The 70007-nt window shown below is 54.6% G+C and overlaps 2 protein-coding genes, 1 long non-coding RNA gene and 1 pseudogene across 4 annotated transcripts; 2 read left to right on the top strand and 2 right to left on the bottom strand.

Annotated features, from left to right (window-relative positions):
- The first annotated feature begins 15465 nt into the window (after positions 1-15465).
- LOC116438664 (zinc finger protein 239-like) lies at positions 15466-17910 on the top strand. 2 transcript variants are annotated; one of them, XM_032097663.1, is made up of 3 exons: positions 15466-15532; positions 15719-16340; positions 16509-17910. In XM_032097663.1, exons 1-3 carry the CDS (start codon positions 15481-15483, stop codon positions 16555-16557), a joined length of 723 nt encoding a protein of 240 aa, XP_031953554.1. In that variant the 5' UTR covers positions 15466-15480; the 3' UTR covers positions 16558-17910. The 2 variants fall into 2 exon arrangements, with proteins under 2 accessions (XP_031953554.1, XP_031953553.1); XM_032097662.1 differs by having other exon boundaries at positions 15719-17910.
- An 11021-nt stretch (positions 17911-28931) lies between these two features.
- LOC116438655 lies at positions 28932-30648 on the bottom strand (annotated as a pseudogene).
- Positions 30649-31295: 647 nt separating this feature from the next.
- LOC116438672 lies at positions 31296-50706 on the top strand. Its single transcript, XR_004237871.1, has 4 exons — positions 31296-31524; positions 36048-36178; positions 37897-38171; positions 50160-50706. It is a non-coding gene; the product is annotated as an uncharacterized LOC116438672 (long non-coding RNA).
- An 8491-nt stretch (positions 50707-59197) lies between these two features.
- On the bottom strand, positions 59198-65764 carry LOC116438658 (zinc finger protein 501-like). The gene is made up of 3 exons (XM_032097656.1): positions 65677-65764; positions 61377-61455; positions 59198-61190 (listed from the first exon to the last, which is right to left on the bottom strand). The coding sequence occupies exons 2-3, from the start codon at positions 61426-61428 to the stop codon at positions 59932-59934; spliced, it is 1311 nt and encodes a 436-aa protein (XP_031953547.1). The 5' UTR covers positions 61429-61455; positions 65677-65764; the 3' UTR covers positions 59198-59931.
- Between the last annotated feature and the right edge of the window lie 4243 nt (positions 65765-70007).

The raw sequence follows: 70007 nt of genomic DNA, 5'->3' as shown, positions 1-70007 counted from the left end.
GAGAGTGTCAGAGACTGAAATATAGTTTATAACTTAAACATTTTCATGAAGGACTTTTAAAACTGTATTACAAAAGCTGCAGAGAAGAGAATCCCACCCTGAATGGGGCCCTGACTGAGGCCTTACACCGCTCGCTGATGAAGATAAGATAAAGTAACAACTCCGGGCTGGGGACATTTCATGGAGCACAGGCTTAACACCTCCAAAGGTGGAGACCACAGCCCCAGGGCTATCAGCTGCCAGGCTCTCACAGATCCTCCACCAAAGGGCGGGGGGAGGAGAGGCTTTGGGTGTCTTGGAAATGCCTGTGGTCAGAGGCGCAGTGACTGCCCATCCTCCACTGTGCAGAGGAGCCCAGCTGAGGAGTCCTCACTGGGGTGGGGGGTAGGGGGGCAAAGCTTATCCACAGCAAAAGGGGGGGACATGGCCCATCACAGGGGCCCCCCTCAAAGGGGTCCCCAGACCCTGCACCAGAGATGATGCAACAGACCCTCAGTGTTGCAAGGGACAGCGTCAAGCTGGCCCCTGCAAGAGAGGCACGTGGGCGTTCCCACCTGGCCCAAAGCGTGTATTAATCCACAGGATTCTGTACTCTTTGGCATGTGGTGTGGTGGCGTGGCCACGGCAGCGACGGGGGACCCTCACCACCAGCAGACCAGATGGAGGGCAGCAACAAGATGCCGTTGGGACCCTCGGATGGGTGATATGCTTCCACCTAACCCCTGTCACCTCTCCTTGTCCCTCCACTCCCCCACGCACACTTTTCTATTTCTTTCTTTCTTTTCTCTTTCCTTCTCTTTGCCTTTTTTACTATTAAATAAAACACATCAATTTTTTGGCATCAACATCTAACCTCGTTTTGTTTTAATCTCGTTTCTGGGAATATTTTGAACCTTCTAAGTTCTTTCTGGTTTGTGCACAGAGACTTAGCCTGCTTTGCTTTTCTGGGTTTAAACCGGATCATAACAGAGAGGCACGATGGCCGAGAAAGGGGTTGTAGGGAGTTATTGGTGGAGAATAAGGGAGCCCAGGGAGGTCCCCATGCCAGGGAAGGGGGTTCACAAGGGTGACAAGACCGGATAAGGGCTGAAAGGAAACAGAAATGGAAATAAAGGGGGATCCTGGTGCCCAGGAATTGCAGTTCAGCAGGGCCCCGGTGCCGGGAGCAGTGACCAATCGCCGGGCAGATCCCAGTGGTGCAGGTTGAGAGACACGAAAATGACTGAGGGAGCACAGAGGGTGGGGGGCAGGGACAGGGGGAACTCCTGGGAATTTCCCTGGATCCCCCCTGGGACACTCTGTGACCCCCTGCAGGTAGCATTCTGGACCCCCTGGGACCCCCTGCAGGAAGCGCAGGGAGTGGAGAACTGGGGGGACGCAGAGACTGCCAGGGTCTTGGAGGTCCAAGGGTCAGGAAGAGGAACTGGGAGAAGGGAAGGGTCTAAGTCTCAAGGAAAGGGGAGTGCAGGGACTAAGAAAGGCGGGGTGGGGGGGTCCAGGGGGTCCCTATGCCCAGGAAAGGGGGTTCCAAGGGTCCCCGGTGTTGAGGAAAGTGGGGTCTGGGTGCTGGGAAAGGCAGGAATGGGGGTCCAGGGAGTTTCAAAGTCGAGGAAAAGGGGGGGTCTGTGGGCTGGGAGAGGTGTGATGGCCGGGAAAGGGGGTGTAGGGGGGTATTGATGCAGGATAATGGGGCGCAGGGGTGTCCCAGTGCTGGATATGGGGGTTCAGGGGGATACTGGTGCAGAGGAATGGTGATTCAGAGGGTCCCGGTGCAGGAGAACGGGGGCAGGGGAGTCCCCGTGCCCAGGAATGGGGTTCTGTGAATGCCAGTGCCCGGGAGTGGCGATTCAGCGGGGTCTCCGTGCCCAGGAATGGATGTTCAGGGGGATCTCGATGCCCGATAAGGGGGACAGGGGGCTCCCGGTGCGGGGAAAGGGTTGCAGGGGGGTCACAGTACCCAGGAATGGGGATTCAGGGGGGTTTCCTGTGCCAGGGAATGAGGGTGCAGGGTGTTTTAGTGCCCGGAAATGGAGATTCAGGGGCGTCCCGGTGCCCGGCAATTGCGGTTCAGGGGGTCCCAGTGCCGGGGGTCCCCCTCACCTCTCGTCGCCCCCCCCGAATCCCCCAGGAGCGCCTCCGGCCCCAGCGCTGGAGCCATCGCGCGGCTCCGCTGGGCCCCGCCCCCTCCGGCCCCGCCATTGGCGCCGCTCTTTCCTGCCCGCCAATGGCAGCGCGGAGCGCTCGTGACGTCACCGGCCGCCGGGCGGACCCCAGAAGCGCAGGTCGGGAGACGGAGAAGCGAAAGACCGAGGGGGCGCGGGGGCTGGGGAGAAGCGTAGTTCCTGGGAATTCGTCTGGATCCCGCTGGATCCCCGCTGCGACCCCTCTAAACCCCTCTGGGACCCCTGGGGCTTTCCGGGAGCCCCTGGGATCCCCCTTCAGGAAGCGCCGGAAGTGGAGAACTGGGGGCACACGGAAATTTCGGAGGTCTGAGGGATCCAACGGTCAAGGAAAACTGGGTCTGGGAGCTGGGAAAAGCGGGATGCCTGAAAAGGGGATGCAAGGGTGTGTTGGTGCACGATAAGGGGGTGTAGGGGGCTCTCTGTGCACAGGAATGCGGGTGTAGTGGCGTCCCGGTGCCGAATAAGGGGTTGCATGTGAGTCCCAGAGCACGTGAAGGGGGTGCAGGCGGGGGTCCCAGTCCCGGATAACGGGATGCAGGGGGTCCGCATTCCCAGGAATGAGGGTTCAGGGGAGTCACAGAGTCAAGGAAAAGGGAGTGAAGGCACGTGGAGCGGCGGGATGGGGGTCCAGGCGGTTCCTCTGACCAGGAAAGGGGGGTACACGGGTCTCCAGTGTTGAGGAAGTAGGAGGCTGGGAGCTGGAAAAGCCAGGAATGGGGGGTCCCGGGAGGCTCAAAGTCAAGGAAAAGGACGTCTGTGGGCCGGGAGAGACGGGATGGCCGGGAAAAGGGTTTGCAGGGGTGTCCCGGTGCTGGATAAGGGGGTGCAGGGGGGTCCCGGTACTGAGGAATGGGGGCTCAGACAGGTGCCGGTGCCCAGGAACTGCGATTCAGCAGGGTCCCGGTGCCGGGGGCAATCACCGGTCTCCGGGCAGATCCCGGTGGTGCAGGCTGGGAAACGGGAAAGTGACCGAGGGACCGCGGGAGGCAGGGACAGGGGACATTTCCTGGGAATTCCCCATGATCTCTCCTGGGACCCCCGCAGGGAACCTTACGAACCCCCTGGTACCCCCCTGCAGGAAGCGCAGGGAGTGGAGAACTGGGATGACTGAGATTGGCGGAGTCTGGCGGTGTCCAAGGGTCAAGGAAGCGGAACTGGGAGAGCCGGGAAGGGTCACGGAATGGGGATGTTGCAAAGGCTCTGAGAGGCGGGATGGGAGATCCAGGGTGTCCTTGTGCCCAGCAAAGGGATGTCCAGGGGCCCTCGGTGTTGAGCAAAGCGGGGTCTGGGTGCTGGAAAGGCAGGAATGGGACTCTAGGGGGTCCCTGGGTCAAGGAAAAGGGGGGGTCTGTGGGCTGAGAGAGGCGAGATGGCCAGGAAAGGGGGTGCAGGGGGTTACTGGTGCAGGATAAGGGGGTTCAGGAGCGTCCTGGAGCTGGGAATGGAGGTGCAGGGGGTTCCTCATGCCTGAGAATGGGGGGTTTGGACCCATGGGCTGCACAGGGTAATGGGGGGTCAGGTGGTCTCACTGCTGGCCAGGAATTGGAGTTTCAAGAGGGTTTCGAGGCCCAGGAATGGTGGATCAGGGGGTTTCCCATGGCAGGGAATAGGTTCAGGGAAGTTCCTGGGAATCTGGGTTAAAGGGGGTCTGGGCGCCTCAAAATAGAGGTTCAGGGGGGTTGCAGTGCCAGATACAGGAGTACAGTTGGGTCCTAGTGCTGGGGAGGGAGGTGCAGAGGGGTCCCAGTACCCAGGAATGGGGGGCTCAAGGGGCTTCATGAGAATGAGGGTGCATGGTGTTCTAGTGATGGGAAATGGAAGTTCAGGGGGGTCTGGTGCTCAGGAATTCCAGGGAATTCACCTGGATCCCCTCCTGGGACCTGCCTGGATCTTCCTGTGGCCCCTTTGGGACCCTTCTTGGCTGTGCACTGTGGGACCCCTGGGCCGGGCTGGGCTGAACTCCTGGGCCCTGTGGCCAAATTCTGCCTGGAGCCCGCTGGGTTCGGCCCGAAGTGGGGCAAGCACCGGGAGCCGCGGATCCATTTTGTCCTGCGGCTGTGGGGCCCCAGCCCCGGCGGAGCAGGACTGGGCGCTGTGACCCCGATCCCTGACTCCCAATCTTCTTCTCTCTCTCTCCTCTCCTGTGCCTTTCCTTTGGGTGATCATAAATCCCAGAGCGGCTGCAGAGCCCCGTGCCCAGTTCGGGTTTCCCAGGAAAGGGAGGCCTGGGGCTGAGGTGCCACGGGATGGCCGGGAATGGGGGTCCAGGGGTCCCCGGGGTCAAGGAAACAGGGGATCCAGGGGCTGGGAGAGGAGGATACCTGGGAAAGGGGGTGCAGAGGGGTCCCAATGCCCAGGAATAGGGATTCAAGGGGGGCCCCAAGGAAAAGGGAGGCTCCCCAAAACCCCCTCCCAGGGGGGAGCAGGAGCTGGGTCAGGAGCTCTAGGGGAGAGAAAAGGGGGTGACCCCAGGATGGGGGGAATCCCGGGAGGGGCTCACACGCTCAAGGGGGGACATGACTCCTGGGGACCCCTGTCACCTCCTCCCACAGGTGGAGGCCGAGCCCCAGCCCAGGAGGATGAAGCCCAACACGAAGCCCCCGACCCCCATCAGCATTCTGGGGGGTGTCCGGTGGCAGCTCCGGGGGCAGGTTGGCAGGATCCAGGAAACGTGTGCGGCTGCCAGGAAGGGACTGGGATGAAGTGGGACAGGCTGGGATGGACTGGGAGAGGCTGGGACACTGGGATACAGCAGGACCAGGACGAAGTGTGACTAGAACTGGGGCAACAGGGGTCATACTGGGAGTAAGTGGGACCACACTGAGGGCTACTGGGAGCAATTGGGAGCATGCTGGAAGCAACTGGCAGTACATGGGAGTGATGGGGTGCATGCTGGAGGCAACCGGGATATATTGGGAGAGACTGGAAGTGACTGGGATCATGCTGGAGGGAACTGGAACCTTACTGGGGCAAGTGGCTGTGACTGGGAATGACTATGAGCAAGCTGAGGGCAACTGGGCTATACTGGGAGTGTCTGTAACCACACTGGGGGTGACTGGGTCTACACTGAGAGCGACTGGGAGTGACTGGGTCTACACTGGGAGCAACTGGGATTGACTGGGACCATGCTGGGGGAGACTGGGATCCTACTGGACACATACTGGGGAATATGTGGAATGACTGGCTCTGTGCTAGGGGCAACTGAGAGCAACTGGGATCAGACTGGGAGGAACTGGGAGCAACTAGGATGTCATAGGTTAGCAAGCATAGTCCCGGAAGGGATGTCCTTGCTAAGGGGTGCTTACAGTTTCCTCTGGGACCTGATAGAACCTATCAGCTAGCCAGTTTGAATATGGACAATTCTTTAAGCCACTTAAAGTTGTGATCGCCTCTGTGATACACACTAAAGAATAGACAAACTCCCCCCCAAGCTCTCTCTTGATTCCAGTGCTGGGGCAGGTGGCTGCAGGCCCCGTTGTGGGGGCCAGCGGGCCCGGCCCGGCCCTGCTTGGGCCAGGCCGGGCTGGGCCACGGCCATCCTGGAGTCGATGGACCTGTTCCAGCCGTGGAACCCCCCCCTACTGCCTTGCCGTGGGCAGCCAGAGCGGCTTGGCTCTCCCCCCTCTCCACTGCGATAAGAAAAATTCAACATTCCAGCTGCAAAGCTGCAAGGCCGAGGTGAGATTAACCCTTTTTATTGCTGTGAAGAGCTGAAAACCTGAGGGAAGAGAGAGAGGAGATGCTTAAAGCTAAAATTCTGTTGTGAAGCTATGATATATCAGAGTATCCCGTTGTAATTCCATGAAGATATGGGGGGTGGAGTGTTCAGCTCGTAAGCAAAAGCACCTGTGCTGAGGTAGGCAGATGCTGACGCCGCTGTAATTTCATGAGAAGTTTGGACAGGGAGAGATGGAAGCGATGAGGGCTTTTGCTCCAAATGGGAAAGGAGAAGACCTCAGTCCCTAGAGATGAACCTGATGAGGACTTTTGCTCCAAATGGGAAAGGAGAAAACCTCAGTCCCTAGAGATGCTCCCAGAGATAGTCTTAACAATGAAGATGAGGAAGACCCTTTGCTCCCAGGGAAGGAGAAGGGCCTCTGTTTTTTGTTTCTGAACGGCTCAACCTTAAAATTGTACCCCAAAAAACTTCAAGAGTGGACCCTCGAACGCGGGAAAACCAATTGCTATCTGTGTGTGAACAAGCTGCAAGTCGGGGGAAGGGGCTCACATGCAGGCAGAGAGACTCCTCTTCCTAAATGGACTGAACAATATTTGCAAGTGGGCGGCTGTCTCGTTGTGATACTGTTTTCATAGCACGAGCAAGAAGGGACTTCTCTTTCTAAATGGACTGAACAAGCTTATTATGGCAGTGGTAAACAGACTGAACATCTTAAGGGTTGTCTTTTCACATTGTCAGTGGGAGAAGGGAGGAAGGTGGGCAGAGGAGGAGAGTTCTGAAGGTATGGTATAATTTTTTTTTTTCCTTCTTTTAGGTCTGTTCATAAACTTCTTTATATTCTTTCAAGTTTGGTGCCTGCTTTGCATTTCTCCTAATTCTTATCTCTCAGCAGATAAACAGTAATGAGTATTTTGGACCAAACCACTACATAGGACCATGCTGGGGTCGTACTGGGATCATTGTGACATCAGAGTAGGATCATGCTGGGTCTATGCTAGAGGCAACTGGGAGAGACTGGGATCACACTGGGAGGAAATGGGACCATGCTGGGGACAACTGGGATCATATTGGGAGCAATTGAGTCTACACTGAGGGTGACTGGGGTCATACTGGGATCATACTGGAAGTGACTAGGAGCATCCTGAGGGCAACTGGGATATACAGGGAGTGACTGGAATCATGCTGGAAGCTACTGGGAGATACTGGGAGAGACGGGGAGTGACTGGGATCATAGAGGAACTATAAAGGAAGTTACTGGAATAATACTGGGAGTATCTGGGAGTGACTGGGATCATACTGGGAATTACTGGGACTATGCTGGGAGTAAATAGCATCGTACTGAGGGTGACTGGGTTCATACTGGAATCATACTGGGGAGGACTGGAGCCACAGTGGGAATGACTGGGATCATACTGGGAGAAACTGGAACTGTACTGGGAGTGCTGGGAACTATACTAAGGGTGAATGGGAACACCTGGGACCATGCTGGGATCATAGTGGGAGTGACCAGGGTCATACTGGGATCATACTGAGTGTAACTGAAAATGACTGGGATCATACTGGGGAGTGAGCTGGGACCATACTGGGGTGACTGGGAGCCACAGGGCCCATGCTGGGAGTGACCTGGGCCCCCCTGGGGGGAACTGGGGGAACTGTTTTGTGGATGCTAGCAAGGGCTGACAGAGGAATTTTCCTGTGAAACTTTTCTTTCTCATAAGAAAGCGGTTAGAGAAATCCAGCTTCTCACAGCTTCTCTGTGAAAGCTTTCGTTCTCATGTGAACTGGATGGACAACAGTTTGAGAGAATGTAAACCATTTCTACACCTGCAGGTTGTTTTGAGAACTGTGAAAATTATTTTCCTTCTTTAAGATAATATTTGGAAATGGGTGCATTACTGCTCAACCGATCACCTTGAGAGGTGGCGGGTCAATGGGCCAATCATGTAATTTCTCTTTGCGAACCATGCTATAAAAGGTATGGGTGATTAAACGAGGCCACTTTGGCCCCACGAATCTGACCTGGACTTATGTCGTGATTTTCACTGTCTCTCTGGGAATAACAGCGACACTGGCCCAGCTGGGGCTCAGGGTTGTTCCACCCCAGGGCTGCCCCAGGTCCTGCTGCCACCCCCGGCCCCAGGGAGCCGAGGGACACGGAACAGCCGAGGGACAGGGGACAGCCAAGGGACACGGGACAGCCAGGGAACACGGCCTGGCCCAGGGACACTGTGCTCCAGCACTCTGGGCTGTTGTGCCCGGGGTGTTGCCCTGGGCTCCCAGGACAGGCAGAGGGGGCAGAATCCCCTCCAGGAGCTGTTGTTCGCTTGAAGCTTTGGTGCCGGACATTCCCACGGAGCCACCTGCAGTGGCCGGAGCCCGGGCGGTGCCCGGTGCCACCAAAGCTGCTCTGTCAGTGCCCTCCTGCCCCGGGCAGGGCAGAGAACACCAAAGGAAAGGCCCGAGCTCGGCTCGGGGCAGGGAGAGGGCACTCCCCTGGCGCTGCCAGGTGCACCACAGACCCGGCCTGGGGAAAGGATTGGGATTTATGTCCCATTGAATTGCAGCAGGGATTTGATTGGACATGAATTCCAGTCATTTCCCCATGGAATTGCCATGGCAGTGGGCTGGGGGGGAGATTCGTCCATGGAATTCCCACCTGACTGGGATGAGAGTGAGATCCATCCATGGAAATTCCATGGGAATTCCTGCATTCCCAGGTCCACCCTTCCTGAATCCCACATTCCCATAGGAATTCCCCCCCACACCCACCTTTGTGCTCCAGAGCCTCCCGACCACATCCGATGTATTTTGGGAGCTCTTCCACACAGGTGTGTCCCAGGTAATGCTTCATCTGCTCTGGCAGGATCCCTTTGGATTCCCAGCACCTCTGGGGGATCCGGGTGGCACCGTCGGACACTGCAAAGCTCCTGGATCCCAGCTGGAAGGAGATGAAATCCCACCCGTCGTAGCCGTGCCGGTGGGATCCATGGACGCTCCATTGGACAAGAGGTCACAGCTGGAAACCACCTGCACTGTGGGGAGACCTGGGAACGAGGAGAGAACGGACCCATGGAGTCGTGTCCCAGCCCCACGGAGCCCCTTGCAGCTCCCTGGATTCCTATGCCAAGCACACAGATCCCATCCCACTCCCACAGATCCCATCCCCAGAGATCCACCCCATTCCCACAGATCCCAGCCCAGCCCCCGGCTCCCCCCCCCGTCCCCCCACTCTGGTTGTACCGGCCCTGTCTCCAGGTCACTGTCAGCCACGTGCCAGTTCCTCTCCTTGAGCCGGGTCTGGCTATCCCAATATCCTGGGTCTGGCTATCCCAGTATCCTGGGTCTGGCTATCCCAGTATCCCGGGTCTGGCTATCCCAGTATCCCAGGTCTGGCTATCCCAATATCCTTGCTCGGCTCCCGCTCCCATCCCCATGCCTGCAGCTCCATCCGGTCCCGCTCGCTGTGGCAGCGCTCGGAGGGGGTCCCATCCACGTTCCCGTGATCAGGGACTGGGGGACCCCAGGCCAGGCTCTGACAGCGCCACTTCCAGGTACTGCAGGGAGTGGAGAACTGGGGGGACACAGAGATCTGGGGGGGTGGGAGTTTGGGGATCCAGGAGGGGCCACAGGTCAAGGAGAGGAGAGACTTGAAGAACTGGGAGAGCTGGGAAGGAGGTTCAGGGGCTCAGAGTCAAGGAAAGGGAGTGCAGGGACTGGGAGAGGTGGGATGGGGTGTCCAGGGAATCCTGTGCCCAGGAAAGGGGGTGCCAGGGGCCCTCAGAATGGCGGTTCAGGGGTCCCATTCCCGGGAATGGGGGTTATGGGGGTCCCGTTCCCAGGAATGGCGGTTCAGGGGGGTCCCAGGGGGTGCCAAGGTCCCAGTCCCCCCTCGCCGCCCCAGGAGCCCCCAGCCCCAGCGCTGGAGCCATCGCGCTGCTCCGGGCAGATCCCAGCGGTGCAGGTTGGGAAATGCGGCAGTGCCCGAGGGAGGGCAGCGGGAACGGGGGGATCACTTCCAGCTGTCCCCGGGAAGGCTCTGTAAATCCCAGTTAATCCCAGTCGCTCCCAGTGTGTCCCCAGCCACCCCCAGTATGGTTACACACACTCCCAGTATATCCCAGTTGCCCTCAACATGTCCATAGTCATTCCCAGATGCTCCCAGTGGCCCCAGTAAGGTGTTTGTCATCCCAGTATCATACCAGTCACGCCCTGTATATCCCAATTGCCTCCAGCATGCATCCAGTCCTTCCCACTTACTCCAGTTTGCTTGCAGCATGATCCCAATTTCTCTCAGTTACTCCCAGTAGCCCAAAGTGTGATCCCAGTTGCTCCATTTCAACACCAAAACGATCCCAGTAACCTCCAGTATGATCCCAGTCATATGCCAGCACTCCCAGTATGGTCCCAGTATGGTCCCAGTATAATCCCAGTTATTTCCAATCACTCCCAGTATGGGCCCAGTTGCCTCCACCATGGTTCCAGTTGTTTCTTAGATCAACCCAGTCAGTCCCAGTATGATGCCATATGCTCCCAGTTGCTCCCAGTCACCCCCATATGGGGGATGATATGCATGCTGTGTTTCCCAGTCACTCTCAGATACTCCCAGTATTAGTCCAGTCACTCCCAATAGGATCCAAATATGACCCCAGTGTGCTCCCAGTCACTGCCAGTATGAACCAGTTGCACCCCACAGGTTCCAGTGGCTCTCTTTCACCCTCACTTTTTTTCCAGTCACTCCCAGTCACTCCAAATTCCTCCCAGTAACTTCCAGCATGATCCCATTTGCTCACAACCCCTCCCAGTCAGCCTCAGTGTAGTCGCACTCACTGCCAGTCTGATCCCAGTCACCTCCAGCATTATCCCAGTTCATCACAGTAGAAGCCCAGTTGTTTCCAATCACCCCCAGCATGCACCCAGTCACTCCCAGTTGCTCCTAGCATGATCCCAGTTGCTCCCAGTTGCTCCCAGTCACCCTCAGCATGATCCCAGTCACTCCCACTGTATCCCATTTGCTCCCAGCATGGTCTCAATTGTCCCCCGCAGGTGTCCCAGTATGGTCCCAGTATGATCCCAGTATGATTCCAGTCTCCCTCAGTGTGATTGCAGACTCCCCTGGCATGGGCCCACCTGCTCCCACTATGATGTCAGTACGATCCCAGTACAGCCCAGTCACTGCCAGTACGATCCCAGTACAAAGCAGTGACTGCCAGTGATGCCACTCCTGGGATCCCCCAGCCCTCTCTGCGTTCCCCCTCCCGGCTCTCCAGGCTCCGAGAGGAGCCCCAAGGGCTGCAAGTCCCCACCCAGGGTCCCCAGCAAGGCCCAGTTTGGATGTGCAGCCCCCAATGTTCCCAGTTTCCCTCTCCTTTCCCCGGGCCGGGTTGCCCCGCCCCCAGCGGGTGGGAGCAGCCGAGAGCCCCGCGCTGCCCATCCCGACCTGTCCCGGCTCCATCCCCGCTGCTCCCGCGGGCTGCGAGGGGCTCGGCAACGGGGGAGGGGGAAGGGGAGGAGGAGGAGGCGGAGGTGGGATTGGGGAGAGGCGGGAGGAGGAGGAGGAGGAGGAGGGAGGAAGAGGCGGAGCGGCAGCGGGAAGCTGGAGCAGAGGAGGAAGCGCTCGGCTCCAGCGCTCCCTGAACTCGCAGCCCCCCGGGACCATCGCCCCCCGTCCCGCAGGTGCCCGGGGAGGGGGAGCTCGCCCCAAATGTGCCGGGGGGTCCCTGGGTTTGGGGTTTTTTGGGGGGATGTTTGGAGCTTGCGGGACTCCAAAGGCGAGCCGCAGATGCCCTCGGGGGGACATCGTGGGGTCCCGGGAGGTGTTTTTGGGGGTGCCGGTGGCGGTGGCGGCAGAGCCCCGGCGGGGGCGGGGGGATGCGGGTCCCCCCGCGGTGGGGGTTGGGCTTCCCGGGCCGGGCCCTCCGAGCTCTGCCGGGGCCCCGTGGGGAGCGCGCGGGGGCGGGGGGACACCGGTTTTGGGGAGCCCCGGGAGCCCCGGCTTCCGTAAGCGGGACCCCGGAGAGAGGAGAGCCCCAGAAGCCCAAAGCGGGGAGCCCGAGAGGGGGGACCCCTGGGATTGGCGGGACCCCGGCGGGGGGGTCTGGGGGCTGCAGGGGCGGCACGGCCGGGAAAGGGGCTCGGGGGTCCCGGGGCTGGAAAGGGGCTCGGGGGTGCCGGGGCCGGGAAATGGCTGCTCCCAGTATGAGCCCAGTTCCCCCCCACGAGTGGTTCCAGTTTCCTCATCAGTCCCAGTATGAGCGCAGTCAGTCCCGGTATGATCCCGGTCACTTCCCCTCACTCCCTGTAGGATCTCTGTTGCTCCCAGTATGAGCCCAGTCACTCCCAGTCATTCCCTATTATGATGCAATTTGCCCCCAGCATGGTCCCAGTTGCTCCCAGTTCGTCCCACTTTTGTCCAGTGTGTTCCCAGTTCTCTATTTGCACTTAGCGTAGTCCCAGTCACTGCCAGTATGACGCCAGTCTCTCCCAGCAGGGCCCCAGTCACTCACGCTTGCCCCCAGTGTGGTCCCAGTTCCCCCCAGCACATTCCCAGTTGCTCCCAGTGTGGTCCCAGTCACCACCCGCATGGTCTCAGACACTCCCAGTATATCCCAGTTGCCCTGAACATTCTCGTGGTCATTCCCAGGCACTCCCAGTTACCTCAGCATGGTTCAGCTGCTCCCAGTATTATCCCAGTCACTGCCAGTACATCCCAGTTGTCACCAGCATGCATCCTATCATTCCCAGTTGCTCCCAGTCTGATCTCAGTGTATCCCCCATAGGCTCTCAGTATGGGCCTGGTAGCTCCCAGTAACACCCAGTCAGGGTCCATTGACACCCACTATAATCCCAGTATGATCCCAGTCACTTCCAGTATGATGCCAGTGGCCCCCAGTGTGCTCCCAGTTGTTGCCTGCCAGTGCCAGTAGCCTCCAGTATGATCCCCGTGACTCCCTGTCTTTCCCAGTATATCCCATTCACCCCCAGCATGCTCCCAGTCCTTCCCACTTCTTCCCAGTTGCTTTCAGCATGATTCCAGTTGCTCACAGCCATTCCCAGTCAATCCCAGGATGATTCCAGTCACGCTCAGTATGATCCCAGTCTCACCCAGCTGCTCCCACCATAATTCCAGTATGATCCCACTTGCCTCCAGCATAGTTCCAGGTGTTCCTGGTTCCTCCCAGTATGATCCCAGTTGCCCCTAGAATAGTCCCAGTCACGCCCAGTTGCCCCCAGCATAGATCCAGTTGCTCCCAGGTGTCTCCAGCATGGTCCCAGTTATCCCCAGCATGGTCCCAGCTGTTCCCAGTGTGTTTCCAGTAAGCCCCAGTATGGTTACAGACACTCCCAGTATAACCCAGTTGGCCTCAGCATGCTTGTAGTCATTCCCAGGCACTCCCAGTTGCCCAGTAAGGTTCTAGTTACCTCAGAAGGATCCTAGTAGGACCCATAGTCACTGTCAGTCTGGTTCCAGTCTCTCCCAGTATGATCCCAGTTGCCCCAAATGTGATCCCAACTGCTCCCTCTCAATGCCAGTATGATCCCAGTCACTTCCTGCCACTTCCAGTATGATCCCAGTTGCACCCAGTCACCCCCAGTATGTCCCCAGTCACTCCCAGATACTCCCAGTATTATTTTAGTCATGCCCAGAGTGACTCCCTCTCACTGCCAGTGTGGGCCCAATTGCTCCCAGTTACTCCAAGTATGATCCCATTTGCTCCCAGCATGGTCTCTGTTGCTCCCAGTCACCTCCAGTATGGTTCCAGTCACGGCCAGCACCTTTCCAGTCACTCCCAGTCTGATTCCAGTATGATCACAGTCACTCTCCGATACCTCAGTATTATTCCAGTCACTGCCAGTATGATCCCAGCCAGTTCCAGTAGGATCCCAGTATGACTGCGGCATGGGCACAGCTCCTCCCATGATCTTCCAGTGTGGTTCCAGATGAACCCAGTTGCCCCTAGTATAGTCCCTGTCTCTCCCCATATGATCCCAGTCCCTCCCAGCATGGTCCCAGTCGTGCCCAGTTGCCCCCAGTTCAGACCCAGTTGCTCCCACTTGCTCCCAGTAGCCCCCAGCATGGTCCCATTTCTCCCCAGCATGGTCCTGGTTGTTCCCATTGTGGTTCAAGTCAATCCCAGTATGGTTACAGGCACTTCCAGTATATCCCAGTTGGCCTCAGCATGCTTGTAGTCATTCCCAGTCCTACCCAGTGTCCCCAGTAAGGTTCCAGTTACCCCAGTACAAAGCAGTCACTGCCAGTGATGCCACTCCTGGGATCCCCCAGCCCTCTCTGCGTTCCCCCTCCCGGCTCTCCAGGCTCCGAGAGGAGCCCCAAGGGCTGCAAGTCCCCACCCAGGGTCCCCAGCAAGGCCCAGTTTGGATGTGCAGCCCCCAATGTTCCCAGTTTCCCTCTCCTTTCCCCGGGCCGGGTTGCCCCGCCCCCAGCGGGTGGGAGCAGCCGAGAGCCCCGCGCTGCCCATCCCGACCTGTCCCGGCTCCATCCCCGCTGCTCCCGCGGGCTGCGAGGGGCTCGGCAACGGGGGACCCAGGGTGTGGCTGGTCCTGGGGCGGAGAGGAGGAGGAGGGATGGGAGAGGAGGAGCAGGAGGAGGAGGAAGAGGTGGGACAAGGGAGGATGAAGAAAAGGAGAAGGAAGCACGAGGTCGAGCACTCCCTGAATTCACAGCCCCCGACCCGTGGGAGCATCGCCCCCCCATCCCGCAGGTGCCCGGGGAGAGGGAGCTCGGCCCGGATATCCTGGTGGTCCCTGGATTGGGTTTTCTGGGGGAGAAGTTTGGAGTATGGAGAACTCCAAAGCTGAGCAGCAAATGCCCCTTGCAGGGACATTGGGGGGTCCCCAGGAGGTGTTTTTGGGGGGTCCTGGTGGTGGTGCCAGCAGAGCCCTGGCAGCGGGCAGGGGGATGTGGGGTCTCCCCTGCAGTGGGGGTTGGTTCTGCCCCGGGTCAGGCACGGCCAACTCCAGCCCGGAGCCAGGGGGCTGCGGGACCCCCCGGGAGAGCCGAAGGGGGGAACTTGAGGACCCCCAGAGATGGGAGAGCAGAGAGGGGCAGTACCTGGACCAGAGGAGCCCCGGCAGTCTGGAGGAGCGAACCCCTGTGACCCCCAGGACCCCAAAGTGGGGAGCCCAGAGCGGGGGGAGCGCCGCCATTCGCAGGACCCTCAACAGCCTGGAGAGGGGGAGGGGGGACTCCTTGGACCCCCTCTGCACCCCGAAGCAGAGAATAAGGGGAGAAGGACCCCTTGGACCCCATAATCCCCAGCATCCCTAAGTGGGGAGACCAAAGATGGGAGCTTTTTGGATTCCTGGACTCCCAGCAGCCTGGGGAGGGCAGGGACCAAGTAGATGGGGGACCCCAATACAAGCGTGATCCCCAGCAGCTGGGACAGGGGGGAACCCCCCAACATCAGAGTGGTGGGACTAGAGAGAGGGAACTCCTGTGAGGCTTTTTCAGGGCTGAATGTTGGTGTTTGGGAGGTTTTTCTGGACCCCAGATGCCCGTGACTTGTAGAGATGGACTTGGGCAGGGGGACATTCAGACTCAACGTGCTTCTCCCTTGTTTTTCCCCAAACCAGGATTTCCCATTCCCGACCCTTGGCCAGATGGAGGAGGAGGCTGTGAGGAAGAGGAAGATGCCCCAGGACCCCCAGGCAGGTGAGGAGGAAGTCCCTGCCCATTTCCCCCTCTGTCCTGCTCCATCTCCCAGCCCAGCATCGCCCCCGGCTGCAGGACAACCCCGCTGCCGACGCCGTCCTGCCGGGGACGGACTGGGGGGATCTCCTTCCCCTTCCTTCTGGCACGGAGGCAAATGCCATCCTCTCCTTGTCCTTCCTCCCCCAGACAAGGAGCTGAGGACAGAGCCCAGGGAGGACAAATCCCCGCGGCAGAACCTGGTGGAAGAGGCCGTTTTGAGCGGCTCCATGGCGCAGGAATCCAACGGGGAGGAAAAGCCCCAGAGATCCGGCGGGAGGAGGGGCTGCAAACGCAGCCCAGGGAGCTGTGAGGAGGAAAGACCCACCCTGTGCCCGGAAGGCGGCTGGAGATCCAGCCAGAGGTCAGACCTGGTGGTTCATGAGCATCTTCAAACCAGGGAGAAGCCCCACAAGTGCTTGGAATGTGGGAAGAGCTTCAGCTGGAGATCTCACCTGATCCGCCACCAGATGATCCACACTGGGGAACGGCCCTACGAGTGTCCCGAATGTGGGAAGAGCTTCAGAGACAGCTCTGAGCTGATCCGCCACCAGATGATCCACACTGGGGAGAGGCCCTACAAGTGCGGGGAGTGTGGGAAGTGCTTCAGCCGGAGCTCCAACCTGATCCTCCACCAGATGATCCACACTGGGGAGAGGCCCTATGAGTGTCGGGAATGTGGGAAAAGCTTCAGCCACGGCTCCAGCCTGATCCGCCACCAGAGGAGCCACACTGGGGAGAGGCCCTACGAGTGTACTGAGTGTGGGAAGAGGTTTACGACCAGCGGCCATCTCCTCCTGCACCAGCGGATTCACACAGAGGAGAGACCCTTCCGCTGTCCCGACTGCAGGAAGGGCTTCAAATACAACTCCATTCTTGTCAGCCACCAGCGCATCCACACCGGGGAGAGGCCCTATGAGTGTCCCAAGTGTGGCAAGAGCTTCACACAGAGCTCTAACTTGACCAGACACCAACAGAAGCACCAGTAAGTGAAGCCCTGCGAGTGCCCCAACTGCAGAAGAGCTTCGTCCGCTGCTCCAACTTCATCCTTCACTGAAGGACCCACATTCCCTGTATCCATGTTGGGAAGACACCTGGCTGGATGTCTCCATATCCTTCTGAATCCCCATAGGCATCAGGGATGATGATATTTGGGAGGATTTGGGGGTTCTGAGGGGAGATGGAGGAGTTTTCTCCATCACTTTGCACTCCAGAAGATGAGAGGCCTCGACCTGTCACCTCACAACCACCGAATTCCACTGAAAACTGTTCAGTTCCCACTCCAAATGGCTCAGTCACATTCCAAAAGTACTTGACCCTACAGCCCCCTCAAAATCCCCAGGAGGGGCTGGATGGGCATTCAGAGGGTCTGGACAGAGTGGGAGGTACATGGTGGGAGATGGGCAATGGGAGGGGGGCAGGGGTTTGGAATGAAGAGGTGAAGGCTGGGGATGATGAGGCTGGGGGGAATCTCCTTTCTGGGTATCCCCCACATCTGAGGGTATTTGGGTTATCCCCAGTTCCTGAGGGGTTTTTTGGGTACCCCCCGATCCTGAGGAGGGGATACAGGGAGACAAGGGATGACACGTGGCTCCGACACTTGCAGTGGGCACCACAGGGAGAGACACGGGGAGCCCATTTAGGGGAAGGTCCTGCTCCTTTCTGACAATTTTGGGCGCTAGAAATGGCTTTTGGAGTTTTCCCGCTGTTATAAATGAAGTCTGTAATTCGTGCTGTTATGTATAAAAATGAACTGTAATAAAACTATACAGAGCCAGAGCTTCAAAGCCCCCCACCAGCCTGGCTGAGAGGAAAATTTTACAACACTGGAGCAGTTGAAAAGGAAGTTCTTTCACCACAGAAGTAATCAATAAGTGAGGATTCCACCCCAGGTGGGGTAGGATCTTATCACCGGGACATTAACACTATGATGACTTGATCACTATCTTCTGGTATCTACACCTCAGCCGATAAGGAATTGGACATTCCGGGAACTCCATTGAGGGTTCCAGGAATCGAAGACAGACAAATTCATCACCGAAGAGTGGAAATTCATCACATCTAGAAGACCCTTTGTCCAGCCTTGCACTGTGAAAGAAGAACTTAATGAATATGTTAAAGAACGAGAAGAATGGACTGGACTTGAACACTCCCCAAAAATCGTATAAAAATAACCCGGACAAGGCAGCTGGCATGAACTTGGGAGGTCTGATGTGATAGAGGTCAGATCTATGCATGTTCACCCAGCTCTGATCCTGGGCTCGGTGCTACTTTTCTTGATCTTGGCTTTTGAGACTGATATTTCGGCCGCATAATAAATTTTATTTCTTTATTAATTTTGATTGAACTATCTCGTTTATCACACCGCTAATTCAGGAAGCTGAGGTGACACTTCCTCCTCATTTTCTGACAGTGAGGAGACGCCGTTTTGGGGAGGATCCTGCTGCTTTCCACCAACCTGGGGCAGGGATATAAATGGCTTGTGGGCCCCATGCCTCATTTTGGGGGGTTGGGGTGACCCCATGGTTCCACCGGTGTCTGAGGGAGGGCTATAACTCCCAGTTTTGGTGGTTATAAGCAGCTTGTGGGGGTCCCACGTTTGAGGGAGGCCACCAGCTCCCACCCCAAAGCAGCCTTTGGCCAATCAGGGCATGCGGCGGTGATGACTCAGCAGTTGCTATGGTGTTCTGGTTTGGCCAAATTTAGAAATATATCCTCTGATGGGGCATACACATCATAAGGTCACCTCAAGACATGTGGAGATGTGCAGGTGCCAGAGACCACAACACTTTTAAACCAATCAGAAAATGCACAAAACAATTTTTGCTCAGTCAGAGCTTTTCTCACCGATGACTCCTGCATTGGTTTGGCACAGCCTTGTTTTTGGTGGTGAGGGGGCCACAGAGGTGGCTCCTGTGAGATGCTGCTGGAAGCTTCCACCATGTCCAGCAGCGCCAATCCCCGATGGCTCTGAAGATGGACATGCTGCTGGCCAAAACTGGGCCAATGAGAGAGGCTGGTAACGCCTCTGGGATAACAGATTTAAGAAGAAAATCAAAACAAAGTCACAGTTTTGGCTTCTGGTCAGAGAAGAGGAGGAGGTGAGTATGTGAGGGAAACAACATGGAGACACCAAGGTCAGTGGAGAAGGTGGGGGAGGAGGTGCTCCAGGCGCCAGAGCTGAGATTCCTCTGCAGGCTGTGGTGAAGGAGCCCCTGGGGATCCACAGGGGATGCAGAGATCCACCCTCACCCGTGAGGGGAGGTGCCCGTGCCAGAGCAGGTGGATGCCTGGCTGTGATCCAGCGAAACACCCAGTGGAGAGAGAGAGGGCCCTGCTCCCAGACTTGGCGGACTGCACCCTGTGGAAGACAGACCCATGGTGCAGCAGTTTTGGGAGGACTGTGTGCCCGTGGGAGGGGCTCACACTGCAGCAGGTGCGGTGTGGCTGCTGCTTGTGACAGTGGGCCCATGCTGGAGAAGTTCACGGAGAACTGTCTCCCGTGGGAGGGAGCCCACGGCCTCACAGAGGAAGGACCAAACCCCTGTACCCTGTTTCCCTGCGCTGTCGGTGGGAAGGAGGGAGGAGTTGGGGGGGGAGGAGGAAGGTGTTCTAAGGGCTTATTTTATTTCTCATTATCCTCCTCTGATTTATGTTGAGCCTGTTTCACTCTTTGTTGGGGTTTTGGGAGCTCCCCTTCTGTTTTCTTTTTTCTCTTGAGGAATTTTCCCCATATATGTTTCCGAGCTGACAAATTGCTGGGTGCTTGGGAGAAACAAAAGACTTGGCCATTGAGGGAGGGGTCCCAGGGGCTACTCTTTTTCACCTGGGCTTGCGGGAAGCTAGTTCTCCGCATTTGGACAGAGAGAGAGGCTGGAAAGAATTCATGAGCACTGCAGGCTGCTGGGTTTTTTCGGCTGCCTTCCTTCTACTGGAGAAACCCCAAGATCCCAAGCCCGCCTTTCCCTGCCCCGCTGGGAGCTGGGCTGCAGCCGTAACTGCACCAAAGGGGAAAGGGCCAGACAGCTGAGAAGGCTGGCACTGGGTTTGTGGTTCTGTTTACTGTTACTGCCATAGATGTTGTTTGTTTGCCTTGTTATATATGTGAAAAACGAGGTTCACTCTTAGTAAAATTTTAAGAAAAGTTTAATAAAAGGGACAATTAGGAGACAACAGCAAAAAGGGCATTACAGCCGGGTGCTTTGGCAGAGATCCAAAGGCACACCTCTACATCCAAAAGATCGTCTTTAAAAGTACATCTCTTATTGCATATTCATCACAATCATGCATGATTCATAAAGTCTTTGGAGTTTCTGTGTATCATCCCATCAGCCTTATCTTCCTCCTTGGCTCCATTCCATCTCTGCTCCCTCCATAAATTCTTCTCTCTCTGGTTTCTGGTTTTTCTTCTCTGATAAGATACTCCAGAAATGTGAAGACTTTCTCTGCCTATCTTTTCTAAATTGACTACATAAACAATAGACATTCTATATCATGTATTACATTACAGAACCTAGGAAAAGTTTTTCTAACATTAAGGAACATACAAAAAGCCAACATCACAATACATTCATAACAATTATTTAACATGCGAAAAGCCAACATCACAATACATTTATAACATATATATATAATATTAAAGAACTGTTATTGCTGTTCCTCATATCTTTGCCTGAAAGCCCCTTAATTTCAAAATTATAATAATTCGGAGGGAAGGGAGTTGCATTTTTTCATTTCAAAGGAGACTCCTGCCTTTCTTGGCAGACACCTGTCTTTGAAACCCAGACAGATCATAGTGCCCAATTTGGGGCCTGAGGGCATTAAGAGAAAGGGGTGAAAAAGGAATAACAGTTCCTGGGTAACTTAATTTTTTTGTGCTGGATATAGGAACCTTGTTAGGCAGCACTATGTGGAAGAAGGCCCACTGGCAGCATAGAGGAAAACCAGTCTGGGCTGCTGAGGAGTGGAAAGGCATTGCCACTCGGGTAGAGAAGCTACCTGCGAAAGTCCGTCATGTAGATGCCCATGTTCCCAAGAGTTGGGCTGATGAAGAACATCGTTACAACAAACAGGTAGATCAGGCTGCAAAAATAGAGGTGTCCCAGATAGACTTAGATTGGCAACATAAAGGAGAACTGTTCCTAGCTCTATGGGCCCATGATGCCTCAGGCCATCAAGGCAGAGATGCCACCTATAAGTGGGCACGAGATCGAGGGGTGGATCTAACCATGGGCAGTATCTCCCAGGTGATCCATGACTCTGAGACATGCGCTGCGATCAAGCAGGCCAAGCGGGTGAAGCCCCTGTGGTACGGTGGGCGATGGTCCAAATACAAGTATGGGGAGGCCTGGCAGGTTGATTACATCACACTGCCTCAAACCCGCCAAGGCAAGCGCTGTGTGCTCACAATGGTAGAAGCCACCACTGGATGGCTGGAGACCTACCCTGTGCCTCACGCTACTGCCCGGAACACACCATCCTGGGCCTGGAAAAGCAAGTCCTTTGGAGGCATGGCACCCCTGAGAGAATCGAGACCAACAACAGGACTCATTTTAAGAACAGCCTTATCAACACCTGGGCTAGAGAACATGGCATTGAGTGGGTGTACCACATCCCTTACCATGCACCAGCAGCTGGGAAGGTTGAGCGGTGTAATGGACTGCTTAAAACCACCTTGAAGGCACTGGGTGGGGGGACTTTCAAAAACTGGGAGGTGCGTTTAGCAAGAGCCCCCTGGTTAATTAACACCTGAGGCTCCACCAGCCGAGCAGGCCCTGCCCAATCTGAACCCCTACAAACAAACAGGGATAAGGTTCCAGTGGCACACGAGTGGTATGCTTTGGAAAAACTGTTTGGGTTAATTCTGCCTCGAGCAAAGACAAATCCATCCGTGGGGTTGTTTTTGCTCAGGGACCAGGTTGCACCTGGTGAGTGATGCAAAAGGATGGAGAGACCCGATGCTTACCTCAAGGGGACCTTGTTTTAGGGTGAACTACCCATGGCTTTGTACTCCTATCAGTATCTGCATGTATATATGTATATGTATATAATTTGGGTGATGCATGTATTTATATGGTTAAAACGGTTAAGTTTGATGTAACATGTTAGTATGGGAAAAATTCCGGGTGGATAATGTTGGGGTTTTGGGGAGTTCCCCTTCTGTTTTCTTTTTTCTCTTGAGAAATTTTTCCCATATATGTTGCCAGGGTGACAAATTGCTGGGTGCTTGGGAGAAACAAAAGACCTGGCAACTGAGGGAAGGGGTCCAACAGGCTACTCTCTTTTCACCTGGGCTTGTGAGCTGTTTGCTTTCTTGGCGTTCTGACGGAGAGGCTGGAAGGAATTCTGCAGAAGCACTGCCAGCTTCTGCTTTTTTTGGCTGCCTTCCTTCTACCGGAGAAACCCCGGGATCCCAAGCCCACCTTTCCCTGCCCTGCTGGGAGCCGGGCTGCAGCCGCCCTGTCCCCACCGTTGCGTTGGAGCCTTCGCTATTCTGTAGCCACGCATGCCCTGCCTGCCAAGACCTCCGGGGGGTCCACTGCAGCTCCAGAGTTTGATCCATCTCGTCTGCCACCTGGGATTTGTGCTCGTCCCTGCCGTTCCAGCCTGCTGTTCCCGAGGGTCCGGCCGGACACCAGGATCGGCTGCCCAGGGGTTTGTGAAGCCTTTGTTCCATCCCTTCCCGGGATCCCGGGGCACCGGTGCCGCGTGCTCCCCGAGCTCGCTCCGGAGCGCCCCCTGCAGCCGCGGGGGAACCATCGCACCTGCCCTGCTCACCGGGAGCCGCCAGCGCCCCTGCCGGCTGCGAGCGGAACTGCACCCGAGGGGAAAGGGCCCGACAGCCGAGAAGGCTGGCACTGGGTTTGTGATTGCTGTTACTGCCATAGTTATTGTTGTTTGTTTGACTGGTTATATACATATATAATAGTAAAGAACTGTTATTCCTGTTCCTCATACCTTTACCTGAAAGCCCCTTAATTTCACAATTATAGTAATTCGGAGGGTAGGGGGGTTGCATTTTTTTTTTATTTCAAGGGATGCTCCTGCCTTCCTTGCCAGACATCTGTCTTTCAAATCAAGACAAATCTTGGGACCCCACGGCCTCACAGGGGATGGACTCCTCTCCCAGAGCAGCAGAAGGAAGTCTCGGTGATGAACTGACCAAACCCCCTGGTCCTGTCTCCCTGCTCTGTTGGTGGGAAGGAGGGAGGGGATGGGGGGGAAGGTGTTCTAAGGGCTTATTTTACTTCTCATTATCCTACTCTGATTCTGTTAGTAATCAATTCACTTTGCAACTTTAAATTGAGCCTGTTTAGCCTTTGAAGTGTTTCTCCCAGTCCTTATCTCAGTGCATGAACCCTTCGTTAATTTTTTTCCCTCCTCTGCCCAGCTGTGGCAGGGGAGGGTGAGCGAGCAGCTCTGGTGGGTGCCTGGCATTGGGCCACTGTCAAATCCCGACAGCTCCCCAGTTTCCAGGCAGACTGGTGCTCCCAATGCCTTGCGGCGCGGGGCCACTTTGGGGACCTCCTCAGGGCACAGCGTGGATGCTTTGGGTCTGTCGGCACCACCTGGCGCTGGGGATGGGGCGCGTGCAGGCAGCTGGGGCTGCACTGGTGGCACTGGTGGTGCTGGGAGCACCCCCAGCCATGGGCGCAGAGCTCCAGAGTGAGTAGGGGGTGCAGGGGGTGGGGCTGGTAGATGGGAAAGGGGAGAAGGGGGGGTAAAAGATGGGGTGAGACCCCCCAAACTGAGTGGGAGGGGAGTGGAACCCTGCAAAAATCAAAGTTTAGCAAATATATTAAAAGCCACTAAGAATCAAGAGGGATGGAGGGATTACCTTTTGTAATGAAGAGAAGAAAGGAAAAAACCCACAACAAAACCCGTTGAGGAACTGAGGCCATGATATCTAATCTCTGAAATTCTGTGCTTAGAGTGGGAATGACTGAAATTGCTGGTAACAGTGAAATGTTTAATTTGTTTAAAAAACAATCCCAAAAATAAGAAAAGGCCACTGCTGCCTGGGGTGGCCACCTATAAACAGAGACCAGACAAGAATAAGGGAATAAAGGTCGGTATTTATTTGAAGGGCCTTCAAGGTACCCGCTGGGGAGTCAAAAGGCCACACCCAAGATGGACCCCAGAGGTCATGAGTTCTTCACACTTTTACAAGTTTGGTTCATGTGCATATAAGGGTTAATTGTCCAATTATAACCTCAGTTCATTATGTAATTACCATAGGTTTGTCCCCTTTCAGAGGCTTTTTAGTTTACACATTTTGGGGGCTGGTGTCCTTGAGGTGGAAACCTAGAGAGGTTTGTTATGTCTAACCAGCATGAGTGAACAGCAGCTAACAGGCCACATGAAACTTCAGAGTTACACACTAGGCAGTGCAGGATTTGAAAAATATAAAAGTTAAAACCTAAGGCATCACCACCTTCTGGAATAGTTAAACGGGGAAATTCTCTTGGAGGTCATTGGCAAATCGATTTCTCTGTGTTAGCCAGACAAAATGGGGATCGGTATCTTTTGCTATTGGCAGATCCATTTTCGGGATGGCCAGAGGCCTTTCCCTGCCACACCAATAAATCCAGGGAAGTGGTACAAATTATGCTTAAAGAAATCATACTGAGATTTGGGGGCCACTTGGGCTATCTTCAGAGAGAGGCCCCCATTTTATAGCAGACTTGGTGCCCCAGCTGAGCAAAACCCTGGGTATAAAACGGGACTGACACAGCCCTTGGTGACCAGAGGTGAGTGGGAAAGTGGAAAGGATGAATCAGACTTTGAAGAGACAAACGAGTAAAATGTGCCAAGAAACCTCTTTAAAATGGGCACAGACCCTTCCTCTGGCTCTTTTGTGAGTCAGAATTCAGCCAATCAAAAACAAAAGTAAGTCCCCATGAATTGCTGTAGGGACAGTTGTACCAAACACCATCAGTTCCAGGAGAAACCCATTCAAAGGGAGAAACAGATTTAAATCTATACTTAGTTGCTTTAGGAAAAACTCTTGCTGGGCTCTGTTTATAACCCTGTCAGGACCAGTTGCTTTGGATGCCCTGTTCATCCATTCCAGCCTGGGGTTTTTCTGTATGTGAAGACTTGGAACCCTGAACCCTTGAAGGAAAAGTGGAAAGGACCTTTCCAAGTCCTCTTGGTAACCTACACTGCACTCAGGGTGGCAGGAATCGAACCCTGGATTCATCACACGTGGGTAAAACCAGCACCCACACATTAAACACAGCGGAAAGAAAACTGACTGATACCCCTTAGGTTTTTATTTTTAGTTCTTGGGGGGTAATTTGTGTTGCTGTTTTACTGCTACGAGACATAAATCCTATTGATTGTTTTGGGTATAGAATATGATTTTCTAGAGTGATACTATTTGCCAGATATCAGTGAAGATTATGATTAATGCATATTTATTATAATAATAACAGAAACTATGTTGTTAATCTCTGGGAAGGGAAATGTGGTTTTCAAATTACTGCAAGATTTTGACAGATTAGCGAATATAACTTCTCTAACAGCTTGTTTGCCAACACCAACTTCTGCAGAAAATCCAGTTCTGTGGGGAGTTTCAGTCAGCAATTTGACAAAAATCTGGGAACATGGGTGGGAAGGAAATAACACCCAGGGCACCTGGACAGGGATGGAAGGAGAATATTCCTTACCATGGACACATAAGAATGGTACTCTTGAGAATTGTAATATCTCAAAACTGGATCTGGAAATAATCGCTGGAAATATTTATCATCTGACAGATTGCACTGATACCCTCTGGGGCTGTCAAATTCCAGCAGTATGGAATCGCCCTCAGACAGGACAATGGGAATGTTTCCAGCCAGTTCAGGGGTGTCTGGGCTGGGAAGGGAGCCCAGGCCTCCCACAGGACCCCTTATAGGTGGATATAAAATATCCTGATTTAACAAGGTCAAGGCCAAAGGATCCCAGGACCAAGGAAAAGTGGGATTGCCCTGGGACAGACACTTGAGCTGTTTGGAATGCTGAGGTCCAGCGGCTCCTGGCTGTGGCCCAGGCTCTGAGGCTGGGCTGTGTTTGTAGAAATGATTCTGCCTTTCTCAGGGACACCTGGGCTGAGCCAACAAACAACGAGCCTTGGAGAGGCACAGAGTGTCAGCAGGACACGGTCAGATCCTCAGGAGCCCCAGGATGGGTGGGAAGTGATGGAATTTGGAGCACACGTTTGCCCCTGGGAGAATCAGGAGCACCATGGACACTGGGGGTATGAACGTTCCGTCCCTCGTGCAAGGAGTCACCACTGGGAACCCGACTGTGGGGAAAGGTTAAAGGGGATGGAACTTGGAAACATCCCAGTGCGGGAACTCCAGCGGGATGGATTTTAGAATCCATCTCTGCTCCGCAAAGATCTGCCTTTAGGAACAGAGCAGCCACACACCATTGGGCTCTGCAGATGGAAACTTTAGTGAATGCAGCTCCTTTGGGGTTTGGTGAACTAAAGGAACAATTGCCAGCCACAGCTAAAATGACCTTACAGAGCAGATTGGCTTTAGCCCTATTGATGTTACATGAATAGAGAATATGTGGATTCTTGAACTGAAACAACACTTGTGAGCACATTCCAAATTTGATGCTGGGTTGGATGATCGGGTAGAGAGGATAAAATCATCCAGCAGGGAATTAAGGGCAGGATTAGAAAGTAACAGGTTGAATAAAATATTTAAAGGACTTGGATTCTATATGCTTGGTTTGCCTCACTTTTGCAAGGTATATTTGGGATCATAGCAATAATTGTGAGTATGACACTTGCTTTGAGCTGTGTAAAGAACATGGTTGTGAAAGCAACTGAGGAACTCGTGGGCTGTGAGTAAAGGAGCAGAGTGAGGCTTACGAAGGCTTGAAGGGAAGTGAAGCTTCCCAACCCTCCAAGGGGGGAAATTTGCCAGATGAAAAACCGTTTGCACCTGGTGGGTTCATACAATGCTTCTTCTCCAAAAGCCACTGGCCATGGAACCGCCCAAGGCTGATTCTGTAGGCAGCAACCAGCCCAGGTGTGCCAACTTCCACCAGTTCACCGGGCAGTCAGGGCTGGCTTTGGGGTCACCGATCACCAGGGACCCCCAAAGAGACCCCCAGGGCAGAAGAACAGATGCTTAAAGGGGAAGGAAAATATGTTAAGGATTTCAGGGAAATGATTATCATATGAATGTTTATTCTGGGACAATCACTGAATATGTATGCAAAATACAGTCTATAAACAGGAACTCTCCAGTACTCACCATGCACGGTATTCTGGAAGAACTATCCCCTTGTGCATCCAGCCAAATAAAGAATGCTGCTTCTAAATGCTACCTTGGTGTTAAGGAGGGGGTTTATATTTTAACTGATTTTTGGTAACTGTGTCAAAAGGGACCCTTGCTTCCATGGGGCTCCACAGTGTCACAATGGCCCCTTGGTTCCATGATGCCTTGAAGTGTCACAATGGTGTCCTGGTTTGACACTGGCCCAACGCCAGGAACCCAAAAGAGTCGCTCGCTCACCACCCCCCTTGCCACAGCTGGGCAGAGGAGGAAAAAGGGAAAAAAAATTAATGAAGGGTTCATGAGTGAGGTGAGGACTGGGTGAAAACACTTCAAGGGTGAAACAGGCTCAATTTAAAGTTGCAAAGTGAATTGATTACTAACAGAATCAGAGTAGGATAATGAGAAGTAAAATAAGCCCTTAAAACACCTTTTCCCCCAGCCCCTCCCTCCTTCCCACTGACAGCGCAGGGAGACAGGGCACGGGGGTTTGGTCAGTTCATCACCGAGACTTCCTTCTGCTGCTCCGGGAGAGGACTCCTTCCCCTGTGAGGCCGTGGGGTCCCTCCCATGGGAGACAGTTCTCCGTGAACTTCTCCAGCATGGGCCCACTGTCACGAGCAGCAGCCACACTGTACCTGCTGCAGCGTGAGCCCCTCCCACGGGCACACAGTCCTCCCAAAACTGCTGCGCCGTGGGTCTGTCTTCCACAGGGTGCAGTCCTCCAAGGCCAGGCTGCTCCAGCCTGGGAGCAGGGCCCTCTCTCCACTGGGTCTTTCACTGGATCACAGCCTCCTCCAGGCATCCACCTGCTCCGGTGTGAGCACCTTCCCCCCAGGCTGTGGATGGATCTCTGCATCCCCCGTGGATGCCCAGGGACTGCTTCCCCATGCTCTTCACCACAGCCTGCAGAGGAATCTCGGCTCTGGCGCCTGGAGCACCTCCTCCCCCACCTTCTCCACTGACCTTGGTGTCTCCATGTTGTTTCCCTCACACATACTCACCTCCTCCTCTTCTCTGACCAGAAGCCAAAACTGTGACTTTGTTTTGATTTTCTTCTTAAATCTGTTATCCCAGAGGCGTTACCAGCCTCTCTCATTGGCCCAGTTTTGGCCAGCAGCATGTCCATCTTCAGAGCCATCGGGGACTGGCACTGCTGGACATGGTGGAAGCTTCCAGCAGCATCTCACAGGAGCCACCTCTGTGGCCCCCTCACCACCAAAAACCAGGCTGTGCCAAACCAGTACAGGAGTCATCGGTGAGAAAAGCTCTGACTGAGTAAAAATTGTTTTGTGCATTTTCTGATTGGTTTAAAAGTGTTGTGGTCTCTGGCACCTGCACATCTCCATGGCAACTGCTCAGTCATCACCGCCGCATGCCCTGATTGGCCAAAGGCTGCTTTGGGGTGGGGGCTGGGAGCCTCTGACAAATGTGGGACCCCCACAAGCTGCTTATAACCACCAAAACTGATAGTTATAACCCTCCCTCAGACACCGGTGGAACCGTGGGGTCACCCCAACCCCCAAAATGAGGCACGGGGCCCACAAGCCATTTATATCCCTGCCCCAGGTTGGGGGAAAGCAGCAGGATCCTCCCCAAAATGGTGTCTCCTCACAGTCACAGAATGAGGAAGGGGTGTCACCTCAGCTTCCTGAAATTAGCAGAAAAACTCCAAAAGGCATTTCTAGCCCCCAAAATTGGCAGAAAGCAGCAGGATCTTCCCTAAAATGGGCTCCCTGTGTCCCTCCCTGTGGTGCCCACTCCAAGTGCCAGAGCCACGTGTCCTCCCTTGTCTCCCTGTATCCCCTCCTCAGGATCAGGGGGTACCCAAAAAACCCCTCAGGAACAGGGGATAACCCAAATGCCCTCAGATGTGGGGGATACCCAGAAAGGAGATTCCCCCCAGCCTCATCATCCCCAGCCTTCACCTCTTCATTCCAAACCCCTGCCCCCCTCCCATTGCCCACCCCTCCACAACGTACCTCCCACTCCGTCCAGACCCTCTGAATGCCCATCCAGCCCCTCCTGGGGATTTTGAGGGGGCTGTAGGGTCAAGTACTTTTGGAATGTGACTGAGCCATTTGGAGTGGGAACTGAACATTTTTCACTGGGATTCAGGGGTTTTGAGGTGACAGATCAGGGCCTCTCATCTTCTGGAGTACAAAGTGATGGAGAAAACTCTTCCATCTCCCCTCAGAACCCCCAAATCCTCCCAAACATCATCATCCCTGGTGCCTATGGGGATCCAGAAGGATATGGAGAAGACAACCAGCCAGGTGTCTTCCCAACATGGATACAGGGAATGTGGGTCCTTCAGTGGGGGATGAAGTTGGAGCAGTGCACGAAGCTCTTCTGCAGTCAGGGCATTCGCAGGGCTTCACTTACCGGTGCCTCTGTTGGTGTCTGGTCAAGGCTGAGCTCTGTGTGAAGCTCTTGCCACACTCAGGACACTTGTAGAGCCTCTTCCCAGTGTGGATGTGCCGGTGCCTGATGAGGTGGGAGTTGCGGTTGAAGCCCTTCCCGCAGTCAGGGCAGCGGAAGGGCCTCTCATCTGTGTGAATCCGCTGGTGCTTGAGGAGCTCGGAGGTGGTCTGAAACCTCTTCCCACACTCGGGACACTTGTAGGGCCTCTCCCCGGTGTGGCTTCTCTGGTGGATGATCAGCTCAGAGCTCTGTCCGAAGCCCTTCCCACATTCCCCACACTCGTAGGGCCATTCCCCAGTGTGGATCATCTGGTGGAGGATCAGGTGGGAGCTGTCTCTGAAGCTCTTCCCACATTCCCCACACTCGTAGGGCCTCTCCCCGGTGTGGATCATCTGGTGGCGGATCAGGTTGGAATTGTGCCTGAAGCCCTTCCCACACTCCCCACACTCATAGGGCCATTCCCCAGTGTGGATTATATGGTGGCGGATCAGGTTGGAGCTCTGGCTGAAGCTCTTCCCACATTCCCCACACTCATAGGGCTGTTCCCCAGTGTGGATCATCTGGTGGCGGATCAGGTGAGATCTCCAGCTGAAGCTCTTCCCACATTCCAAGCACTTGTGCGGCTTCTCCCCAGTTTGATGCTGCTCATGGACCACCAGGTTTGAGCTCTGGCTGGATCTCCGGCCGCCATCCCGGCACAGGGTGGGTCTTTCCTCCTCACAGCTCCCTGGGCTGCGTTTGCAGCCCCTCCTCCTGTGGGATCTCCGGTGGTTTTCCTCCCAGCTGGATTCCTGCGCTGTGGAGCCGCTCAAAACGGCCTCTTCCACCAGGTTCTGCCGCGGGGATTTGTCCTCCCTGGGCTCTGTCCTCAGCTCCTTGTCTGGGGGAGGAAGGACAAGGAGAGGATGGCATTTGCCTGTGTGCCACACGGAAGGGGAAGGAGATCCCCCCAGTCCGTGCCCGGCAGGACGGCGTCGGCAGCGGGGTTGTCCTGCAGCCGGGGGCGATGCTGGGCTGGGAGATGGAGCAGGAGAGAGGGGGAAACGGGCAGGGACTTCCTCCTCACCTGCCTGGCGGTCCCATGGGATCTTCCTCTTCCTCACAGCCTCCTCCTCCATCTGGCCAAGGGTTGGGAATGGGAAATCCTGGTTTGGGGAAAAACACGGGATGAGCATGTTAAGTTTGAATGTCCCCCTGCCCAAGTCCATCTCTACAAGTCACGGGCATCTGGGGTCCAGAAAAACCTCCCAAACACCAAGATTCAGCCCTGAAAAAGCCTCACAGGAGTTCCCTCTCTCTAGTCTCCCCACTCTGATGTTCAGGGGATCCCCCCTGTCCCAGCTGCCAGGGGTCACACTTGTCTTGGGGGTCCCCCATCTACTTGGTCCCTGCCCTCCCCAGGCTGCTGGGAGTCCAGGAATCCAAAAAGCTCCACCGTGGGCTCCCCACTTAGGGATGCTGCGGGTTATGGGGTCCATGGGATCCTTCTCCCCTTATTCTCTGCTTCAGGGTGCAGGGGGTCCAAGGAGTCCCCCCTCCCCCTCTCCAGGCTGTTGAGGGTCCCGCGAATGGCGGCGCTCCCCCCTCTCTGGGCTCCCCACTTTGGGGTCCTGGGGGTCACAGGGGTTCGCTCCTCCAGACTGTCGGGGCTCCCCTGGTCCCGGTACTGCCCCTCTCTGCTCTCCCATCTCTGGGGGTCCCCAGGTTGCCCGCTCCGGCTCTCCCAGGAGGTCCCGCAGCCCCCTGGCTCCGGGCTGGAGGTGGCCGTGCCTGACCCGGGGCAGAACCAACCCCCACTGCACGGAGGACCCCACATCCCCCTGCCCGCTGCCAGGGCTCTGCTGGCACCACCACCAGGACCCCCCAAAAACACGTCCTGGGGACCCCCCAATGTCCCTGCAAGGGGCATTTTGTGCTCAGCTTTGGAGTTCTTCATTCTCCAAACATCCCCCCCCCCCAAAAAAACCCAACCCAGGGAACCCCCAGGATATCTGGGCTGAGCTCCCCCTCCCCGGGAACCTGCGGGATGGGGGGGTGATGCTCCCACAGGTCGGGGGCTGCAAATTCTGAGAGCGCTAAACTTCATTCTTCCTTCTCCTTTTCTTGATCCTCCCTTGTCCCTGCTCTTCTTCCTCCTCCTGCTCCTCCTCTGCCATCCCTCCTTCTCTTTCCCCCAGGACCAGCGACACACTGGGTCCCCCGTTGCCGAGCCCCTCGCAGCCCGCGGGAGCAGCGGGGATGGAGCCGGGACAGGTCGGGATGGGCAGCGCGGGGCTCTCGGCTGCTCCCACCCGCTGGGGGCGGGGCAACCCGGCCCGGGGAAAGGAGAGGGAAACTGGGAACATTGGGGGCTGCACATCCAAACTGGGCCTTGCTGGGGACCCTGGGTGGGGACTTGCAGCCCTTGGGGCTCCTCTCGGAGCCTGGAGAGCCGGGAGGCGGAACGCAGAGAGGGCTGGGGGATCCCAGGAGTGGCATCACTGGCAGTGACCGCTTTGTACTGGAGTAACTGGAACCTTACTGGGGAAACTGGATGGGACTGGGAATGACTACAAGCATGCTGAGGCCAACTGGGATATAATGGGATCGTCTGGAACCATACGGGGATTGTCTGGAACCACAATGGGAACAACCAGGGCTATGCTGGGGAGAAATGGACCATGCTGGGGGCTACTGGGAGCAAGTGGGAGTGACTGGGTCTGAACTGGGGGCAACTGGGCACGACTGGGACAATGCTGGGAGGGACTGGGATCATATGGGGAGTGACTGGGACTATACTAGGGGCAACTGGGTTCAACTGGAACCACACTGGAGGATCATGGGAGCAGCTGTGCCCATGCCGCAGTCATACTGGGATCCTACTGGAACTGGCTGGGATCATACTGGCAGTGACTGGAATAGTACTGGGGGTATCTGAGAGTGACTGCAATCATACTGGAATCAGACTGGGAGTGACCGGAAAGGTGCTGGCCGTGACTGGAACCATACTGGAGGTGACTGGGAGCAACAGAGACCATGCTGGGAACAACTGGGCCCACACTGGCAGTGAGAGGGAGTCACTCTGGGCATGACTAAAATAATACTGGGAGTATCTGGGAGTGACTGGTGTCATACTGGGGGTGACTGTAACCATACTGGAGGGGGACTGAGTGCAACTGGGATCATACTGGGGGTCACTGGGTGCAACTGGGATCATACTGGAAGTGGCGGGAAGTGTCTGGGATCATACTGGCATTGAGAGGGAGCAGTTGGGATCATGTTTGGGGCAACTGGGATCATACTGGGAAAGACTGGAACCAGACTGACAGTGACTACAGGTCCTATTGGGATCATGCTGGGAGCCACTGGAATTACAGCACGTGTGAACAGATCCTGACTGGGGCTTATTGGGAGCTACTGGGCCCATGTTGGGAGGAAAATGTGGACACATTGGGAGCAGCTGGGATCAGCTGGAAGGTACTGGAACCATGCTGAGGGGACTGAGACCACAACTGGAGCAACTGGATTCATACTGGGAGCAACTGGGACAACACTTTGGGAAACTGCCAGAAACTGGGATCATGCTGGACACAACTGGGAGTAACTGGGAAAGACTGGGATCATTCCGAGGTAACTGGAACCTTACTGGAGCAACTGGGAGTGCCTGGGAATGACTACAAGCATGCTGAGGCCAACTGGGATATACTGGGAGTGTCTGTAACCATACTGGGGCTTACTGGAAACACACTGGGAACAGCTGGGACCATGCTGGGGACAACTGGGACTATGCTGGAGGCACCTGGGAGCAACTGGATCTATGCTGGGGGCAACTGGGCGTGACTGGGACTATTCTAGGGGCAACTGGGATCATACTGGGAGGAACCAGGAACACCTGGAACTATGCTGGAGGCAAGTGGGATCATACTGGAATTATGGTGGGAGCAGCTGGGTGAGACTGGGATCATACTGAGCATGACTGGAATCATCCTGGGATTGACTGGGAATGGCTGTGAGCAACTGGAATCATGCTGAAAGCAACTGGGAAGAAGTAGGAAGGACTGGGAGCATGCTGGGGGTGACTGGGATATACTGGGAGAGACTGGGAGTCATGGGGATCATAGAGGAGGCTACTGGGCTCATCCTGGCACAGACAGGCAACAACTGGGAGCACACTGGGGGCCACTGGCATCATACTGGAAGTGACTGGGATCATACTGGGATTATAGTGGGTGTCAATGGACCCTGACTGGGTGTTACTGGGAGCTACCAGGCCCATACTGAGAGCCTATGGGGGATACACTGAGATCAGACTGGGAGCAACTGGGAATGATAGGATGCATGCTGGTGACAACTGGGATGTACTGGCAGTGACTGGGATAATACTGGGAGCAGCTGAACCATGCTGAGGTAACTGGGAGTGCCTGGGAATGACCACGAGAATGTTCAGGGCAACTGGGATATACTGGGAGTGTCTGAGACCATGCGGGTGGTGACTGGGACCACACTGGGAGCAACTGGGAATGTGCTGGGGGGAACTGGGACCACACTGGGGCCACACTGGGGGCAAGCGTGAGTGACTGGGGCCCTGCTGGGAGAGACTGGCATCATACTGGCAGTGACTGGGACTACGCTAAGGGCAAATAGGGAACTGGGAACACACTGGACAAAAGTGGGATGAACTGGGAGCAACTGGGACCATGCTGGGGGCAAATTGCATCATAATAGGGAATGACTGGGAGTGACTGGGTTCATACTGGGAGCAACAGAGATCCTACAGGGAGTGAGGGGAAGTGACCGGGATCATACCGGGACTGACTGCGCTCATACTGGGACTGATGAGGAAACTGGAACCACTCGGAGGAGGAACTGGGCTCATACTGGGAGCAGCCATTTCCCGGCCCCAGGACCCCCGAGCCCCTTTCCAACCCCGGGACCCCCGAGCCCCTTTCCCGGCCGTGCCGCCCCTGCAGCCCCCAGACCCCCCCGCCGGGGTCCCGCCAATCCCAGGGGTCCCCCCTCTCGGGCTCCCCGCTTTGGGCTCCTGGGGCTCTCCTCTCTCCGGGGTCCCGCTTAGGGAAGCCGGGGCTCCCGGGGCTCCCCAAAACCGGTGTCCCCCCGCCCCCGCGCGCTCCCCACGGGGCCCCGGCAGAGCTCGGAGGGCCCGGCCCGGGAAGCCCAACCCCCACCGCGGGGGGACCCGCATCCCCCCGCCCCCGCCGGGGCTCTGCCGCCACCGCCACCGGCACCCCCAAAAACACCTCCCGGGACCCCACGATGTCCCCCCGAGGGCATCTGCGGCTCGCCTTTGGAGTCCCGCAAGCTCCAAACATCCCCCCAAAAAACCCCAAACCCAGGGACCCCCCGGGACATTTGGGGCGAGCTCCCCCTCCCCGGGCACCTGCGGGACGGGGGGCGATGGTCCCGGGGGGCTGCGAGTTCAGGGAGCGCTGGAGCCGAGCGCTTCCTCCTCTGCTCCAGCTTCCCGCTGCCGCTCCGCCTCTTCCTCCCTCCTCCTCCTCCTCCTCCTCCCGCCTCTCCCCAATCCCACCTCCGCCTCCTCCTCCTCCCCTTCCCCCTCCCCCGTTGCCGAGCCCCTCGCAGCCCGCGGGAGCAGCGGGGATGGAGCCGGGACAGGTCGGGATGGGCAGCGCGGGGCTCTCGGCTGCTCCCACCCGCTGGGGGCGGGGCAACCCGGCCCGGGGAAAGGAGAGGGAAACTGGGAACATTGGGGGCTGCACATCCAAACTGGGCCTTGCTGGGGACCCTGGGTGGGGACTTGCAGCCCTTGGGGCTCCTCTCGGAGCCTGGAGAGCCGGGAGGGGGAACGCAGAGAGGGCTGGGGGATCCCAGGAGTGGCATCACTGGCAGTGACTGCTTTGTACTGGGATCGTACTGAGATCATACTGGCAGTGACTGGGCTGTACTGGGATCGTACTGACATCATACTGGGAGCAGGTGGGCCCATTCCGGGGGAGTCTGCAATCACACTGAGGGAGACTGGAATCATACTGGGATCATACTGGGACACCTGCGGGGGACAATTGAGACCATGCTGGGAGCAAATGGGATACAGTGGGAGTGACTGGAATCATGCTGAGGGTGACTGGGAGCAGCTGGGAGCAACTGGGATCATGCTAGGAGCAACTGGGAGTGACTGGGTGCATGCTGGGGGTGATTGGAAGCAACTGGGCTTCTACTGTGATGAACTGGGATGATGCTGGAGGTGACTGGGATCAGACTGGCAGTGAGTGCAACTACACTGAGGCTGACTGGGAGGGGTTGTGAGCAAATGGGATCATGCTGGAAGTTACTGGGAGGAATTTGGAGTGACTGGGAGTGACTGGAAAAAAAGTGAGGGTGAAAGAGAGCCACTGGAATCTGTGGGGTGCAACTGGTTCATACTGGCAGTGACTGGGAGCACACTGGGGTCATATTTGGATCCTATTGGGAGTGACTGGACTAATACTGGGAGTATCTGAGAGTGACTGGGAAACACAGCATGCATATCATCCCCCATATGGGGGTGACTGGGAGCAACTGGGAGCATATGGCATCATACTGGGACTGACTGGGTTGATCTAGGAAGCAACTGGAACCATGGTGGAGGCAACTGGGAGCATATTGCATCATACTGGGACTGACTGGGTTGATCTAAGAAGCAACTGGAACCATGCTGGAGGCAACTGGGCCCATACTGGGAGTGATTGGAAATAACTGGGATGAAACTGGGACCATACTGGGAGTGCTGGCATGTGACTGGGATCATACTGGAGGTGACTGGGATCATTTTGAAATAGAGCAACTGGGATCACACTTTTGGCTACTGGGAGCAACTGAGAGCAACTGGGATCATGCTGCAAGCAAACTGGAGTAACTGGGAAGGACTGGATGCATGCTGGAGGCAACTGGGATATACTGGGTGTGACTGGTATGATACTGGGATAATAAACACCTTACTGGGGCCACTGGGAGCATCTGGGAATGGCTGCAAACATGCTGAGATATACTGGGAATGTGTGTAACCATACTGGGGGTGGCTGGGAACACACTGGGAGCGACTGGGATTAACTGGGATTTACAGAGCCTTCCCTGGGACAGCTGGAAGTGATCCCCCCGTTCTCCTGCCCTCCCTCGGGCACTGCCGCATCTCCCAACCTGCACCGCCGGGATCTGCCCGGAGCAGCGCGATGGCTCCAGTGCTGGGGCTGGGGGCTCCTGGGGCGGCGAGGGGGGACTGGGACCTTGGCACCCCCTGGGACTCCTCTGAGCTGCCATTCCCGGGAATGGGACCCCCATAACCCCCATTCCCGGGAATGGGACCCCCCTTAACTGCCTTATCCTCCATAGGGACCACCCTGAATCCCCTATTGCCGGACATCAGGACCCCCGTGCTCCCCTTTTTACGGCCATCCCATGTCTCCCACCATCCCAAACTCCCGTGTTCTTGGTGCTGGGACACCGTGGAGCTCCTTGGACCCCCATTCCTGCCTTTCCCAGCCACCAGCCCCACCTTTCTGCAAAACCGGAGACCGCCTGAACTCCCCTTCCCGGACATGCCGGGTGTCCCCACCCTGTCACCCCCCTTTTCTGGGAAACTGCGGACTCCCCTTTCCTGGGCACAGGGACCCCCTGGAACTCCCTTGTCCCTCTCCCAGTCCCTGCACTCCCCTTTCCTTGACCCTGAGACTGCCCTGGACCCCCATGCCTGAGAACCAGGATGCCCTTTTACCCATTTCCCTGGCGCTGGGACCTCCCTGCGCCCCCTTATCCAGCACCAACACAACCTTTTCCTGGACACCCCACCTCTCCCAGGCCCTAGACTCACCCTTTTCCCTGACCCTGGGACCCCTGGGCCCCCATTCCTGCATTTCCCAGTCCCCAGACCCTCCTTCCCTCACACTGAGGGCCCCTGGCATCCCCTTTCCTGGGCACAGAATTCCCTGGACACCCCATCCCACCTCTCCCAGTCCCTGCATCCCCTTTCCTTGACTCTGAGCACTTGACCCTCTTTCCCAGCTCTCCCAGCTCTTCAAGTCCCTCCTCTCCTTGACCTGTGGACCCCCCTGGATCCCCAAACTCCCACCCCCCCAGATCTCTGTGTCCCCCCAGTTCTCCACTCCCTGCAGTACCTGGAAGTGGCGCTGTCAGAGCCCGGCCCGGGGGTCCCCCAGTCCCTGATCACGGGAACGTGGATGGGACCCCCTCCGAGCGCTGCCACAGCGAGCGGGGCCGGATGGAGCTGCAGGCACGGGGATGGGAGGGGGAGCCGAGCAAGGATATTGGGATAGCCAGACCCGGGATACTGGGATAGCCAGACCCGGGATACTGGGATAGCCAGACCCAGGATACTGGGATAGCCAGACCCAGGATATTGGGATAGCCAGACCCGGCTCAAGGAGAGGAACTGGCACGTGGCTGACAGTGACCTGGAGACGGGGCCAGTACAACATGAGCGGGGGGAGCTGGGGGCTGGGCTGGGATCTGTGGGAATGGACTGGATCTCTAGGGATGGGATCTGTGGGAGTGGGATGGGATCTGTGGGAGTGGGATGGGATCTGTGTGCTTGGCATAGGAATCCAGGGAGCTGCAAGGGGCTCCGTGGGGCTGGGACACGACTCCATGGGTCCGTTCTCTCCTCGTTCCCAGGTCTCCCCACGGTGCAGGTGGTTTCCAGCTGTGACCTCCTGTCCCACGGAGCATCCATGGATCCCACTGGCACGGCTACGATGGGTGGGATTTCATCTCCTTCCAGCTGGGATCCAGGAGCTTTGCAGTGTCTGATGGTGCCACCTGGATCCCCCAGAGGTGCTGGGAATCCAAAGGGATCCTGCCAGAGCAGATGAAGCATTACCTGGGACACACCTGTGTGGAAGAGCTCCCAAAATACATCGGATGTGGTCGGGATGCTCTGGAGCACAAAGGTGGGTGTGGGGGGGAATTCCTATGGGAATGTGGGATTCAGGAAGGGTGGACCTGGGAATGCAGGAATTCCCATGGAATTTCCATGGATGGATCTCACTCTCATCCCAGTCAGGTGAGAATTCCATGGACGGATCTCCCCCCCAGCCCACTGCCATGGGAATTCCATGGGGAAATGACTGGAATTTATGTCCAATCAAATCCCTGCTGCAATTCAATGGGACATAAATCCCAATCCTTTCCCCAGGCCGGGGAGTGCCCTCTCCCTGCCCCGAGGCGAGCTCGGGCCTTTCCTTTGGTGTTCTCTGCCCTGCCCGGGGCAGGAGGGCACTGACAGAGCGGCTTTGGTGGCACCGGGCACCGCCCGGGCTCCGGCCACTGCAGGTGGCTCCGCGGGAATGTCCAACACCAAAGCTTAAAGTGAACAACAGCTCCTGGAGGGGATTCTGCCCCCTCTGCCTGTCCTGGGAGCCCAAGGGCAACACCCCGGGCACAACAGCCCAGAGTGCTGGAGCACAGTGTCCCTGGGCCAGGCCGTGTTCCCGGGCTGTCCCGTGTCCCTTGGCTGTTCCCTGTCCCTCGGCTGTCCCGTGTCCCTCGGCTCCCTGGGGCCGGGGGTGGCAAGCAGGACCCAGGGCAGCCCTGGGGTGGAACAACCCTGAACCCCAGCTGGGCCAGTTCCCCCAGTTCCACCCAGGGGGCCCAGGTCACTCCCAGCATGGGCCCTGTGGCTCCCAGTCACCCCAGTATGGTCCCAGCTCACTCCCCAGTATGATCCCAGTCATTTTCAGTTACACTCAGTATGATCCCAGTATGACCCTGGTCACTCCCACTATGATCCCTGCATGGTCCCAGGTGTTCCCATTCACCCTTAGTATAGTTCTAGGCACTCCCAGTAAAGTCCCAGTTTCTCCCAGAATGATCCCAGTCATTCCCACTGTGGCTCCAGTCCTCCCCAGTATGATTCCAGTATGAACCCAGTCACCCTCAGTATGATGCCATTTGCTCCCAGCATAGTCCCAGTAACTCCCAGTATGATCCCAGTCACTCCCAGTAGCTTCCAGCATGATTCCAGTCACTCCCTATATATCGCAGTTGCCTTCAGGATGCTCCTAGTCACTTTCAGTATGATCCCAGTATGACCCCAGTCACCCTCAGTGTGGACCCAGTTCCTCCCAGTCTGATCCCAGTTGCTCCCAGTTGCCCCTAGCACAGAGCCAGTCATTCCGTGTACGATCCCAGTATGTGTCCGGTAGGATCCCAGTCTCCCTCAGCATGGTCCCAGTCTATTCCAGTTGCCCCCAGTGTAGACCTAGTCACTCTCAGTCGCTCTCAGTGTGTTCCCAGTCATCCCCAGTGTGGTTACAGACACTCCCAGTATAGCCCAGTTGCCCTCAGCTTGCTCATAGTCATTCCCAGTCACAGCCACCAGTAAGCTCCCGTAAGGTTCCAGGCTGCAGTCCTCCAAGGCCAGGCTGCTCCAGCCTGGGCGCAGGGCCCTCTGTGAGGAGCCAATTCAGTTTGAGTTCAGCCATTTTAGGTTGCCTCAACTCTGGCTGTCAGGGTTTTCAGAGGCATGCGGGGGCAGGGAGCGTACACCTGCCACTTGCAGGAGGCAGCCACGAGTGGGGGAAGCCTCATCTCTGGGGAGCCTTGGCCTGGCAACACCCCACACGAGGAAGGCAGTAGGAGACACTGTGGAGGGGCTTCTCCAGTCAGGTCGCGGAGAGGTCTCCACCAATGGACGGCCCAGGAAAGTTGGACTGGGCCAATGGTTCCCTGTCCTCAGGCAGCCTTTGGGAGGGGCCGGGGGAGTATAAAACCCAACCGCGTCAGGGCTCACTGCTGCTTGCTCGGGAGGCCTCGCTACTGCCCGCTGCCTGTGTGAAAAACAATGAGCCAATTCAAAAGTTGAAAGGGTTTTATTAACAAAAATTTAATAATTGACAACTACAGACCCCAAGCGGCAAGCCGCCTGCCGACTGTAGGTTTCTGGGTGGGTTCGGTCTGGACGGAGACGGATGGAGAGATCTCTATAGGCAGGTCTTGGGACACAGTCGGTTTATTGTAAAGGCGTGGGTATAGGGGCACTGCTCAGAGCTGCCTGACTCAGCTCTGAGCAGGCCCAAGAGAGTAAGCAGGTGAGAGAAAGAGAGAGGGTGTAAGAGCAAGAATGGAAGTAAGAGTAGAAGCAAAGCTCCAACCATCAAACAAACTGTCTAGCCAGGACGAGTTATCTGTTGTAATTTGGTTAGCTAGGTCCCTTAGGTTTTGTAACTGTTTGTGAATGGAAACAGAATGATCGGATAAGTTCATACAGCATAATCCTTCAAAATCTTCACAGCCATGTCCATGTGCTAATAAAAGATAATCAATGGCAGCTCTATTTTGTAAAGTGGCATGTCTGACTGCCTCTTCATCGGTTAACAAATCACTGATCATAGTAGAGGTGGCATTTACCTCCTTGCTGAGCCAACATCCCAACTTGTTTAACTGTTTTAGTGCAATTGAGGAACTTAAATGAGGAAGAAAAATGCTCGCAACAATTGATTTTTCAGAGTTTCAAGGATGAAATTCACTATCACAGTCGCTCTCATATTGATGTCCCCAGGAAGATCTAATCTTTCTGTTTTTCTTTTTGATTACTTCTTTGACACTGGGAGCAATAATTGTAAGCTGTCCCAGAGCACAAGGGCCACCATCTGTTTTTGAAGGTATACCTTGCCAGGCTCTGTCTCCACAGATGAGCCAAATTCCTCTAGGGAATCGAATAGGAAGTTTGTTGAAACGATCTGCATGAGGTTCATCATATATAAGAAGCTTAGCTTGGTTGCACCAAGAAGTTACATTGCTATAAGCTGGGTGATATGGGGTAACATTTAAATGAGGACCGTTTTCTCCTAGAAAGTGAAAGAAATAGCAGGTATCCATAGTTAATGAGCCTAGGATTTCTAGCTCTTGAAGGTCAGATTTATCAATTTTAGAATTATCAATATAAGTTTGGTGTTTATGGCTGGTAGTTGGAGAAATGTGATCATCATATGGCCAATATTTATCAAAAGTAACATTATCAAAACCTTCTGGTAGAGGTATTCCAACTAAACAGGTTGAAAAAGGTTTGTCAGGGCTTGTGTCAGATAGACAGATGGTATCGGAGCCTGCAGATTTGGCTAGAGCAACCCAGACATTTGTCTTTGGTTGATTTACGGGTAAAGCTTCACTATAAAAACTAAAACATAAGAATAAAAGCAACATGCACGCACGCAAATGAGAAAACTCCATTATTTTCTTGAGCTGTTTTTGGCAGATCGCTTTCTTCTGGTGATTCTGCGCACTTCAGGTTTGGGTGCTTGCTTCCTGGCTTCCACTTGCAGGGTCACTGGCTGGTGTGGAGGCGTCGGCAGGTTTTGATGTGTGGTATGGCTTCACGTTTTTTGCTGGAACCCACTTGAGCTCTCCACCTGTGGAAACACATGCAAACCCCTTCCCCCATGTTATAAGATTGTATGGTCCTTCTATTTTTCCTGATTCCAGATTCTTGATTAAAACTAGGGGGTGCTCTTTCAGTTTTGCTTTTTTGTTGTTTAAGAAGTGTCTATAGATGGGGGGGTCAGGCTCTTCTGCAGAGCTATTCAAAAAATTATAAACATACAAAGCCTTATTCAACCTCCTTTGAGGTGTATCCTGGGCTTCTTCCCCTTTCTGTTGATCTAAAATGCGTTTTAGAGTTTGATGTGTTCTTTCTATTATTCCTTGACTTGTGGGGGAGTAGGGAATGCCAAATGTATGGCGGACACCCCAGTCATTTAAGAATGCAGCCAATTCTTGTGAAACATACGAAGGACCGTTATCAGTTTTAATTTCTTGTGGGATACCCAAATAGGAAAAAGCTTGTGAAAAATGATGGCAAACATGCTTAGCTGTCTCTCCTGTATGCACAGAAGCGAAGACTGCATTTGAGAATGTATCGACAGAGACATGGATATTTTTAAGTTTTCCAAAAGAGGGGTACTTAGTGACATCTGTTTGCCATTTCTGTAAGCTCTCCAACCCCCGTGGGTTGGTGGCTCCTGAGGAGGGGATAGGTTGAACAAGCTGGCAGTTTGGGCATGCTCGTACAATATTTTGAGCTTGCTCTAGGGTAATGTGAAAATCTCGTTTGATTGCCTGTCCATTTTGGTGAAAGAACGCATGACTTAATTTGGCTTGTTCAATAGTGTTAGGCAACGTAGTTGTAGCAAACACCGAGGTAGGATTTTCGATGTCTGCTGCAACTTCTCCATCAGATGCTGCTGATGCCAATGCATCAGCTCGTGCGTTTCCTTCTGCCATAAATCCTGGAAGACCAGAATGAGCTCTAATGTGGCAAACGAAATAAGGGTTAGTTCTGTGTGATAAAATTTGGTAGAGACAGGTGAGCCAAAGACATAATTTGTCGTTGTTCACATCCTTTAAAACTGATCCTTCAATCCTCTTAATAATACCAGCAACATATGCTGAGTCAGTGATTAGGTTGAAAGGTTCTGGAAAGAGCTGAAAAGCTCTTACAACAGCCGCCAATTCAACAATTTGAGGAGAACCTTCAACTTTTTGAACATCTTGCTCCCAGACTTGAGTATCTTTATTTTGCCATATGACCACAGAATTGTGTGTCCGCCCTGACCCATCAGTGAAGATAGTGACCGCATCTAGAGGCTCTTCACTGATTAGGGGTTTTTCTTTGTAGCACAATTTAGCTTTGATTAATCCGTGTGCTGGGTAATGAATAGAGCAAACGCCTGGAAAATCGAGCAAGGCATACATCAAGTCTTCTGATTTTTGCATTGCCCAATCGAAATAAGATTTAATCATGGGCAAATAAATAATTGCAAATTCGCAACCTGCTATTGAAAGAAGCCTTGCTCTGCCTTTGATGATGATTTGAGACATCATTTCTAAAGGTGTGAGGATTGTCTTTGGCGACCTGTAAGGGAGAAAAAACCCATTCAATTATCAACAGCGGTTCTATTTGAGAGGCATCCCATTGAAAAATGAGGCCGTATAGTCTCAACTTTTCTCCTAAAACTGCAAGGAAAAAGGGTTTGTTAGGAATACAGCGATGTGCCTGCCTGTTTTGTAGAGCATTAGTAATTTTTTCCAGGGCCTTGCAGGCTTCAGGAGTGAGAGATTTAGGGGATCTAATGTCACTGTCTCCTCTCAATAAATTGAAGAGTGGAGCAAGTTCATCATTAGTGATTCCTAGCACAGGCCTGACCCAATTGATTTCTCCTAAGAGCCGATGCAAGTCCTGCAAGGTACGAACATCAGTTCGAATTTGTATTTTTTGAGGTGTAATAGACTGTTCTGTTAGTTTCCATCCTAGATATTTCCAGGGAGCAGTCTCTTGTATTTTTGATTCAGAGATCACCAGCCCAGCCTTTCTGATTTCAGCAACAACACTGTTACGAGTTTCTTCCATTTGTTTTTGTGTTGACGCTGCGATGAGCAAATCATCCATGTAGTGGAGAATAACTGATTGAGGGAATTGCTCACGGACTGGGGACAAAGTACGGGCTACAAAATGTTGGCAAATAGTCGGTGAGTTCTTCATGCCTTGAGGCAAGACTAGCCAATGATACCTTTGAAGCGGCTCTTGCAGGTTTGTACTTGGAACGGAAAAGGCAAAACGAGGAGCATCGTCTGGATGCAGTGGGATGTTGAAGAAACAGTCTTTTAGATCGATAATTACAAGCGGCCAATTTCTTGGGATCATGGAAAGGTTGGGCAGGCCAGGTTGGAGAGGGCCCATGTCTTCAATTACTGCATTGATTTTTCTGAGATCATGTAGCAATCGCCACGTGTCAGAAGTTTTCTTATGGATTACAAACACAGGTGAGTTCCAGGGACTGTTAGTAGGTTTAATGTGGCCTTTTTGCAGTTGTTCAGCCACTAGTTTTTTGAGGGCACTCAGCTTATGATCTGGCAGGGACCACTGGTCGACCCAGAGAGGGGTGTCAGTTTTCCAGGTCAGTTTTAAAGTACTGAGTGCTTTAGTGACCCCTATGAAAAATCCAGTTCAATTTTGGCTCCCCATTCAGAGAGCAAATCTCTTCCCCACACTGTGATGGGTTTTTGCACTACATAGGGACGGATCAATGCCTTTTTCCCTTGTGGTCCTGTAATACTGATGACAGATTCGCTCCGCAGGCATGGAGTGACACCTCCAACGCCTGTGAGAGCGCCTGGGGGGGTTATTAATTTCCAATCTGTCGGCCAATGATAATAAGAGATAACAGAAACATCTACCCCCGTATCAATCATCCCCTTGATGTTAACTTGAATCCCACCATTTGACAATTCACAAGTTAGCACTGGTCGTTGTTGACTTATGTGTTGAACCCATAGAACCTCAGGACTTTCAGGAGCAACTGAGAAACGGCGCGGTGGTATTTGTTCCGCAGTTCCCATGGGCAGTGCTATGGCAATGGCTATAGGGGTTCTAGGTGGGATATACAATGGGGGATGGCAGGCATTTGCTAGCACTAGCAGTTCTTCATTGCAGCTAGCAGATATTACGCAAGGCAAAACTAGCAGTCCCAGGATGTTATTTCTCTCTTTACCAACAACCAAAAAGTCTTGTCTAGTTTGTGAAGCACCTGTAATTCTTGTTGAAATATAGTCATAACCATTATCCTTTAAAAAGGCTGTTGGCTTGGAGGTTGCCAAGGTGCACTGGGACCCTGGGGGTAGCAGGCCTGGGTCATTACTTGGGATTGCGCTGATGGTGAAGCGAAGTGGTTCTGAGTCGGGGTATTCATAAATTTTACCTTGGGTGTTTGGGGTGCCACTACTTGTTTCGTCACGCGATGGCATTGCGCGCTCGTATTGGAGTTTTTTGGACTGTGTTTTCCACTTGTATCTTGTCTGGATCGACACTGCCAGGCAAAATGCTTTCCCTTCTTGCAGATAGGGCAGCGATCTGGTGCTTGTGCACCCTTTTTGAGTTCTGGGCAGTTCTTCATGATATGGCCGGGTTTTTTACAGAAATAGCAAGGTCCTGAAGTTACAGCAGCTTGCATAACAGTCATGGTGTTGCCTTGTTGCTGGAGGTTTAGATGCAAGGCAGCCAGGATTTCAGTAAGTTTTTGGTCTCGTGCTTCTGCTTGTGCTGCCTGTGCAGCTGTTTGTACTGTTTGAGCTGTCAGAGCCCTCTCAATTTTTTCTCCTAGAGCTTTTCCAAGTTCATTTGCTTGTATAGTTGCCACCTGCTGTGGACCTCCTATTTTGTTACAGGCATCAATCATCTCAGGCACTGTGGGTCTTTCTTTTCCCAAAGTTTTGATAACTTTTTTACATTCCGCATTGGCATTATTTTCAATAATGTCCCGTATCATTATTGGGCGAGCTATGTCGTCGTTGCATTGCCGTTCTGCTGCTTGGATGACCCGGTCCACAAATGTGGTGAATGGTTCAGACAACTCTTGGCTAATGAGATTATAGGCTTTCTCAAAACTTCCTGCAGGCTGAATTTGCAAGAAGGCTTTGCGAGCCATCTTTTTGATGTCATCTAATGCTGTTTTGGGTAAATTTATTTGATTGTCATTTTGATCATCAGGATGGTCACCAGTCAGCTTAGATATGACAAGGGTACGAAGGTCTGCGTCAGTACTTTGTTTTTAAGTGGCTAGTACCCCTGCAAGCAGTCTCTTCCATTTGAGTTCCCATAGCATATATTGTGAGTCTGTGAGAATTATACTAGCAAGATTTTTACAGTCATTTGGTATAAGTGTATGTCCTTCTAGGGTACTTTTCAGCAGTTGCTTAAAGTATGGAGAGCAGATACCACTGTCCTTTATTGCTTTCCGCAATTCTTTAATCTCATGGTGTGGGATAGCTTGCCATGTTCTGGGACCACCAGCTTGCTGGCTGAATAGTACAGGCATAGCTAAAGGATTTAGATTTTCCTCTTTGCAAATTTGGCGTCTGATTTCATGCCAGTCTGTAAATTGAAAATTATTGAAACATTTTTGGGGGTTGTCTGCTTTTGGGATTAATGCAGGCGAATCTTCAGGGTTTAGTGTCTCTTTCTGAGTTGGGAAGTCTGTCCCAAACACAGGGGGGACACCAGAGCTGTTTGGGTTGGTTCTGGGAAGCGGTGCTGTGGTTGGAGAAGTTCGAGCGGACTGATACCACTGGTCCGGGAGTTGCAGCAATTGCGCATGCGTATGTTGCAACGATTGCGCATGCGCGTGTTGCGTCATCAGGTCCGCGCGGCAGGATGTAATGGCCGCAGCCCGCGTGGCGGATGGTTCAGGCGGAGCGGGAGATGGCAGGACTGCAGAACCAGGGGCTGGGGCTGCGGTCGCGGCGTGCTGCTGCTGGAAGCTTGTAGGCTGGGCTGGGGTGGGTGGTGGCGGAGCGGCGGTGCCGGGAGGCGGAGCTGGAGCAGGGGCAGGCACGGAGGAGACTGCAGACCTCCGTGCAGGCAGCGCGGCACCGGGACCAAGTGGCTCGTGGAGCTGGGGCGCTCCCAGCGCAAGCGGTGGTGTGCCGGGATCGGGGAACGGCACAGAAACGGCGGCAGGGGCGGGAGTAGATACAGGCGTCTGTGCTGCCACGGGGCTGGGCGACCGCTCGGGGCGTGCTGTGTGCGCTTGAACGGCAGGGTGGGGGGGTAGGGTTTCTGCAGTAACAGGGGGTGCCGGAGACAGCAGCGCGGCCGTGGCCGGCGCTCTGGGCACCAGTGTTTCGGGAGCGGCAGGGGACTGTGAAGACGCAGCAGCGGCGGACGCGGATGGAACAATGGCTATCATCGGCGCCGTGTGGGGGGGGGGGACCTGGGGGGCTGGAAGGAGGGTCGCCGCTTGGCTTTGGGGGGGGCCGGTTATGATGGCAGCCATGGCCGTAACCGGCGCGGCTGGGGGAGGGGTAACACCCGTAGGTAGCAGGGGGGTAGGCGCTGGCCGCGCCGGGGTACCGCCGGGGGGCGGGGCCATCATGATGTCAGCAGCGGGGGGTGGGGTAGAAGTGACGGCAGCAGGGGGGGGTGGAGCCGCGGTGACGGAACCGGGGGGGGGGGCACGGGGGGGCAGGGGCAAGGGGCGGGGCCGCGGAGACGCTGGCACTGAGGGCGGGGGCCGCGGGGGCCGCGGGGAGGAACGGGATGGCGGGAGGGGCTGTAGGGTTCGGTGGGGTGGCTGGGGCCGGGGTAACGGGCGCGGGGGCCGCGAGCGCGGGGGGCGGGGCGGCGCGCGTCAGCCGGACCGCGGGTACCGGAGCCACGGGGTCCGGCGGAGGGGCGGGGGCCATGCTCCGCTGCGGGCTCGCGACGGCAAGGGGCGGACTCGCAGCCGGAGCCGGGCCCGGCGGGGTGACTGCTGCCGGCGGCGCCACCGCAGCAAACAGCTCTACCAGCGCTCTGCAAGCTGGGAGCAGCTGTGCGGCGGCCATATCCCGGTAGGAGATATTATTAAAGAGTTTAACTCCAACTGTGTCCCAAAAGTCTCTTGTAAAGACGGCTGAACGGTCAGCATTTGGGAAATTAAGTCGGGTCCATTCTAGAAGATTTTTTAGCTCATGTTTAGGCAACTGACTTGGACCAGAACTTATAAGTAAATGCTTAAGTTGCTTATAGAGATCTCTGTCATGGGCAGAGTGGGTTTGTCCCATTTTTTAGACCAGTATGATACTCACTTAGATGATGTCGCAGGAGCAGCGTCCTTACTCAGATGACTGTCGTGCGGGGCTGGCAGGCACTCCACTCGGCAGTCAGGATGCTGCTTTTCGGTCCTTTCCCAGAGCTCCGGTTTCAGGCGTCGCTTGGCAACGGCTTTCCGTGCTCAGGACCTCATGGGTGGGTCCGCACTGCGAGCTCCAGTGCAGGCGGTGCTCAGCACTACTCGCCTGTGCTCGGGGCGTGCGGCAGATTTCCCTCCGCAGAGCTCCAGTCAGCACTGCTTAGCAGCGTGTCCGTGCTCGAGGGGTGATACGGCAGACCTCCTCTAAGAGCTCCAGGGGGCCGCTGCGCAGCAGTGGCGGCCCGTGCTCGAGGACTGCCAGGCAAGTCCCTCCAAGAGCTCCAGGTAATCCCTGTGCTCGAAGGCTGCCTCAGCAGAATTACAGAGCTCCAGCTATTACGATGCGCAGCATCGGTATGCTGTGCTCATGACAAGTTCTAGGTGGCTATAACTGGTCTTTTAGTTACCATCCATGGAGAAAAGTCCTACAGATGGAGAAAGCTGAACCGGGCGTTCAATCACGTTGTGCGCCAGACTGCAGGTGCTGGGTGTGGGCTCGGCAATCACGGTGGGCGCCAGACTGTAGGTTTCTGGGTGGGTTCGGTCTGGACGGAGACGGATGGAGAGATCTCTATAGGCAGGTCTTGGGACACAGTCGGTTTATTGTAAAGGCGTGGGTATAGGGGCACTGCTCAGAGCTGCCTGACTCAGCTCTGAGCAGGCCCAAGAGAGTAAGCAGGTGAGAGAAAGAGAGAGGGTGTAAGAGCAAGAATGGAAGTAAGAGTAGAAGTGGAAGAGAGGAATAGAGAATGAATAGAAGAGAGAATGGAAGTGAGAATGAATAGAAGTGTCTGAAGTCCTGGTTACAATACAATAAATCATCTTCTGTACTGAATATTCTAATTGTCACTAACCAATCTAATACAAGATACAAATCCTATAGCATTTACATACAGCCTATAAGAGTTCTTATATTACCATAGAGTGTTACATCTTAACTTCTAAAAACTACTCTTTGGACCCCTTCTGCTGAGCTAGTAGGGTCTGCTCTGACCTTTGGACCTGTTTGCAAGCAGAGGGTATTGTTCCATCAAGAGGGGATTATCTTCAGTGGCCATACCATTGTTTTCTAGTTGTTCAGTAACTAAGACCTGGTATTTCAAAAGTGGCTTTCATTTCAATGTTGCCTGTAGTTTTCATATTCCCAAAATCTTTTGTCAGGCAATCATATTTCCAAGGTTTTCCTGTTTCATCCTCCCCAACACCTACAAAACACGGGACGGCAGTACTTGGCGTTTGGCTATGTGGGTTAGCCTAGGGCACAACCCTCCGGGCTTGTGCAAGGCCTGTTCTCCCCTCCCAGTGTCAATCAGGGTATCTGGACACATTTGTCCAGTCAGGGGCCGAGTTGGTTTGGTCCCTCCCTCATGCCTGCCCATAGGGGCCAGCTCATCCCTCTGGAGCATGCCCAGTTGTTGCCTAAAGGAGGGGCCCCAGCCTGAGTGACACATTCTGGTGGTTTTGACTGGCACTTGCACACTTCCCACCCCCAAGAAGATTCCGGAAAGTTATTCCCGTCAGCCATTTTGTTTTACATTAATCATTGACAATTCAACAGTAAAAACATACTGAGCACTAAAGCATCCTAACATACAATCTAACTCTAACCATCACTCTCAACTCCCAGTCATTTTCCAGCCTGAAATCAGAGAACTTTAACAGTATTAAACTTGGTAATTAACTCTTTAACCCCTTGAATCAGTAACTCCAAATACAAAAACCAACATCTCCCTTCACTGTTTATAACATTCTGGCCCGAGCCTGCCTTCTGGCTCTGCTGCCCTCGCACCTGTCCTGCCTTCCTGTGCCCCTGAGCGCTGCCTCGCTGCTTCGCCCTGCCTTCCTCCCTGGGCTGCCTGAATCCTGCCCTGCCGCCCTGATCCAGCCATCACTGCCCCCCCTGCCGCGCCAATCCCGGCACTCACTGCGACCCTGTCCAGGCTCCTGGTCCTCCTGTCCGAGCACCCGCTCACCGCGTGTCCAGGGCTGTTGCCGCGGGAGCCGTGCCTGTCCAGCTGCCCCCCTCCAGGAGCTGCGCGGGCTCGGTCGGACCCGGCCCAGCCACAGGCAGGCAGCGTGCACGGCCCCCCACCTGGGCACCAACAGCACTGCCCTGACTTGCTGCTGCTAACGCCCTCTTTTTCTCTCTGTCCCCTCTCTCCCCTCTCCCCCACTCTTTTTCCATTTTCCTTTCTTCTTTTCTGTCTCTTTTAGCCATCTTCTGCTCAGGCAGCTCCTTTTCCTTCTCCTTTTGTTGTCTATAAACGGTTCTCAGTGACAATATTTGCCTTGTTTGGTTCCATTCCCTTCCCGACCATCCATTTTTAAAAGAACTCCTCACAGTTCCCCACAGTGGAACACGACACCCCCTCTCTCCACTGGGTCTTTCGCTGGATCACAGCCTCCTCCAGGTATCCACCTACTCCGGTGTGAGCACCTCCGCCCTGGGCTGTGGGTTGATTACTGCATCCCCCGTGGATCCCCAGGGGCTGCTTCACCATGCTCATCACCACGGCCTGCAGAGGAATCTCAGCGCCGGAGCCTGGAGGAAATCAGGGGGGATGGGGAGGCAGAGGTTAAATGATTTGCTAAGAAGTTGTTTGTTAGAAGCAATGCATACCGCTTGCCCAACACTTATTGTGCCTACCAAAACAGGATGAGAAGATATGAGACTATTGATAAGGCGAAGGAATCTTGACCAAAGATCCTGTTTTTAACCTAAAACTAACTCAAACCAGTCTTGAAGTTTAGACTTGGGCCAGGGACATAAAGAGCAGGCGCAGGGAAGCAAGGTGAAAAGTTCAGGATGAGGAAGACCCTTTACTTCATCTGAGGAAGACTCTTATTTCAACCCAGAGACCCCTGCCCACGACCACCAGACAACACTGCGCAAGCACAACGCGGATGTAAATGGCTTTTGGGATCACTGTAATATGAGGCGAGGCTAGGCGGGGCTAGGTAATGAATATGTATCGGTGTATTGGGAAACTCAATGAATATGGAACTTGTAACCCGATATATACCAAGCTGAATGCAGCTGTCGGCATGCGTGACTTTAGAGGAATTTTCCCCATGTGTCCCAGCGCTGGAATAAACATACCTACTTTACTACTTATTCCAGTAGTGGAGTCTTCTCCGCTCATCATTTTGGCAAGCCGGCGGGAGGAACTCTGTCCGGCTGCAGGATTGGCTGAGGAGTGAACGTCCGAGGCGTGCCCCAGGGCTTTCCTGGAGGAACTCCGCCCCTCGGCTCGCTCACTGTGGGGCAAACAACCTGCTGGGACTGCGGATAAACAGTATGTTCTGGATTTAGGATGCCTGTAAGTCGTACGCGTGGCCAGGGCTGCTGGTAAGATGCGAGGAGACGTCCCGTGCACAGCGTAGTCCCTGTGTGGGTAAAGGTGAGGCTTGCAAGCAGCCAGCTACGGGAGCTGGGAAAGGCACCCGGCTATGGGAGCCGGCAAGAAGAATCGCCAACTGATACAGCGGCTGCTAGCGATCCTGAGAGCAGATCGGGTGATTCCGCCAGAACTTGTTGATGACTGTATTGGGGAAAATATAAGCAGGACCCTGAAGTTATTACAAGTGAGTGTTATGAATATTTTGGCTACTAGTAGCTGGTTTGAGTGTTGTGTTGCTTATATGTCTTTTGGATATTGGTTGTTATTGGAGTGCTTTTATATTAGCTCGCCTATTTGTTTGTAGATCGGAGATGTGTATGTTGCCGTGTGTTGTTTGAGCATGTTGTATTGAAACATTTGTTTGGAGCGATGCTAGATTATTGATTTTTGTGCTAATAGAATTAGAATTGTTGCTAGGCAAGAGGTTAGAAGAACCCCTCTCCCTCAGTGGTTTGGTCTTGATTCTTGGGAATTTGTAAATCCGATAAAACATTGGATGGAGAGGAGAGGCAAACGAGTTCCTTTAGAGGGAATATACAGAACCTCAGCAGGAAGATTAGTAACTTTAGACTGAGAACAACCAGTGGCAGAGGATTTAGGTTTTGAAAGAATACATGGAATGTGGTGATGCGATACCTTTATTGTATTTTTATATATGTTTTCTGTACCCCGATGGTTCATCCCTACCTTCCCCACTCCTATTCCCAGTTGGTTTGCCCCAGACCCAAGCCGCTCCCCCGGTGCTCCCTACATGGTTGTTCTCCTCCCCTTGTTCTAGCTCTTTCCCTATCAATCACCCAAACCCCTCCTGTTGTTCCCGAAGGTTCAGTGTCCATCACCTGAAACCTCCCAGTTTACCCTTATATGGTCCTCATCAATCCCCCGGGACCCTACCCCTTTGGTTACCTCCCCCTTTGGAAATCCCCTAAACCTTGAGGCCCCATTGGGGCATGTGATCCCTTTCCCTCCTCCCCTTGAGGCTATTGGCCCAGGGAAATGTCTATCCTCGTTCATATCCCTCCCTTAGAGATTTCTATTGGTCCCCTGTTAAGCCATCCCCATTGTAACACCTCCCTTTATAAGATGTTCCCCGGAGCTGTTCTGGGCTTGTCTCCTGTGAGTTGCCTCCAATAAACTTGGATTACCCCCTGTGGCAAGCCTCCCTGCTACTTTTTATCCTCTCCCTCATCCGGACTGCTGACAGCCACTGTGCCTGGAGCTTCAGCTCCCCTGGGCAGAGCTGAACTCCTGAGGAGCAGCTTTAAAGCCAAGAGCCTCCAGCTGCTCCCCACTCCTGTTGCACACTGCAGGGGCTAGCCTGGGCAGTGGTCAGTGGCAGTCATTGCAACAATGGAATAACTTGTTTTTGTGGATGCATTAGAATTTTTTGTTCAGCAAGAGGGTGGCATGTTGCGTAGGTACTAATACAGTGTAAAATTTGTAAGAGGAGATGGCACTGTTCTTCTGCCAGTGTTGGGGTTTTAGGAGCTCTCCTGGTTTTTCTTCTGTTAAAGGAATTTTGCCCATACCTGTTGCTGGGGGAGAAAATGGCTGGGTACTTAAGAAAAACAAAAGAGCTGGCTACAGAATGGGGCACATCTGGCTACTCTTTTGTTTTCACCCGAGTGTGTGGGGGCAATCGGTCTAGGCGTTCGGACAGAGAGGGAGGCTGCTTTCTTCAGCCGCTTTTCCTTCTGCTGGAGAAGCCCCGGGATCCCAAAGCCCACCTTCCCTGCCCAGCTGGGAGCTGGGCTGTGGGCGCCCTGCCCTGCTGTTGCTTCAAGCCTTCGCTACGTTGTAGCCGTGCTCACCCTGCCTGCCCAGACCTCGGGGGAGTTTCCCGTTTGGATACACATCCTCTGCCATCTGGGATTTGTGCTCATCCCTGCCATTCCAGCCTGCTGCCATTCCAGCCTGCTGTTCCCGAGGGTCCGGCCAGATGTTGCAGTGGGGATACTGCAACATGCATATATCAAACCAGGAGTCCCATGGAAAGGAAATATATGTGGACAGACAGATTCTTGATAGCTGTTTCAGAGACGTTTATTTCTCCAGCCGCATGGCCGGGGCTCTGCTGAGGAACTGTTCCAGTCACGGGACCAAGGAAGGGTCCTTCTGCCCGCGCAGGGAACACAAACCAACCAGTGGGAACGAGGCTGAGCAGGGGCAGGGAAACCCCGTGTCTGTGCCCTCAGGGCCCCTCTCCCAGGGCTACACGGCGGGGGAGGAGACCCCAACATCTCACCCGTTTTATTTTAATAAAAGGAGAATGAAAACAACTGGATAAACATAACAAGAACAGTTTCAAAACAAAACAAGCCACCCTCCTGAGCCTTTAAATGTCTAAACAGTTTCTGTGGAACATCTTAGGGCTGACAGAAGGGAGACAGAACTCTCCAGGCATGCTTTGTGGGGAAACTGAGGCAGGAGAGGGTTTAATTTCTTCCCTCCCCCTTTTCATCCCCCCCTCAGCATTGGAAAGGGATTTTTGGGGAAACAATTGGCAAAAGCATGGTTTTGTGAGGGAAACCATGGATGAAAAAACGGATTGGGAATACACTGGGGGTAATAGGACATAGGGTAAAAGGGAAAGGTGGGATTAGGAAAGGGAGACTGTAGGGGGGGTTTACAAGGGAGATATTGTCTAACATGACTACGATTTTTTGCATATATACTGCCTTTTACAGAAACACCATCAGGCCCAGTGACCTGCGATGCTTGTAACCCTTTTCTCCCTAGTACAATTTTGAATTCCACCACCTCTCCATCTCCCAAGCTTGGGATGCATTTTTCAGGGTTATTCTTTTTAATAGCAGTTCTATGCACGAATATGTCTTGCTGGTTGTCACACCTTGTTATAAAACCATAATTTTGCTTAACATTATACCATTTTACTATCCCTAAGATCTTAGCTACTATGATTTTTTCCTTTTTTCGAGTGGCTGCTGTTTTCTGTCTCGCTGCATCTTTGCTCTCTCTTTCGGTCGCTCCCGAGTTGGAATTGTCAGAGCTGCTGGTGCCTGCGCGCTCTTCCCGGGGTCGCGTTCGGGGCTGCGTGGGCCGGGCCGGGCCGCGCCGCTCAGTTCTCTGCGGGTCACCTCCTCTGGTCACAGCTTCGCTGCCGATGCCGGGCGCTGCACCCACGTCTCGGCCGGGCCCCCAAGCAACGACCCCCCCGCGCCCTGCTCCAGCGTGCGTTTCGGCTGGGCGCGGCTCCACTCCACCGCCACCGCCGCCAGCCGCCGCCCATGTGCCGCCCCTCTCGGTCGGACGTTCCCGGGGCTCGCTCCACCACGCGCTGCACGCGGCCGTGCGGGCACCGCCGGGTCCCGCCACGCCTCGCTCCGCTGCCGACACTGCGGCTCGCGTGGCTCCGCCCGCGCGCGGGAACTGCCTCACTGCTGCTCGGAGAGCGCTCGGTGCACGTGGCCTGGGCCGCACGGTCCCTGAGCCAGGCTTCCCTTCGCCAGGACACAGCTGACATTGCTCAACAGTCTCGGTAACTAAATAATATTCATGAAAATATTCTTCCATCGGCATATATTTTGACTCAAAATTTAACTGGGTCCAAACGGCCTTCCAAAAGTCCTTCGTAAGAATTAAATCCCAAGAAACATAGAAAAAGTTCTTAAACAACCATGCCAGGAAGTGTTTCAGTTCTTTTTGAGCTTGAATCAAGCTAAAATTTACAAATCGTTGTTCAAGAATCATTTTCAGTTTAAGATAAATGTCCATATGCGGCTCTGAGAGCCAAGAGTCTTCCCACAGTTCCTCCATAGTTTAGATATGGAATAGCAAAACAAAACCAAGAAGAGGAATCCAAAGTTTCCAGGGTTTACTCACACAAATCAGTCGCTTAGGGATCGGGGATCGTTCTGCTCACAAATCTCCACCCTAATCTCCTACATTTCCCCCCCCCTCTATCCTAAATTATCCACAGGGTGGGAGGGGGGAAGGGCAGAGAACGGGTTTGGCTGAGGTGGGTTAGTCGCACGACACGTTTTAACCATTAAATGAAATAAAGGAATGAATTTGGAAACAGAGAGGTTTCCCGTGGCTTGAGAGGAATAGAGTTTCTTCCCCACTTTGGCCCAGAACGGATCAGAAAGGACAGAGTCTGTGGTGGCATCAGGAAAATTTCAAGATATCCAATTAGTGAAAGATTTGAGATTTTTCTTAGAAAGAACACCTTTAGAGAATTTAAAGTTGGATTTTAAGAGAAGGGTTAGAAGAAAGGGGTATAGGTCTCTCTCAGATTGGGAAAGGCTGGGTTTAGCTTGCCTATTTCCCATTTAAGTTCCTCCCTCAGCAGAAAAAGAGAAAAAAAAAACTTAAAAGTATTGCGCGCAAGAAAGAGAGGAGAGCCCAATTTTAAACTTACAAATCCCGTCTTCTGGTGGGGCTGTCTCCTGTTGAAGTCCAAAAAAAAGTCTGCTGGGGGTGTGGTCCGGCCAGTTCGATCCTCAGGGATTTCTGTCCCAGATGAGAGAGGCGAGGGTCTCAAACTGTCCACCTCCAAAAGGCCCTGCTACAATATAGGTCCTTTTTTCAGAGGATCAGCACATGAATGGCTGGTTCTGTCTTGGCGTGGTCAAGACGCAGCTCAGGCCAGGAGTCCCTTGGAGGTCTGGGGTACGATGGCTGCTCGGGCACCAGTTATGACAGCTGGTGTGGGGTCAGTAGCTCTGACTGAGGAAGCTGTGACCAGTCCAGAGAGATGGTCCCAAAAGGAATTGCCTTCCCGAGGCCCAGTGTCTTCCCTCAGCTGCTAGCTAGGAGGGCCCGTGCAGAAGCTATCAGCTCTTTAGTGATTGTCAGCTCGTGATTTCAGCTCAGCTCTGCAGGGCAGCCTCCCAGGCAGCCAGACCAGGGAGAGAGACAAGAGGCCCGTGTAGCTGTTCCGCACGAAGGTAGCTTTATTGATCTGTACTCCAGCGAAGGGGAGGCCAGGGACGGGCTCTCTCTCTGCCCTTGCAGGGGCAGGGGCTAGCTTTATAGGGGTACAGGGGTGGGTGTCAGAGGGTAAAGGCCAATGGGCTACAAAGGATCTGCATAGGGTCTCCCAGAGGATTCTGGGTTTGTCTTCTTCTCGCCATAACTGAAGAGTAGCTCCCTTTCCAGGGAAGTTCTGCTGGGAGGTTTAGGCGATCTCCTTATCTCAGCAGACGTCCCTCCAGGGCAGTGGCTGGGCATACCCCATACTTGTATATATTGGTCAAGGTTGTGTGTGCTTAAGAACTATCCACACTTTTATGATGATAAATGACAATAATATAAATGTAGCTGCCAGGAATCACTCTAATTTTTGTATTTGTGATTTTACCAAGATTGTTAGGTGTGACTTTTTGTATTTAGCACTGGTTGTGTCTCATCAATTGATAAGGTCTAACTACACCATATACCATAAATTGCTACCGACACCTATTGGGATGGACCTCACATTAATAAAGCAATTAATGAAACATCAAGACCTAATTGAGATTTTAAGAGAAATCCAAAGAAACAGGAAAAAGACCTTAGTCACCATCCATCATGAAGCACAAGAAATAAGCAGAATCTTGCAAAGAGTAAAACAAGATACAAGTCATAACTGGTGGGACTCGCTTTTTGGGTGGTCACCTACCGCAACTGGCATTCTAAATATGTAATGTCACCCCATAATTGTCTTATTACTTTTGGTTAGTGCCTGCCTTGTGTTGTCTATTATGTTGCTTGTTTGGAACTATAGAGTACTAAAAAGGTTATCAGTTTTAACTACTTTGTCAAATGCACATGGAAAGGCATTGAGGGATGCTTATCATAAAAAAAAAATCATTATTAGCAAAAGAATTCATGTATTAGTAAAAGAATTTACTATATAGCAAAGGGGGAACTGAATCAGGGGGGATGGGGAAGCAGAGGTTAAATGATTTGCTAAGAAGTTGTTTGTTAGAAGCAATGCATACAGCTTGCTCAACACTTATTGTGCCTACCAAAACAGGATGAGAAGATATAAGACTATTGATAGAGGGAAGGAATCTTGACCAAAGATCCTGTTTTTAACCTAAAACTAACTCAAACCAGTCTTGAAGTTTAGACGTGGGCCAGGCACATAAAGAGCAGGCGCAGGGAAGCAAGGTGAAAAGTTCAGGATGAGGAAGACCCTTTACTTCATCTGAGGAAGACTCTTATTTCAACCCAGAGACCCCTGCCCACGACCACCAGACAACACTGCGCAAGCACAACGCGGATGTAAATGGCTTTTGGGATCACTGTAATATGAGGTGAGGCTAGGCGGGGCTAGGTAATGAATATGTATCGGTGTATTGGGAAACTCAATGAATATGGAACTTGTAACCCGATATATACCAAGCTGAATGCAGCTGTCGGCATGCGTGACTTTGGAGGAACTATCCCCCATGCGTCCCAGCGCTGGAATAAACATACCTACTTTACTTCTAATTCCAGTAGTGGAGTCTTTTCTGCATATCAGGAGCACCTCCTTCCCCTCCTTCACTGACCTTGGTGTCTCCACGTTGTTTCCCTCACACATTCTCACCTCCTCCTCTTCTCTGACCAGAAGCCAAAACTGTGACTTTGTTTTGGTTTTCTTCTTAAATCTGTTATCCCAGAGGCGTTACCAGCCTCTCTCATTGGCCCAGTTTTGGCCAGCAGCATGTCCATCTTCAGAGCCATTGGGGATTGGCACTGCTGGACATGGTGGAAGCTTCCAGCAGCATCTCACAGGAGCCACCTCTGTGGCCCCCTCACCACCAAAAACCAGGCTGTGCCAAACCAATGCAGGAGTCATCGGTGAGAAAAGCTCTGACTGAGTAAAAATTGTTTTGTGCATTTTCTGATTGGCTTAAAAGTGTTGTGGTCTCTGGCACCTGCACATCTCCATGGCAACTGCTCAGTCATCACCGCCGCATGCCCTGATTGGCCAAAGGCTGCTTTGGGGTGGGGGCTGGGGGCCTCCGTCAAACGTGGGACCCCCACAAGCTGCTTATAACCACCAAAACTGAGAGTTATAACCCTCCCTCAGACACCGGTGGAACCGTGGGGTCACCCCAACCCCCAAAATGAGGCACGGAGCCCACAAGCCATTTATATCCCTGCCCCAGGTTGGGGGAAAGCAGCAGGATCCTCCCCAAAATGGTGTCTCCTCTCAGTCACAGAATGAGGAGGGGGTGTCACCTCAGCTTCCTGAAATTAGCAGAAAAACTCCAAAAGCCATTTCTAGCCCCCAAAATTGGCAGAAAGCAGCAGGATCTTCCCCAAAATGGGCTCCCTGTGTCCCTCCCTGTGGTGTCCACTCCAAGTGCCAGAGCCACGTGTCATCCCTTGTCTCCCTGTATCCCATCCTCAGGAACAGGGGATAACCCAAATGCCCTCAGATGTGGGGGATACCCAGAAAGGAGATTCCCCCTGGCCTCATCATCCCCAGCCTTCAGCTCTTCATTCCAAACCCCTGCCCCCCTCCCACTGGCCACCCCCCCAATGTACCTCCCACTCCGTCCAGACCCTCTGAATGCCCATCCAGCCCCTCCTGAGGATTTTGAGGGGGCTGTAGGGTCAAGTGCTTTTGGAATGTGACTGAGCCATTTGGAGTGGGAGCTTAACATTTTTTAGTGGGATTCACTGGTTTTGAGGTGACAGATCGAGGCCTCTCATCTTCTGGAGTGCAAAGAGATGGAGAAAACTCTTCCATCTTATTCAAGAAAGGTTCATGAAGGATGTCTGGATTTCAGGTGGCTCTCTTGAAAGCTGTTTATTGCATAGGCAAAATTACAGCGTTTCAGGGAGTGGGTATCCAGAGCCAGCCCTACAGCTGCCAGCTCCAGCTGTAGGCATACCTGAAGCCACTTTCTGTTCAAGTTAGAAAGCATCAGATACTTTTCTTTGCTGAGTAGCTTAATACATACCAACCAATAAGCACCACACACAATACCTTTACATTTGCCTATAGCCTATCATAGCTACTACCATCACCATATTATAGTCATTATTATCCAATCACAAGAGTAAGTAAGTAACAATTTAAGCTTACAATGGGAAATTCTCTGACCTCTCTTCTTGCTAAATCGACATTTCTTGTTTGCCTGCCATATCTCTCTTTTTGGTAAAGATATGTTTTCTATTTACTTATGCTCTTCTTGGGGCTCATTTACTTGGTGAAAAACATGTCTTTGTTTGTAGTCACATACCTTTGTCCTAATCATAAAAATCTCCTTCCAACTCATCTCCAACCTTTGCCTTCTCAGTTATTCAGTGGTTAGTGTTTCAGCAAAACATCTTTTACTCTATAGCAAAACTTGCTTTCATTTCTATCTCATCCCCAGTTTCTACATTCAGAGATCTTTCTGCCAAGCCTACATATCTGTGAAACTTTCTTACCAAACTTTCATCCTCTCCAACACCATCTCCCCTCAGAACCTCCAAAATATCATCCTCCCTGGTGACTGTGGAGATTCAGAAGGATATGGAGACAACCAGCCAGGTGTCTTCCCAACATGGATACAGGGAATGTGAGTCCTTCGGTGGGGGATGAAGTTGGACCAGCGGACGAAGCTCTTCCCACACTCGGGGCACTCGCAGGGCTTCACTTACCGGTGGCTCCATTGGTGTCTGTTCAAGTGAGAGCTCTGGATGAAGCTCTTCCCACACTCAGGACACTTGTAGGGCCCCTCCCCGGTGTGGATCTTCTGGTGGTAGATAAGTTTGTATCTCTCGGTGAAGCTCTTCCCACACTCAGGACACTCGTAGGGCCTCTCCCCGGTATGGATGCGCTGGTGCCTGATGAGGTGGGCATTGGTGTTGAATCCCTGCCCACAGTCGGGGCAGTGGAACAGTCGCTCCTCTGTGTGAATCCGCTGGTGCTTGAGGAGCTCGGAGCTCATCTGAAACCTCTTCCCACATTCGGGACACTCATAAGGCCTCTGCCCAGTGTGGATCTTCTGGTGGTAGATAAGGTCAGAGCTGTCTCTGAAGCCCTTCCCACACGCAGGACACTCATAGGGCCGTTCCCCGGTGTGGATGCGCCGGTGCCTGATGAGGTGGGAGTTGCGTTTGAAGCCCTTGCTGCAGTCAGGGCAGCGGAAGGGCCTCTCATCTGTGTGCGTCCGCTGGTGCAGGAGGAGATGGGAGCTGGTATGAAACCTCTTCCCACACTCAGGACACTCGTAGGGCCTCTCCCCGGTGTGGCTCCTCTGGTGGATGATCAGCTCAGAGCTCTGTCTGAAGCTCTGCCCACATTCCCCACACTCATAGAGCCTCTCCCCAGTGTGGAACCTCTGGTGGAGAGTCAGGCTGTATCTGTGCCTGAAGCTCTTCCCACACTCCAGGCACTTGTAGGGCCTCTCCTCAGTGTGGGTTCTCTGGTGGATGATCAGGCTGGAGCTGTGGCTGAAGCTTTTCCCACATTCCCCACACTCGTAGGGCCGTTCCCCGGTGTGGATCATCTGGTGGCGGATCAGGCTGGAGCTCGTGCTGAAGCTCTTCCCACATTCACCACACTCATAGGGACGTTCCCCAGTATGGATCCTCTGGTGGAGGATCAGGTGGGAGCTCCGGCTGAAGCTCTTCCCACATTCCTCACACTTATGGGGCTTCTCCTCAGTTTGAAGCTGCTCATGGACCACCAGGTCTGATCTCTGGCTGGATGTCTGGCCGCCTTCCTGGCACAGGGTGGGTCTTTCCTCCTCACAGCTCCCTGGGCTGCGTTTGCAGCCCCTCCTCCTAAGGGATCTCTGGGGCTTTTCCTCCCCGTTGGATTCCTGCGCCGTGGAGCCCCTCAAAACGGCCTCTTCCACCAGGTTCTGCCGTGGGGATTTGTCCTCCCTGGGCTCTGTCCTCAGCTCCTTGTCTGGGAGAGGAAGGACAAGGAGAGGATGGCATTTGCCTCTGTGCCACAGGGAAGGGGAAGGAGATCCCCCCAGTCCGTCCCCAGCAGGACGGCGTCGGCATCGGGGTTGTCCTGCAGCCGGGGGCAATGCTGGGCTGGGAGATGGAGCAGGACAGAGGGGGAAAGGGACAGTGACTTCCTCCTCACCTGCCTGGGTGTTCCGGGGCATCTTCCTCTTCCTCACAGTCCCCTTCTCCATTTGGCAAAGGTTTGGGAATGGGAAATCCTGGTTTGGGGAAAAACACGGGATGAGCATGTTAAGTTTGAATGTCCCCCTGCCCAAGTCCATCTCTACAAGTCACCGGGCATCTGGGGTCCAGAAAAACCTCCCAAACACCAAGATTCAGCCCTGAAAAAGCCTCACAGGAATTCCACCTCTCCCTAGTCCCACCACTCTGATATTTGGGGATTCCCCCCTGTCCCAGCTGCCAGGGGTCACGCTTGTATTGGGGTCCCCCATCTACTTGGTCCCCGCCCTCCCCAGGCTGCTGGGAGTCCAGGAATCCAAAAAGCTCCACCGTGGGCTCCCCACTTAGGGATGCTGGGGGTTATGGGGTCCAAGGGATCCTTCTCCCCTTATTCTCTGCTTCGGGGTGCAGGGGGTCCAAGGAGTCCCCCCTCCCCCTCTCCAGGCTGTTGAAGGTCCCGCAAATGGCGGCGCTCCCCCCTCTCTGGGCTCCCCACTTTGGGGTCCTGGGGGTCACAGGGGTTCGCTCCTCCAGACTGCCGGGGCTCCTCTGGTCCAGGTACTGCCCCTCTCTGCTCTCCCATCTCTGGGGGTCCCCAAGTTCCCCCCTCTGCCCCTCCTGGGGGGTCCCGCAGCCCCCTGGCGCTGAACGGGAATTGGCCGTGCCTGACCCGGGGCAGACCCAACCCCCTGCCCGCTGCCAGGGCTCTGCTGGCACCACCACCAAGACCACTCAAAAACACCTCCTGGGGACCCCCAATGTCCCTGCAAGGGGCATTTGCAGCTCAGCTTTGGAGATCTTCATACTCCAAACATCCGCTCCTCCCAAAAAAAACCCAATCCAGGGACCCCCCAGGATATCTGGGCCAAGCTCCCCCTTCCCGGGCACCTGCGAGATGGGGGGGCAATGCTCCCACGGGTGGGGGGCTGCAAATTCAGGGAGCGCTCAACCTCGTTCTTCCTTCCCCTTTACTTGATCCTCCCTTGTCCCTCCTCTTCCTCCTCCCACCTCCTTCTCCCACTCCCATCCCTTCTTGCTCTCCTTCTTCATTCCTCCTCCCCAATCCCTCCTCCTCCTCACCCCAGGACCAGCCACATCCTGGGTCCCCCGTCCCTGAGCCCCTCGCAGCCCGCGGGAGCAGCGGGGATGGAGCCGGGACAGGTCGGGATGGGCAGCGCGGGGCTCTCGGCTGCTCCCACCCGCTGGGGGCGGGGGAACCCAGCCCGGGGAAAGGAGAGGGAAACTGGGAACACTGGGGGCTGCACATCCAAACTGGGCCTTACTGGGGACCCTGGGTGGGGACTTGCAGCCCTTGGGGCTCCTCTCGGAGCCTGGAGAGCCGGGAGGGGGAACGCAGAGAGGGCTGGGGGATCCCAGGAGTGGCATCGCTGGCAGTGACTGCTTTGTACTGGGGTAACTGGAACCTTACTGGGGCAACTGGGTGGGACTGGGAATGACTACAAGCATGCTGAGGCCAAGTGGGATATACTGGGAGTATCCGTAACCATACTGGGATTGACTGGGACCACACTGGGAGCAACCAGGACCATGCTGGGGAGAAATGGGACCATGCTGGGGGCTACTGGGAGCAAGTGGGAGCAACTGGGTCTGAACTGGGGGCAACTGGGCACGACTGGGACCATGCTGGGAGACACTGGGATCATATGGGGAGTGACTGGGACTATACTAGGGGCAACTGGGTTCAACTGGAACCACACTGGAAGATCATGGGAGCAGCTGTGCCCATGCCGCAGTCATACTGGGATCCTACTGGAACTGGCTGGGATCATACTGGCAGTGACTGGAATAGTACTGGGGGTATCTGAGAGTGACTGCAATCATACTGGAATCAGACTGGGAGTGACTGGAAAGGTGCTGGCCGTGACTGGAACCATACTGGAGGTGACTGAGAGCAACAGAGACCATGCTGGGAGCAAATGGGATCATATTTGGAGTAACTGGGAGTGACTGGATTCATACTGGGAGCAACTGGGCCCACACTGGCAGTGAGAGGGAGTCACTCTGGGCATGACTGGAATAATACTGGGAGTATCTGGGAGTGACTGGTGTCATACTGGGGGTGACTGTAACCATACTGGAGGGGGACTGGGTGCAACTGGAATCATACTGGAAGTGGCGGGAAGTGTCTGGGATCATACTGGCATTGAGAGGGAGCAGTTGGGATCACATTTGGGGTAACTGGGATCATACTGGGAGTGACTGGAACCAGACTGGCAGAGACTACGGTTCCTACTGGGATCACGCTGGGAGCCACTGGAATTACAGCACGTGTGAACAGATCCTGACTGGGACTTACTGGGAGCTACTGGGCCCATGTTGGGAGGAAAATGTGGACACATTGGGAGCAGCTGGGATCAGCTGGAATCATACTGCGAGCAACTGGGACAACACTTTGGGCAACTGCCAGAAACTGGGATCATGCTGGAAGCAACAGGGAGTAACTGGGAAAGACTGGGATCATTCTGAGGTAACTAGAACCTTACTGGAGCAACTGGGAGTGCCTGGGAATGACTACAAGCATGCTGAGGCCAACTGGGATATACTGGGAGTGTCTGTAACCATACTGGGGCTTACTGGAAACACACTGGGAACAGCTGGGACCATGCTGGGGATAACTGGGACCACGCTGGAGGCACCTGGGAGCAACTGGATCTATGCTGGGGGCAACTGGGCGTGACTGGGACTATTCTAGGGGCAACTGGGATCATACTGGGAGGAACCGGGAACACCTGGAACTATGCTGGAGGCAAGTGGGATCATACTGGAATTATGGTGGGAGCAGCTGGGTGAGACTGGGATCATACTGAGCATGACTGGAATCATCCTGGGATTGACTGGAAATGGCTGTGAGCAACTGGAATCATGCTGAAAGCAACTGGGAAGAAGTAGGAAGGACTGGGAGCATGCTGGGGGTGACTGGGATATACTGGGAGAGACTGGGAGTCACAGGGATTCTACTGGAGGCTACTGGGCTCATCCTGGCACTGACAGGCAACAACTGGGAGCACGCTGGCGGCCACTGGCATCATACTGGAAGTGACTGGGATCATACTGGGATTATAGTGGATGTCAATGGACCCTGACTGGGTGTTACTGGGAGCTACCAGGCCCATGCTGAGAACCTACTGGGGATACACTGGGATCAGACTGGGAGCAACTGGGAATGATAGGATACATGCTGATGACAACTGGGATGTACTGGCAGTGACTGGGATAAAACTGGGAGCAACTGAACCATGCTGAGGTAACTGGGAGTGCCTGGGAATGACCACGAGAATGTTCAGGGCAACTGGGATATACTGGGAGTTTCTGAGACCATGCGGGTGGTGACTGGGACCACACTGGGAGTGACTGGGAATGTGCTGGGGGGAACTGGGACCACAGTGGGACCATACTGGGGGCAAGTGTGAGTGACTGGGGCCCTGCTGGGAGAGACTGGCATCATACTGGCAGTGACTGGGACTATGCTAGGGGTAACTGGGAAAACTGGGAACACACTGGACAAAAGTGGGAGGAACTGGGACCATGCTGGGACCATGCTGGGGAAAAATTGCATCATAATGGGGAATGACTGGGAGTGACTGGGTTCATACTGGGAGCAACAGAGATCCTACAGGGAGTGAGGGGAAGTGACCGGGATCATACCGGGACTGACTGCGCTCATACTGGGACTGATGAGGAAACTGGAACCACTCGTGGGGGGGAACTGGGCTCATACTGGGAGCAGCCATTTCCCGGCCCCGGCACCCCCGAGCCCCTTTCCAGCCCCGGGACCCCCGAGCCCCTTTCCCGGCCGTGCCGCCCCTGCAGCCCCCAGACCCCCCCGCCGGGGTCCCGCCAATCCCAGGGGTCCCCCCTCTCGGGCTCCCCGCTTTGGGCTCCTGGGGCTCTCCTCTCTCCGGGGTCCCGCTTAGGGAAGCCGGGGCTCCCGGGGCTCCCCAAAACCGGTGTCCCCCCGCCCCCGCGCGCTCCCCACGGGGCCCCGGCAGAGCTCGGAGGGCCCGGCCCGGGAAGCCCAACCCCCACCGCGGGGGGACCCGCATCCCCCCGCCCCCGCCGGGGCTCTGCCGCCACCGCCACCGGCACCCCCAAAAACACCTCCCGGGACCCCACGATGTCCCCCCGAGGGCATCTGCGGCTCGCCTTTGGAGTCCCGCAAGCTCCAAACATCCCCCCAAAAAACCCCAAACCCAGGGACCCCCCGGCACATTTGGGGCGAGCTCCCCCTCCCCGGGCACCTGCGGGACGGGGGGCGATGGTCCCGGGGGGCTGCGAGTTCAGGGAGCGCTGGAGCCGAGCGCTTCCTCCTCTGCTCCAGCTTCCCGCTGCCGCTCCGCCTCTTCCTCCCTCCTCCTCCTCCTCCTCCCGCCTCTCCCCAATCCCACCTCCGCCTCCTCCTCCTCCCCTTCCCCCTCCCCCGTTGCCGAGCCCCTCGCAGCCCGCGGGAGCAGCGGGGATGGAGCCGGGACAGGTCGGGATGGGCAGCGCGGGGCTCTCGGCTGCTCCCACCCGCTGGGGGCGGGGCAACCCGGCCCGGGGAAAGGAGAGGGAAACTGGGAACATTGGGGGCTGCACATCCAAACTGGGCCTTGCTGGGGACCCTGGGTGGGGACTTGCAGCCCTTGGGGCTCCTCTCGGAGCCTGGAGAGCCGGGAGGGGGAACGCAGAGAGGGCTGGGGGATCCCAGGAGTGGCACCACTGGCAGTCACTGCTTTGTACTGGGATCGTACTGACATCATACTGGCAGTGACTGGGCTGTACTGGGATCGTACTGACATCATAGTGGGAGCAGGTGGGCCCATGCCAGGGGAGACTGCAATCACACTGAGGGACACCAGAATCATACTGGGATCATACTGGGAGTGAGTAGGAGCCTTTGGGGGGCAATTGAGACCTTGTTGGGGGCAAATGGGATACCCTGGGAGTGACTGGAATCATGCTGAGGGTGACTGGGAGCAGCTGGGAGCAACTGGGATCATGCTAGGAGCAACTGGGAGTGACTGGGTGCATGCTGGGGGTGATTGGAAGCAACTGGGCTTCTACTGTGATGAACTGGGATAATGCTGGAGGTGACTGGGATCAGACTGGCAGTGAGTGCAACTACACTGAGGCTGACTGGGAGGGGTTGTGAGCAAATGGGATCATGCTGGAAGTTACTGGGAGGAATTTGGAGTGACTGGAAAAAAGTGAGGGTGAAAGAGAGCCACTGGAATCTGTGGGGGGCAACTGGTTCATACTGGCAGTGACTGGGAGCACACTGGGGTCATATTTGGATCCTATTGGGTGTGACTGGACTAATACTGGGAGTATCTGAGAGTGACTGGGAAACACAGCATGCATATCATCCCCCATACTGGGGGTGACTGGGAGCACACTGGGAGCAAATGGCATCATACTGGGACTGACTGGGTTGATCTAGGAAGCAACTGGAACCATGGTGGAGGCAACTGGGACCATACTGGGAGTGCTGGCATGCGACTGGGATCATACTGGAGGTTACTGGGATCATATTGGTGTTGTAAAGGAGCAACTGGGATCACACTTTGGGCTACTGGGAGCAACCGAGAGAAACTGGGATGATGCTGCAAGCAAACTGGAGTAAGTGGGAAGGACTGGATGCATGCTGGAGGCAACTGGGATATACTGGGTGTGACTGGTATGATACTGGGATAAGAAACACCTTACTGGGACCACTGGGAGCATCTGGGAATGACTACGGACATGCTGAGGGCAACTGGGATATACTGGGAGTGTGTGTAACCATACTGGGGGTGGCTGAGGATACACTGGGAGCGACTGGGATTAACTGGGATTTACAGAGCCTTTCCTGGGGACAGCTGGAAGTGATCCCCCCGTTCCCCCACCCTCCCTCGGGCACTGCCGCATTTCCCAACCTGCACCGCCGGGATCTGCCCGGAGCAGCGCGATGGCTCCAGCGCTGGGGCTGGGGGCTCCTGGGGCGGCGAGGGGGGACTGGGACCTTGGCACCCCCTGGGACCCCCCTGAACCGCCATTCCTGGGAACGGGACCCCCATAACCCCCATTCCCGGGAATGGGACCCCTGAACCGCCATTCTGAGGGCCCCTGGCACCCCCTTTCCTGAGCACAGGATTCCCTGGACACCCCATCTCACCTCTCCCAGTCCCTGCACTCCCTTTCCTTGACTCTGAGCACTTGAATCTCTTTCCCAGCTCTCCCAGCTCTTCAAGTCCCTCCTCTCCTTGACCTGTGGACCCCCTGGATCCCCAAACTCCCACCCCCCCAGATCTCTGTGTCCCCCCAGTTCTCCACTCCCTGCAGTACCTGGAAGTGGCGCTGTCAGAGCCTGGCCTGGGGTCCCCCAGTCCCTGATCACGGGAACGTGGACGGAACCCCCTCCGAGCGCTGCCACAGCGAGCGGGGCCGGATGGAGCTGCAGGCATGGGGATGGGAGCGGGACTCGAGTAAGGATATTGGGATAGCCAAACCTGGGATACTGGGATAGCCACACCTGGGATACTGGGATAGCCAGACCCGGGATACTGGGATAGCCAGACCCAGGATACTGGGATAGCCAGACCCGGCTCAAGGAGAGGAACTGGCACATGGCCGACAGTGACCTGGAGACAGAGCCAGTACAACATGAGCGGGGGGAGCTGGGGGCTGGGCTGGGATCTGTGGGAATGGGGTGGATCTCTGGGGATGGGATCTGTGGGAGTGGGATGGGATCTGTGGGCCTGGCATAGGAATCCAGGGAGCTGCAAGGGGCTCCGTGGGGCTGGGACACGACTCCATGGGTCCGTTCTCTCCTCGTTCCCAGGTCTCCCCACAGTGCAGGTGGTTTCCAGCTGTGACCTCTTGTCCAATGGAGCGTCCATGGATCCCACTGGCACGGCTACGATGGGTGGGATTTCATCTCCTTCCAGCTGGGATCCAGGAGCTTTGCAGTGTCTGATGGTGCCACCTGGATCCCCCAGAGGTGCTGGGAATCCAAAGGGATCCTGCCAGAGCAGATGAAGCATTACCTGGGACACACCTGTGTGGAAGAGCTCCCAAAATACATCGGATGTGGTCGGGATGCTCTGGAGCACAAAGGTGGGTGTGGGGGGAAATTCCTATGGGAATGTGGGATTCAGGAACGATGAACTTGGGAATGCAGGGATTCCCATGGAATTTCCATGGATGGATCTCACTCTCATCCCAGTCAGGTGAGAATTCCATGGACGAATCTCCCCCCCAGACCACTGCCATGGGAATTCCATGGGGAAATGACTGGAATTTATGTCCAATCAAATCCCTGCTGCACTTCAGTGGGACATAAATCCCAATCTTTTCCCCAGGCCGGGTCTGTGGTGCCCGTGGCAGCGCCAGGGGAGTGCCCTCTCCCTGCTCCGAGCCGAGCTCGGGCCTTTCCTTTGGTGTTCTCTGCCCTGCCCGGGGCAGGAGGGCACTGACAGAGCAGCTTTGGTGGCACCGGGCACCGCCCGGGCTCCGGCCACTGCAGGTGGCTCCGCGGGAATGTCCGGCACCAAAGCTTAAAGTGAACAACAGCTCCTGGAGGGGATTCTGCCCCCTCTGCCTGTCCTGGGAGCCCAAGGGCAACACCCCGGGCACAACAGCCCAGAGTGCTGGAGCACAGTGTCCCTGGGCCAGGCCGTGTTCCCGGGCTGTCCCATGTCCCTCGGCCATTTCATGTCCCTTGTCCATTCCATGTTTCCTTGGCTGTCCCATGTCCCTTGCCCAGGCTGTCCCTCGGCTGTCCCATTTCCCTCGGCTCTGTGGGGCCGGGGGTGGCAGCAGGACCTGGGGCAGCGCTGGGGGAGAACAACCCTGAGCCCCAGCGGGGCCAGTTCCCCCAGTTCCACCCAGGGGGCCCAGGTCACTCCCAGTATGGGTCCAGTGGTGTCGGCAATTAAATCGGACTCAGGCCAGCAGGGAATCTGAATGGTTTATTCAAAGGAGTTGGTTTTATACACTTTTCTAAGGCACAGTAGTTCCTTATATGGCGTGACCTATCTCGTGTTGCCACATCAGCAACACACGGGATCTGCCCTGTGACACCTCCTCCCCCCAGGGCCCGGTGGAGACAAGCCTCTCTGTGCTGCCTTGTGCTCCTTTGTTCTGCCATGTGCCTTTGCAGGCAGGTTTTACAGCTCACAACCTAATTCTCCTTTATAATTCCCCATAATTCCCCCTTTTCTGTTTTATATAATTAAGAATTATGACAAGTGATTAAACAGATACAACTTTGAGAAACAATGTAAAGTTGTCTAAAACTTTCCCCATCACTCAGCGTCTGCAACTGCTGGGAGGTCCTGTTTCACAGTGAAGACTTAGAAAGTCTTTCCTAGGCAAGACTTCTAAGTTTACTTTGAAAGAGGGTCCAACTTTAGTAAAATCAAATCAACAAGTCAAAATGATTACACTTTTAGGGCAGAAACACTTGTGTCTGATAGTATAAATTCTTAGTCAGCCAGGGCTAGGGTTTGGCCAGAGCCTTAAGCCATGACTGAGAACGTTTCCCTAAAATACTTATAAAATTGCTTAGAAACGTTATTACTATCATTCTGAATGTGATTGAAACATTAAG

This window comes from Corvus moneduloides, unplaced genomic scaffold, assembly GCF_009650955.1.
Source record: "Corvus moneduloides isolate bCorMon1 unplaced genomic scaffold, bCorMon1.pri SUPER_scaffold_79_arrow_ctg1, whole genome shotgun sequence".
Taxonomy (NCBI): Eukaryota; Metazoa; Chordata; class Aves; order Passeriformes; family Corvidae; genus Corvus; species Corvus moneduloides.
This window is presented reverse-complemented; position numbering and strand designations above follow the sequence as displayed.

Coding starts and splice junctions, on each gene's coding strand:
- LOC116438658 (XM_032097656.1), bottom strand. CDS start 61,428: ATGGAGAAGGGGACTGTGAGGAAGAGGAAGATGCCCCGGAACACCCAG. Junction 61,191..61,376: donor GCCCCGGAACACCCAGGCAG/GTGAGGAGGAAG, acceptor TTCCTCTCCCAG/ACAAGGAGCTGAGGACAGAG.
- LOC116438664 (XM_032097662.1), top strand. CDS start 15,481: ATGGAGGAGGAGGCTGTGAGGAAGAGGAAGATGCCCCAGGACCCCCAG. Junction 15,533..15,718: donor GCCCCAGGACCCCCAGGCAG/GTGAGGAGGAAG, acceptor TTCCTCCCCCAG/ACAAGGAGCTGAGGACAGAG.